The sequence below is a fragment of the Panthera leo genome, chromosome B1 (assembly GCF_018350215.1).
Source record: "Panthera leo isolate Ple1 chromosome B1, P.leo_Ple1_pat1.1, whole genome shotgun sequence".
NCBI lineage: Eukaryota > Metazoa > Chordata > Mammalia > Carnivora > Felidae > Panthera > Panthera leo.
The window spans coordinates 180270515-180342603 of NC_056682.1; the positions used below are offsets into that span (position 1 = coordinate 180270515).

A 72089-nucleotide genomic window follows, 5' to 3' on the forward strand; every position below is an offset into this window, starting at 1 on the left:
CTCTCTCTCTCTCTCTTAATTTTTACTGAGAAGGAAATAATGATCCATAAAAGTAGCTGATTTGGTCAAATACACACAGCTAATCTGTTGACAAAGCTGAAATAAGGACGTTTCTCACCTCCAGCACAGAGATCTTTCTGCTATCCCATTCTGCAAGATATTATTTAATGCGGATAAAATTGCATGATCGGCCTCCAAGTTAACGTGTGTGTGCTTGCCTTTGTGTACCCGCGTTTGCCTGTTTGTGTGGTGTGCGTCTCTTAAAAGAATAAAAATTCGATCTTTTTTCATATCATGTTTGACTAAATACTGCTCCAACAGTCTTAAGTTCCCTGCCTTAAGAAAATAAGAAGCTTTGGGAACATAAACAATAATAAGGTGAAAATATCCAACGAAGAAAAGAAGGGTAACATAGTATGAACAGTCCTCAGGGCACACAGCAGAATGTAAGAAAATGTCTATGTTACTGTAGAGTGCAGAATAAGATCAAGATAAGTCGTTGTTTACTGTAAATTGTTACTACATCAAGGCAAGAGGGAGATTTGGGCACCAGATAATCTTTAGCTGACCCTTGATTCACCTCCAATATATAGACATCACTTCTATGACAAAGATATCACAATGGTACCATCTTCCATGTAATTCTGCTTCTTGTTTACAGATCAGCAATTTGCAGGTCACAAGTTTCAAGAGCTACATACATTTCCCATTATTTTCTAATACATTGATGAAAATAAATGCCCTGTGGTTCCAACGTCAGTGGCTTTTTACCAAACAAGAATTTCCACTGAGAAAAGTTGCGGTTATTACCTTAAAAGAGATGTGTTATTTTATTTTTCCGACAACAGAAGGCCTCTATAAGTCCAAAGTCGCATACAATTATTTACTACAGAGCAGAATAATAGAACACTACACTAGGATAAATTTTGTGCCCACTTAATTGAAACACTTGCCAAGGAGCTGGGTGAAAGCAATGTATTTCAATCACTCTAAACAATGGATAAATGAGACACATTCCTTCTAAATGACACATTTTAGCTGTCTGGAAGCCTATTCACAGTTGTGCCTGGTAACATAAGTTTGCCACTCTGTTCCTTACAATTGGTCCATTTCAAGCTGTGCTTTGAAGCTGTTTATTCCAAGGAACCTTCATAATATTAAGAGGAAAAAAAATGTTTTTGGATGTAGCACTAAATGTTTTTAGATGTGGACCAATATTTTTCCACTCCCTCTGGAATATATGTATGTATATTTATTTGTATCTTTTTTTTTTTGTCTCTGTTTCTCTGCCTCTGTATGTTTCTCTCTCTGTCAATATATAATATACATATACATACATAATTTAAAATACGAATGCACTTTATTATTTTTAATATTAAACAAAGCCAGTCTACATTAAATATTTTTCTTATAATCTTCAGCTGGAATATATTTTATTTTATTAAACTGGAATATAACGACAGGGCTATGCTAGTAATTCAAGGAGAAACTAGTATAAACTTGTTTCAACAGCAATATTTAAATACATAAATAAGTCTCTTTTTATATTTCTGAAAAAAAAAACTGTCGATAGAAATAAAGAAAACGTAATTTGTTCCTGAAAAAAAGCTAAGGTAAAAATAAAGGAATATAGAAGCAGAAAGCACTTGTTTTCATGAGTTGTAGTCAGAGTGGCTATATAATTTATTATCCAAATCATGACGTTTTTCAGAATGAAAGAGGGTGTTATTAATAACTAAGCTAGAACCACAGGTATACATTGCAATTCTCCCAGGTAAATATGGTTACTCTGGCCACCCTATTTATAGGTAGGTGGCCAATCTCAATCCTGGAGATTTTTTTTTTTTTAATGATATGATACTGTTCAACCTTTCTTATATTTTTACCTGTGGTTTCACAATTGTTTTAAAACAAAGGCTTGAGATGAATATATAATCTAAAGCATGGCAAAGTTTACAATAATAAACTAATATACAAAAGATTTCCTCTACTTCTGTACCTTTCAAACTGAAAGCTCTCAAGGGAGCTCTGGATCTTAACATCCTTACAGATTGAAATAGACTAGGGTTCTCTCTCTAAAGTTTTGATAGAACACACTTAAAAAAATTACTATGTTAGTAATAGTAAGTCAACAAAGAATGAGAAATGTTTCACAAGTATTTTCTGTCTTGGATGTTTTCAGTTAAAACAAAACAAAACTCTACCTTCTCCTTAAACCTGGTAAAGTGCAAATACAGAGCTCACCTGAATATAGAGGGTAGGAAAACGTACCTCTTGGTGTCTTCAGAAACCTATTCGCTAAACCTATTTATGTCCCTAAACGTGCTGAAGAAGTATCTTTTTAGTTATTTGATGTAGCTTATAGTAGCAAAGTTTTTGGTTTGTTTTTAGAAATCACACAATTCATGTGGGAAATGTGATTACCCTTTTTGAAATCAGTGTCTATAACAACTGTACTTAACTTGCCTTCCAATCCTGTGATATGTTTGTATGGACCGATCCTAGGGAGACCGCTTAGTGTGGGGAGGCCACCGCCTCTAGGATAGATATAGAACAAAAGCAAACAAATACAAGCAAGCGAAGCAGTTACATGGCAATGCATTGGTCAGATGGCATTTTGCTACATGTGGATAGATTTACCATCAGTTTCAGAAGGTGGAGGTTGGTGGGAGTGTGGTTTAGAACATGATCTCAGTGACTCAGTTCAAAATAACAAGTGAAAAGAACAAAGGGAGGGGTTTCTGAATAATGACTGAAAAGTCTTGCTGGTGAAGCTCACTAGATCAGAGAATCTAAGTCCCAACATCCAATTTATGCACAAGTGTTTCTAGGAGAGGGAGTGCAGAAGGGGTTCAGAAGGTAAGTTAAGCTTTTGTGTTTTTTCATTTCCTTGGACCATCACAGCTCTCTTCAGTGTAGGAAGAGTGAGCAGTAGCAAATTCCTGGCCCCTCTCCCTGGTAGCCTGTTGTTAACCCCCTGAGTATCCCTCCCAAACAGTTGCATTGCAAAAGAAGGGGGTCAGGAGGATAAGGAAGCTACTTTCGAATAATATTTACTGCTATTTTCCCTCAAAATCTGGAATTTCCTAGCCTAACATATTTCTTGAAAAACTGAAAAGAGGCCCTCTTCCTGTTTTATGTATTGGGGTGGTGGTGCTGGGAGGTGGGAGGACAATCAAACGTGTGACACAAACCAAATCTTACATTGCAGCTCACTTGTGTATATGTCATTCTCTAACCGTGAGTACATTTTCCCTGCTGATGGTTACTGAAGTTCAAAATCTAATTGCAACTAGTCCAAGAAGGCTCTCTGTGGGCAACATTTAAAAAAAATGATCATACATTTGTCTCTTTTTGTTATTATATATATATATATATATATATATTATATATATGTTATATATTATATATAGCATTTTATTATATATAACATATAATATATAACATTACATTTATATAAATGTTATTACATATATTATATATATGTATAATTTTTTAAAGTTTATTTATTTATTTTGAGAGAGAGAGCACACAAGAAAGGGAGGGACGGAAAGAGAGAGGGAGAGAGAGAATCCTAAGCAGGCTCTGCACCATCAGCACAGAGCCCGATGTGAGACTCAAACCCACCAAATACAAGATCATGACCTGAGCCAAGATCAGACGCTTAACTGACTGAGCCACCAAGGTGCCATTCTCTCTCTCTATATATATACATATATGTATACATATATACATACATATACACTCTATGTGTGTGTGTATGCACACACACACACACATATATGTGTGTATATATATATATATATATATATATTATATTTTTTCTTTTAAGTAGGCTCCATGCCCAACATAGGGCTAGAACTCAAGACCCAAAAATCAGGAGTCACATGCTCTACTGAGTGAGCCAGCCAGGCACCCCTGCTGGTGGCACTTTAAAGAATATACTCAAGTAATTCCACATACTGTTTACAGATCAAAATTCTATTGGGGATCATGTACACTAAACTTTTACATTGCACAAATATGATTATAACTTTTAAGAACAGAAGCTAAAACAAATTAACTTGGGTTCTACATTGTTCTCAGTTTCGTGCATTTTAATTTAATTAACACATGTCATAATGCTCTATGTTAAAAGGCATTGTGAAAACCACAGAGGATATGAGATTGTCCAGGCTCTCAAATACATCACTGAATCTTCTCTATTCTCTTGATGTAGATGAACTTCCTCTTATATTAACTATTTGGAATTCTGTGAAAATTTGGACTATACATGGTGCTATTATCTTCAATTTGTTATTTTGATTAATGCAGAAAATTTCTAAGTAGAAAAACTGGGTAATTTATTATAAGCTCATGAAGAAGTAGGTCTACTAAATTAATATTTGTAGTTTCTGTCAGATGCTATAGTTGTTAGTTCACATGAAAGATAGTTCTAAGAAAACTAATTTAAATTTAAAAATTTTTCTGCCCCAACTAAAAAGGAAAATAAGCAATAGTATTTCCACAAGCATTACTTTAGACACTTATTTCAAAAGACAATTTGGGGCCTTTGTACCTCTCAAGTGATGTAATGGAAAGAGAAAAAATGTAGCATACATATTAATTTGGGTAGTTGTTTTTTTTTATAAATATTCTATGGACTATGGACAATTGGAAAGAACACTTTTTTAAAATAAGGAATCCAATAGAAAACCTGAAGTAAGAATGATCCTCAATAATAAACTGCTAACTATGGTAAAGCAATTTCAAAGTGTGTTATGATTTTCCCCCACATTTCCTAATAATTAAAACCTACATTTTGTACATCTCACTATAAATCACAAATTCTGTACTAAATAACACATAATTGATAATATGGAATTTTCCCCCAACCCTTTAGAGCTATTTACACTTCCTGTATTTGTCTGCTTTTATATGACAAATAATAATTATAATAAAAATCATAGTAGGGAATAATAGTAATAATAAATGAGTTTGCTTCATTCATAGTGGTAATTATAAGTTTTTTTCTTCTTCTGTTTGAAAATATCTATGAAGCTCATTGTAAAGTATCTTCCTAAAAGTAAGTTAATAAGAGCTAAAAAAATTTATCACTGTTCCAACCTGTGCTTTACTTGAAGAATCTAAGCTATAGAAGGATTGTCCATCTGTTAGTTTTGAAAAACACTGAAGTTCTCAATACTTAGTTTTCAAACATACCGTTCCCAAAGGCGGTCTTTTCATTTTTTTTTTATTTAAAAATTTGGAGAATATATTTTTCTGAAACTAACATCCAGTGCAGTGTCCTTGATCTCCCATCTCATCTGACTCTTCAGCAACACTGAATCTGAGATTCAGTTATTTAAAAAAATATTAATAGTTTATTTTCACTTAAATAAACCTAAATGCTTATACAAACGCACATGCATGCATATACCTAGAATTTCAGAGAAGTTTGAAGTGTGGGAAATGAAATGACAGTGAGGATACAATATCTGTTTCATTCAACAAAGACATAATTATTTACAAAAGGAATTTTGGTAGACTTTTTCTGTACAAAGAAAGTGGAAAGTGTAATCATCCAGAAATATGTGTCTGTGTAAGTTAAAAATAGAATTAGAGAAAATATAGCCAGACCATAATTAACCTAATACTGGTTAGTTGTATTTGGGTGTTGTCAAATGAAAAAAAAAAGTATTGACAAGTTTTGTGCTATATAGAAAGATTTAGACCACCGGCATCACTGTACCAGGAAATCCAACTATTACTGGTGAAATACTTGGGGGGGGGGGGGAATACAAATTGTGGGACTGAAAAACCTGATTTGCTCAAATTTACAGGAATGATCTAGAATCATTCTTATGTCTTTTAGAAAATAAAATAGTATCTGTAAATTTCAATTGCTTGTATAAAATTAGGTAATTTTTTTTAACTTTTTTTTTTCTTATTATTTATTTTTGAGACAGAGAGAGAGCATGAACTGGGGAAGAGCAGAGAGAGAGGGAGACACAGAATCTGAAACAGGCTCCAGGCTCTGAGCTGTCAGCACAGAGCCCGACGCGGGGCTCGATCTCCCCGACCCTGATATCATGACTGAAGTTGGATGCCCAACCGACCAAGCCACACAGGCGCCCCTAAAATTAGTGAATTTTTAAGATTAAAGGATAACATAAACAAAGCAATATACTAGTATTCAAAACATCTAGGTAATAAAATGATATTGATTACCACCTCTCCTGGCTCAATCCCAGAGATTTTTCCAAACACACTTTTTTTTTCCTGTAGTGTAGTATCTTTCTCTCTCTCTCTCTCTCCACTAATATGTCTACAAATTTATAAAATTAGTCTTTGAACAAGATTCTTTTTGAAGTAGGAAGTTTAATAAACCCAGGAGAAATTTGAGAAGCAGACATGTGTTATCATTTCTTTAGTAAAAAATATTAATGCGGGATTTACACTTTGCAAATCAATTGCACATATGAGATTTAACTTGTTTTGCATGACCAATAAAGTCAGTGTTTTATGATCATTTTTCAGGTGAGGAACTGGGCTAGCAGCATAAAGAGATTTTTTTTTTCCTAAAGCAATTGCAGAGTAGGTCAAATAGCAAACAAATGACAGAGCTTTAATCCAAAATTGAGTTATGTGAATTCAATTACTATGCCACTTATTCCTAAAGTCCTTTTTCTCTTTAAAGTTTGCATTTAGTAATAAGCTAGAATTTATCATTTTATATATAGTCCTACTGGAATACGATGGTGATGGCAATAAAATATGCCTGTAGGATTCTGTTTCATGAGCTAATGTTTGGGGAAATTAATGACATTAACACATTTTTTCTTTATGTTTTTCATACTCTTTCTAGAGATAAATTATAAGCTGTATATGTGATGCAATTTGTGAATGAGTAGAGTGAACTTTCCATTTTGTTATATTTTGGGCTTCCCTGTGACTCCAGATAAATTACTTATCTCATTTTAGTTACATTTATTCATAATGTACATATTTATCTTGTTGAAAGAGGAATCTATTTTTTTTGAAGTTTATTTATTTATTTTGAGAGAGAGAGAGAGAGAGGGCACCAACAGGAGAAGGGCAGAGAGAGAGGTGGGGGAGAGAGAGAATCTGAAGCAGGCTCTTCACTGCTAGTTCAGAGCCTGCTGTGGGGTTCAAACACATGAACCATGAGATCACGACCTGAGCCCAAACCAAGAGTTGGAAGCTTAACCGACGGAGCCACCCAGGAGCTCCTGAAAGAGAAATCTAAATGGCAATTCCAGGGGCTATAGACTTGAATGTATTCACTCCACAGAAGAGCTCTCTTTCAGGCACTGGAGACACAGTGGAAATACAAACTGTCTCTGCTTTCAAGGAGCTTAAAGTCTAGTGAGGAGATAAAGAGAGAAAATGTATGCTGGCGGATGAACATTCTATAAAGAGGAGAAAGCAGGTCAGGAAAATGAGGGGAATGGGAGAGATGATGATAAGGCATGGGAGGTCTTTGATGGGAAACTTTGTGGATGAGATTTAAGAAATGTAAGGTGTTATCTAGGAGCCCAGACCCAGGAGACCAGGAAAGCTGTAGGAGGAGGAGCTTTGGGAAAGTGTCCTTTTTCCAGTCTGCAGGAAGCTATGAGAAATGTTAGCTATTGTTACATTGTCACTATCATCCTAGCAATATTTATTTTCTAAGTATTGATATGTGTGGTTTTGCCTGTGATACCTTAAGAGTTAAAATTTTTTAAGACCATGCTCTTCCATTTACTACTGTACACAGGACTCTTTTTCAAAAAAATTTAAGTTTTATTTATTTAAGTAAACTTGACATCCAACGTGGGGCTCAAACCCATGACTCCAAGATGAAGAGTCACATGCTCTTTTGACTGAACCAGCCAGCCCGCCCTCATAGGACTCTTCTTAGTAGAAACAAAAAATGTATACAAATCATGGCTTAACCAAGCTGTCAATAACAAATGCCAAAGAACAAAATTCATTAAGAATTGAGAACTTGACCTTGAAGGATGATAAAGTTTCAGACATGTGGAAAAAGGAAAAGGTATTCTGGGCAGAAAGAACATAATGAACAATGGCTTTAAAGCAGAACATACTGTTTGCTGGGAGTAGAATGCTGTGGAATGTTATAATTTCTTTTCCGAATGTGGAATATCAGTTTTGACATTAAGATAGTCCGGCTTGATCTTGAGATCGCATGTGGAACTGATTTAAAGGACACCAGATGGGGTTCGGAAAATATTCCCCTACTGGCCATCTCCGTTATCCTGGAAAAGTACCTTCATGCTGTAATCTCGAGTTATTTGAGAAGCTGAGAGAAGAAAAAGAACAAAATCTTTAACCTATTCTGCTTTAGTTATCTCTATAAATAAAGGGAGTTTAAGTGGTCCACCTTCTGATCAAAATTTCTGTCATCCATGCCAAACAACATCTTTCTCTTTTTTTTTTAATTTTACTGACAATATTCTATTATCCTGAAAATATATCTAAGAGATATATATTTCAAATGAAGATGTTAACTATAGGTTTATGTCATAAAAATATGTACAAGGTATATATTTTATTTATGAAGAGATTTATATCTAATTTTTTGTACATGGTTATAGTTAAATATAGGTATGTATACATATATACATATACCTGTACACACACACACACACACACACACACACACACAATCCCATTTAAACTTTCAATAGTTGTTTTTGTAGAAATTGCCAACCTGATTGCAAAATTGTAGGGAAATGAGGCAATAATCTAGAATTTACCAAAATTACCTAAAAAATAAAGACAATAGTTGGAGTACTCACACTAACACTAGCTGCTTTCACAATTTACTATAAAATTACAGTATTCAAGATAATACATCATTGGCATAATCACAGACAAATAGTTCACTGAAAGAGAATAGAGTGTCCAGAAATAGACTCACACATGTATGTAAGCACTGAGGAAACGGAATGAGAGAAATAAAAGATTTTTTAGCAAGTTATATTAGAGCAAGTAGCTAATATGTCGAAAGAAAACCACATATGAATCATTTTGGAACAACATACATGAAAATGAATTTGAGATATTTCATACACCTGAAGACAAAATATTAATCTATGAAGCATCTAGAAAAAAATAAAGGAGAATATTTTTTCTGCCTTATGATAGGGAAAGATGAGTCACAGCGGATGCAAAAAGCTCTAATCTTAAAAATAATAAAATGTTATCAATGTGAAAAACTGCTCATTAACAACCACTGTAAGAAAATGAAAAGGAAGCTACACATGGAAGAAAGTATTTGTGATACATGTATGTGAAGGGATTTCTATGGAGAAAATACAAAGAAACCTTAGAGTTGAAAAATCAAAAGATAAGTTTAATTCTAAAAAAATGAACATGGGAATGCAAGCTGGCACAGCCACTCTGGAAAGCAGTGTGGAGGTTCCTCAAAAAACTAAAAATAGAACTACCCTACCACCCAGCAATTGCACTACTAGGCATTTATCCACGGGATACAGGGGTGCTGTTTCGAAGGGGCACATGCACCCCCATGTTTATAGCAGCACTATCGACAATAGCCAAAGTATGGAAAGAGCCCAAATGTCCAAAAATGGATGAATGTGGATGAATGGATAAAGAAGATGTGGTATATATATATATATATATATATATATATATATATATACATACATATATATACATATACATATACATATATATACATATATATACATATATATACATACATATGTATATATATATATATATATATACACACACAGTGGAGTATTACTCGACAATCAAAAAGAATGAAACCTTGCCATTTGCCACTATGTGGATGAAACTGGAGGGTATTATGCTAAGTGAAATTGGTCAGAGAAAGACAAATATCATATGACTTCACTCATATGAGGACTTTAAGAGACAAAACAGATGAACATAAGGGAAGGGAAACACAAATAATATAAAACAGGGAGGGGGACAAAACAGAAGAGACTCATAAATATGGAGAACAAACAGGGTTGCTGGAGAGGTTGTGGGAGGGCGGATGGGTAAGAGGCATTAAGGAATCTACTCCTGAAATCATTGTTTCACTATATGCTAACTAATTTGGATGTAAATTAAAAAAAATAAGAAATAAAATGAAACTTAAAGCAAAAAAATATAATAAAAAATAAAAAATAAATAAAACTCCTAAACTTGAGCACAAAGTTTATCAAGGGAGACATGAATGTCAAGTAAGAAAATAAATGGTAGTCAGTATCTTTATTCATCAGGGAAATAAAAATTAAAACTATAATTAAATACCACTCTACACCCTCTAGAATTTTAAAGATTAAATATGTAAGACAATTTAAAGAGAGAAAATATCAAGTATTAGGAAAGATGTGGAACAAATGGGATGTCCATATAATTCTGGAAAAAAAATGTGAATTCATATGAAACTCTGGAAGAATCTTTGGCGTTTTCTTACAAAGTTAAACATACATTTAATTTGCATCCCAGCCACTCAACTCCTAGGTATTTACTGAACAGAAATTATAATTTAATTCCAAAAAAGACTGCTTATGTATGTTCATAGCAACTCTACTGAAGCTGCCAAAACCCAGAAATAGCTCAAATGCCCATCTTTAGGACAAGATAAACAAACTGTAGTATATCCATCGAGTGGAATACTAATTAACAATAAAAAATAAATCCTTGATTCATCCCATAGCAATAAATATTCTCAAGAAATATTCTCAAAAACATTATGTTAATTGTAGAATCCAACCAGAGAATAGTCCATATGGTATCATTTCTTTCATATTAAATCAAAATAAGCGAGACTGATCTCTGGTGATAGAAATTTAAAATGATTAACCCTTGTGGGCCAAGCACAACTGAACTCTTTGGGTGGATGGAAATGTACTATGTCTTGATTGGGAGGTTGGTGTGATAGGTGTACACATTTGTCAAAAATCTTTTAATTTTTTTAACGTTTATTTTTGAGAGGGAGACAGAGCATGAGCGGGGGAGGGTAGAGGGATGGGTAGAAACAAAATCTAAAGCAGGCTTCAGGCCCCCAGCTGTCAGCACGGAGTCCGATGCGGGACTCGAACCCACAAACCGTGAGATCATGACTTGAGCCAAAGTCGGATGCTTAACCGACTGAGCCACCCAGGTGCCCCAAAAATCTTTTAATTTTATCTATATGATTCACTCTATGTAATTTTCCCTCAGTATAAAACATCTGTAAAAAAATAGCTTTCATTCTTTTTGATCACCAAGTAACATTCCATTGTGTATCTATATACCACATCTTCTTTATCATCTTGCCATTTGCAACATCATGGATGGAACTGGACTGTATTATGTTAAGCAAAATAAGTCAAAGAAAGACAAATACATGATTTCACTTATATGTGGAATTTAAAAAACATAACATGAACATGGGGGGAGGGAAGGAAAAATAATATGAAAACAGAGAGGAAGGCAAACCGTAAGAGAATTTTAAATGCAGACAACATACTGAGGTGGGGGCATGGGATAAATTGGTGATGGACATTAAGGGGGGCACTTGTTGGGAGGAGCACTGGGTGTTATATGGATCTGATGAATCACTGGGTTCTACTCGTGAAACAAATACTACACTGTATATTAACTAATTTGAATTTACGTTAAAAGAAAAAAAAAGGGAAGGAAAACATTACTTTCTATGTTGGAAAGCAAATAGCATCCAAAAATTCTTTACTCTTTTCATTGTTTAATGATCTGTTTCCTAAGTTTTGCTAACATTTTGCCTTTTATTTTTACTTTTTTTTTAGGTTTAATTATTTAGTTTGAAAGAGAGAGAGAGAGAGAGAGAGCAGGGGGGAGGCAGAAAGAGGGAGAGAGAGAATCCCAAACAGGCTCCGCATTGTCAGCATGGAGCCCATTGCTGGCCTCGAATGCATGAACTATGAGATCATGACCTGAGCCCCAATCAAGAGTTGTGTGCTTAACCAACTGGACCACCCAGGCACCCCGATATTGACTTTTCTTAACCAGAGATAGATAGTTATATTTTTACTCAATTCTTTACAGTCGCTCTGAGCCTGTTTTCAGTTTTTAGTGTAAATGCAAATAATTCTAAATTTATAGCAATAAAGAAATAATAAATCTTTAGCTAACTTGTTTCATCTAAGCACAGATATCAGAGATGCATCCTGAAGTCAAATAATTCTAAAGAAAATATGCTTTAAAACCGTAATTTTGTATTTAACAAACTGAAAACTCTCTCATCCGTCAATATGATTTTCTAAAATATATGGGAATATATAAGCAGAAGGCTTTTATTTATCACATGTAGTGCCTTCTGAACATCTGAATGTCCCAGACTGCATAGTCACATTTAGATTATTTTCTGTAATATGATCACCACTTCTCTCTTTTTTTTTTTACTGTGGCAACATCGTGATCATAAAATCACAGTGGCCAAATTTTAGAGAAATGAGGAAATAATCTAGAATTGCCAAAAACTACTTAGAAAATAAGACAATAGTTGGAGTCCTCACAATAGCTTGTTTCACCAGCATACCCAAATACATATGTGTCAGCTATTGAATATGAAGGTTTGTGTACATAAAATAATAAAATCTATGTGCATATACATATACATATATACTCATATGTAAATATACACATATATCACACCACACATGTCTGTATTTACATGTTAATATATATGTGCAAGGGTATGTAGCTTACCTTTACAAGATTGATATTGCTTACAGATGCCAGACATGGAAAGGCTGTCTGTCATTATACTGCCATTTATTATTCCCAGAGAAAGAATCTCCTTGGAGATCACCAGATCTCCTTGGAGCCAATTTTCTTTCTTTTTGACAGAAATCAGTTGAGTGACAGTTCTTAGTTATGGAAATATAAGTCTCCTAAGCACCTGCTTTCCATCATCACCTTTTGTGTTTGGAGAAAGGCTGATCTCCTGAAGAACCTATATTTGCAGAAGACAGCGCAGGGGATTTATATAATGTACTTAGATTTATAAGACCAGCATTCAACAGGGATGCTGTAGCAATGATGAAAGTGATAGCACTAATAGAAAGCTCCATATCTTCTTTATCTTTTTTTAGGGAGCTGCAGTGCCCTCTGATGAACTCTGGCCCGGGCCTTCTCCTGGACTCTCAAGTCATATATCAAACTATCTAAAGAATGTCTAATAAATATCTCCCTCAATATATCCTAAATGGAATTGTTGACCTTCCTTCGGCACAAACTTTACCCCCTACCTTCCTGATCTCCCTTGTTGCCAATCTCATCCTTCCAATTACTTAGGTTTTACTTATGTTACATTTCCAAGGGTCAGTTTTGAATCTTTTATTTTCATACTCAACATACAATCTATCAGGAAATCCCATTGTCCATCCTCAGAGTATATCTAGTATCAGACCACTTGAACCACCATCTCTGTTCCAACTCTGGTCCAAGGCATCAACATCTCTTGTCTGAAGTATCTCTGAATAGAAGTACAGTCTAACCACAAAGAACAGTCATTGATCCTTCAAGAGTTAGTGTAGACTAAGTAACATGTCTGTTCAAAAACTTTCTATGGTTCTTTATTTAACTTGGAACAATAGCCAAACTCCATCTAAAAGCACATGCATCTTTCCCAGACATGACCCCGCTGACTTCACTGACTTCAATGATCAGCTGTCTCTCTTGCACATTATGCTCAGAGACACTGACACCAAAGGTCAGGTACATTCTTATCTTAGGACACTTGTTCAAACTCTTTCTAATCTCTGGACTACTCTACACCAGACAGCTTCCTGCTAAGTGTCTCATCTTCCTCCGATTTGGGAGGAGATGCCGTCTTCTCTTCAGCTTCTACCCTGATCACTTTATTTAATTGCGCAGTGTGCTACTTTCTGCAGCACCTTCTCACACGCACTCATTTCCAATCCCGTTTACCCTGTTGTACCTGTTTTTTTTTTTTTTTTATTTTCATGTACCACTTAATACGTTCTAACATACTATATTTAATTTACGTCTTCATTATGTCAGCTTTGTTTTAGGTTAAATAAGTTTGACATAGAACGTGGTATAAATTTAACTCGTCTGTGTTACTTTGATACATTCATATATTATAATATGATTGCCATTGTGGTGATATTTATCACGTTACTTAATTGTAATACGATATCGTCTATATTCTTTGTATCGTGCATTAGATCTCCATGGCTTATTTACCACTCATTGCAAGTCTGCACCATTAAACAGCAGCAGTCTTATCCCCCTCACTCCATCTCCTGACACAATTTGTTTTGCAATTTGACTTTTTTAGATTGTACATATAAGTGATATCATACAGTATTTGCCTTTGTCTGACTTATCTCACTTAGCGTAATGTGCTCAAGGCCCATCCATATTGTTACAAAAAGCAGGATATCATCCTTTCTCATGGCTGACTAATATTCCATGAATCTGCTAATGGGCATAAAGGTTGTTTCTAATCTTGACTATTGTGAATAATGAAAAAAAAATGGGAATGCCTATATCTTTTCAAAATCCAGTTTCCATTTCCTTTGTGTATAAACCCAGAAGTGGAGTAATTGGATCATATGGTATATCTTTTTTTTAATTATTTTTTTGACAAAACTCCATATTGTTTTCCATAGTGGTTGAACCAATTCACATTTTCACCAAGAATAAATTAGAGCTTCTTTTTCAAAACATCCTCCCCAGCAGCGATCGTCTCTTATCGTCTTGAGGATAGCCATTCTAGCAGGTGTGAAGTGCTATCTCACCCTGGTTTTGATTTGTATTTCCCTGATGATGAATGACGCTGAACATCTTTCCATGTGCCTGTGGTGCTAAGTGTCAGTTGGGCAGGGGCTTTATGTTACTCACTAACGCATCCCAAATACTCTGCCCATACCTAACAGAGCAGGCACTAAATACATATTTGTTGAATCCATGAATGATTTGGGAAGCTGCTGAAATTCTTTGGCAATTTGAAAGAAAATATGGAGAAATATACCAAAATTCCTGACAAGGCTATGAAAATACCACATTTAAAAAATGAATTAAAATGAAGGGGCTAAGATAGTATCTCAAGCTAGTGAATACAGCCATTTATATCACCTGTGCTCAAACTACAATAATTGTGCCACATGTGAACATTTGTAGCCAAGAGACTATCACTTCGTGGATTTTCACTCATTACTATAGGCACTCTTCGACCAGGTAGCCCAACCTATGACTTTCCTGCAACATACCCTTTACTCCATTTCTAAATCTTGCATTAGGTTGACAGAATCCAAGCAATTAAAATGCACCTTAAAAGAATAGTTAATGCATCAAGAGCTTGCAGATAGACAAATACCAGGGCTTCTAAACGACTAAGAAAACACTACAAATTTTACACACCAGTGGGTTGGTAATAGAAATATTTTTCTACGAAAATAGAAATATTTTTCTTTGCAATTTTCCTGTGCCATTTCTTGGGACCATAAAGAGAAAATATATAAATATTTATTTATTTATTTTTATTTTTTAAATATATGAAATTTATTGTCAAATTGGTTTCCATACAACACCCAGTGCTCATCCCAAAAGGTGCCCTCCTCAATACCCATCACCCACCATTCCCTCCCTCCCACCCCCCATCGGCCCTCAGTTTGTTCTCAGTTTTTAAGCGTCTCTTATGCTTTGGCTCTCTCCCACTCTAACCTCTTTTTTTTTTTTCCTTCCCCTCCCCCATGGGTTTCTGTTAAGTTTCTCAGGATCCACATAAGAGTGAACACCTATGGTATCTGTCTTTCTCTGTATGGCTTATTTCACTTAGCATCACACTCATAAAGTTAAGGCTGTAACATATGACATCTGTACGTGCGATGGATGTTAAAGCTTCAAATAATTTTTGAGCTTTGACTACTTAGAAAACTTTGTGATGCGTGTTGCCTCTAAAATGGGAAAAAAATAAATGTTGTCCTCCAGGTGTTTATCGTCTAATATAGAAAGCTCATGCATAAGTATATAATTGTATTAGAATATTATAAGTGCTTAAAGCAATATACAGAGTTTTTGTATGCATGGGGGAGTGCTGTACAAGCATGGAGGAAAATACCTTTGTTAAGAAAGGCTTCCTTCAAAATAAAAACATCATCGTGGATCTCTTGATGATGACTACATGCTAGATGAGAGGATGGGATGGGTCCAGGTTGAAACAAGGGTGGGAATGAGGGTCATTACACACAGAAAGAACAATCTGACAATAACATGATGGCAAGAAAAAGATGAATCCGACTAAAAACATTAAGCACCGTGGAAAGGAGGACAGACAATGTTTAAATCAGAGAAATGTGAGAAACATCTAGTTCAAATTGAAGATTAAAGAATCAACCAAGATCTTTGGATAGGCTAACTAGTGAATACTTTATGCTATGCCTCAATATGTAAATAAAATGTTTACAAGATAGTAACAATTAAGTAAATTTCAAAAGTCCAGGAAAGAGTAGATTATTCCCACGATGACACGTTTGAAGGTATTTTTGAAGTATCAAACTTCCTACTCTTGAAAAGGATATTTTCTTTTGAAATTCTTATATTCTGGTATTTTTCACATATGAGCAGCCGTGTGTAAGTCAAAACTGAGACTAGAGTATCAAGGAAACTGTATGCCACGTTGACAGGTTGACATAGCCCTCTGGTTGATGGGAAACCATTGGCAGCTTTTAAAGTACTGTAGAGCATAATCACACTTATATTTCAGAAGCATGACTCTGAAGAAGTCTGTGAAGACGGAAATAGTACCTGGAGACAGACAGGCTGGTAATATTTCTGTTGTGGTTGCCAAAATAGAGATGATAAAGACCTGAAAAAAGGGGGAGTCATCGGAAAAATATTTTAAGAGTTAATATATTTAGAGCAGAGAGATTAAATTGGATATTAGGGTGAAGAAGAGGAAGGAGTCTATTAAGAGTCTCCGTTTTCTAGTTTGAATAATGATTGTGGGAGTCACTGACTTTATGTTGGGATGGGAGCGGTGAAAAGGGAAACTTCTATATTACAAATGTACTTGAAGTGCTTGTATGTGTCTGCTATTGCTATTGATTTGGAGGTTATAAGCATATAGATTATTTTTGAAAACTTGGCAGTAAATGAAAGCACCCATAGATACTAGAAACACTAAGGAGCTAAAAAGAACAGTGGAAAAATAAAAGAAGCTTTTGTAATAACAACTTTGGGTAGATGGGTTGAGGACTAAATGTTCATGATGCTTGGAATGGTCACTTCTAGGGGCGCCTGGGTGGCTCAGCTAAGAGTCCTACTCTTGGTTTTGGCTCAGGTCAAGGTCTCAAGGTTTCATGGTTTCAAACCTCACATTAGGCAGCATGGAGCCTGCTTGGGATTCTCTCTCTCTCCCTCTTTCTCTGTCCCTCCCCCTTCTCACTCTCTCAAAATAAATAAATAAGTTTTAAATTTTTTTTAAATAAAAAAGGCAAAGGTCACTTGTATTTAGTATTCATAATAGGCATGTGAATTATGTAAAATAGTTTTATCATCACCATCATCATCATTTAGTAAATGTTAGTCAAGCAACTAGAATTTGAAGATGTGACATGACAGATATTTAGTACTGACTTCTAGTTAATTTTAAAATATCATCGCTTCCTTCCTCCTTAAGAAAAAAACAACATGGCCCTTATCTTCTCTGCTAGTTCCTATATCTGTAAAAGTTTTCAATTAAAACAAAGCACTCTTATTAAAATTGCAGCACACGAAGTTGAAAGTAATTGGAATTGGAGAATCAAGATTTTTATAAACTTATATTTACATTTGAAATTACAGGCCAAGCTGAGTGAGAGAAAGAATGGAAATTTCTGAACTCAGATAAAGGAAATCATTTTTGAAATGAAGGATAGGCAAGTTATGGAATAAAAATAAATGGGTTCGGGGGTGCCTGGGTGGCTCAGTCGGTTTAAGTGTCAGACTTCAGCTCAGGTCATGATCTTGCGGTTTGTGAGTTCAGTCCCTGTGTTGGGCTCTGTGCTGACAGCTCAGAGCCTGGAGCCTGCTTCAGATTCTGTCTCCTTCTCTCTCATCCCCTGCCCTGCTCGTGCTCTCTCTCTCACTCAAAAATAAAAATTAAAAATAATTAAAAAATGAAAAAAGTGAAAACACAATTGTGTTTATAAGACCAAACGGTTTCACAGCATCCCTAAAGTAAGGCTGTGTCAATAGAAAAATAGTTTACAGGACAAAGAAAATTATAGAGCATCCGTTTTGACCCATAAATTTGTACTGACTGATGATCTAACAATGTTTAGAAACCCACATGCTGTACCTGTTAAGATTGAGCTTAGAATCAATCAGATAGATGTATTTTGGATTTGGGCTCCACACTTTCTTTCTTTCTTTTTTTTTTTTTTTTTTTTTTTTTGCTATTTGACAGTTTCTTATCTTTTCTGTGTATAAGTTTCTTCATAAGAAAATTTCTTTAAAAAAAGACAACTCCTGAAATGAAAAGAAAATGAAAGGAAATAGCGTGATCACACAGTCCACCTCACAACTAAAAATATGTACTTACTTTTTGCCTTACAAAGTATTATGTTTATACACAGTGTTGCATTTTAAGATGTGAGCTAAAAATAATTTTAGTCCAAAGGAAGCCCATAAGAATGGTGAATAGTTGGAAAATCACATGATAATAGGTTACTTTTATATGACAAGTATACTGAAGCGGATATTTAGATGAAAACTGAGTAGCTCTTTTTAAATACCTGAAGAATTTTCATGTGAGAAATACATAGCACTAATCTAGGTAACTTCTAAGAAGATACTAGAACCACAAAATTTCAGGGAGGGTCATAGGGTTTCATCTATGAAAAAAAATATATATATACACATATGGCAATCAAATCTGTTCAAAAGTATAGTGAAATATCATAAGTGACAGTGAAGCCTGTGCTCAGAGGATTTAAGAACAAAGTTCAAAATATGAAACATCAACAGACTTAAAAATTGTTACAGACTGTAGCATTATATATATATAATATTATATATATATAACATATTATGTATATTATATATGCTATATATGATATACATAATATACATACATATAATATATATACTATACATAATATACATAATACATATTATATATATTATATTATATATACTATATATAGTATAGTATATTATAGATGAAGCACTAAATTTTCACTCAGGAATATTTGGAAAATATACCAAAGTATAAAAGAAAACAACTTCTTTTAGCATTTTGATATGGACTTCTCCAGATACATAACTGTGTTCTCACTGAGTATCCAAAAACAAAAGATGGCCTGAATAAACTAAAATACCAAAAACGGTTTATTGAAATAAATTATAAAGAAAATAAAAAGACAAGTGAGAAACCAAAATAAGGTTTTGGGAACATAACTGTAAAATGAATGAAATTCAAGAATATTTTTACTCAAATATGTAAGAAAAAAATATATAAGAATCAAGTATAAAAATAGGCAAAAAGAAAAAAATAACATATATAGGTGTTTTAAAGAAATAGGAACATAATGTCTGTACAAAAAAATGAAAACAGAAACTATTTTGTTAATATCATAGAAAAGCAGATTCACACCAAAGTATGATAACATTTGATATTCCCTAGCAGATAGGCAAACATTAACAAATCTGACAATACCAAATTTTAGCAAGGATGTGCATGAGCAGAGACTTGTATACACTCTACTGAGATGAGAATTTGCTAAAAATCACTATGGGAAAGAATATATATAACCTTATCTTTATAAACATGTGTAACTAAAATTTAGGAATTTCATTTCTAAGCATATGCATATGTGCCAAAAATTATGCTAAAATATTCATAGCAAGAATGATTTGTAATTAGCTAACTAGAAATAACAAAAGTGTCTATAGACAGGAGAGTCGATAACTAAATTTGGCTATACTCTTGTACTGCAGGAATTGGCAAACTATGAACCATGAGCCAAAGCTGGCAAGCTTCCTATTTTAGTAAATAATGTTGTATTGAAACACAGCCACATGTACTGGGTTGTGTATTGTGTAGGCTGCTTTTTCTGTATGACAGCAGAGTTGGGTAGTTGTGAGAGAGACCATATGCCCTCTCCAGCCAAACATATTCATTATTCAGAGAACGACCTTGGAAATCCCATTTCTAATGGAATATTACACAGAAGTGAAAATGAAAGAACCATGAAAGAGCATGAATGAATGTAAGAGAATGATACTATATTTTAATACAGTTCTAACTTATTGTGCAGCAAATATTGTAGGAATATATATGTATATCCTATATTTATTATAAAATGCAAAAATATGCAATTTCACTAATGAATAATAATTCTGTTAATTGGTTATCGGTATTATAGTGGGAGCAAGCTAGCAGATTAGAGACTCTGCAATATTATAATTCCTGTTGGGGGGCAAGTTCAACAACATTTTATTACTTAAATTTGTATCTTACATATTTATTAGACGGATTGTCTTTATGTATCAGTTACCATATTGTTTCAGTATGAATATTAAAGTAGCTCTTGGGAAAGAAAAGAAAAATACATACTTGAAGAAGAGTAAGCTTTGTGTATGTTTCTATGTGTGTGTTCACATGTGCTATTATTATTACCTTTATCATCAATAACTAACATATATTGTATTTGAATAACAATATATAGTAGTGGTTTGAAGGAGTGTTTTAGGACCAGAATATGTGGATTTGAATTATAATCCACCACCCTGCAGCTTTTTAAACCTGGACAATTTAATCAATTCACACAATGCAGTTAAAAATGTATCTACTTATTCAATTTATCGGGCGAATCAATAGGATCCGTCTTTCTCAAAACGTAGCAAAACCCTCAGAGAAATTTCAGTGATATCTATTTCTATTGTCTCATTTCTCTTTAAACACGTTACCTGGAAATGTTACGATTGAAACTAAAACAAACTAAAATAATTATAATTTAGAGAGAATTGTAGTAAATAAAGAAGCATACTCCCAAGGGCATAAAACAATAATGTGACCTCCTGATTTAAACATTTTTGGGAAAAAAAGGGTAAAAATCATCATGGTAAAAGGGTCATATGTGTAACTATGGTGAATGTTTCTTCATTATACTTTTTTTTTAAGGCTGAACATTTTAGAATTAGGAATGTTATATGAAGATATTCCGAATCCATTTGCAGTTCAGGCATTTCAAAGTGTCTTCCACACTGTGGTAAGAGCAATCTTGCTGAATACAAAACCTGAGTTATCCCCTTTCTATTTAATCTTTCTAGCTTTTCTACAATCCACGTAGATCTTCTGGAATACTATTCCGTTATATATTTTCAAGACTGGTTCTATTCGGTCAGACACATCTCAGCTCCAAGGTCATGAACTCAAAGAAGTATAGGCAGACTACCCAATGTAAATAGTTAATACAAGTAATATTGAATACATGGAGAGTGATCAAGTTTCTGGATTTTAAAATAGTATACTCTAGGATGTTAGTTTCTCTCAAATTAACAGAAAAATTGCTTTATGCTTAAAGTCCTAAATATGTTTCACATTATATAAAAAAAAGCATTCTGCAGTTCTTTATTTTTCGTCAATTAAAAAATATAATCATGTTATATATTGTATTATTTAATAATATTTAAAAAGTATACAATTAAAACTTACATTTTCTTTAAATTTTCTATTTTATATAAAAATGTACTTATTGTTGGTTGAAATTTTTTCAAATAATTTGATTGCTAGTGAGCTTCTTATTTATATTTTATTGGCCATTTAAATGTATACATACGTGAATGTTTCTCATGTTTCAATTGGGAGTGTTTGCCTTTTCTAGATATCTGTTGAATGAAAATACAAATGGATGAAGTAAAGTTTTTATGGTGCAGAATCTGCTCATGTGTTGGCAATAAATATTATAATCACATTTTCATAATTTACCATTAGCTTCTGGTGTTTTAAAATTCTATGTAGCCAAATCTATCAGTTTTCAAATTTATAGTTACTTTCTATTTTGTTCAGAATGCCCTTCTCAGCTTAAAATTAAAGAAATATCATCCTGTATTTTGTTCCCATTCTCTTGTGATTGATTTTTTTTACCTTAGTATTTAATTGAAATTCTGTTATAACATTAAGAACTCATTCTAGGTTATAAAATGTTTTATTTTGTTTCTTTTTTGTACTGGTAACTTCTGGTATAAAAACTATATATATATGGGGCGCCTGGGTGGCTCAGTCGGTCGGGCGTCCGACTTCGGCTCAGGTCATGATCTCATGGTCTGTGTCGGGCTCTGTGCTGACAGCTCAGAGTCTGGAGCCTGTTTCAGATTCTGTGTCTCCCTCTCTCTCTGACCCTCCCCCGTTCATGCTCTGTCTCTCTCTGTTTCAAAAATAAATAAACATTAAAATTTTTGTTAAAACTTCTGTTATAACATTAAGAACTCATTCTAGGTTATAAAATGTTTTATTGTTTGTTTGTTTGTTTGTTTGTTTGTTTTTGTACAGAATAACCCTAATATGTGTTTCACCATTAATTATGATATTGGCCAATGGTTAAAAACTGTGTGTGTGTGTGTGTGTGTGTGTGTGTGTGTGTGTACTCAGTAAATTAAACAATTACAGTAGTAACTCATGGTAATGTATGCATAACTAAGAAAAATATGCTTTTGCCATTGGTTTCTACTGGAATTGTGGAATTTCATTAACTATAAATTCCTATTTCACTAATTGTAATTGTATAAGCTTTTACATCGAGATGATATGATTTCAGACAAAAGGAAATCTATTTGACCTTTAAAGTCAGGCTCATTGTAAAATTTTAAGGACCTTGGCGTCTAAGGACCTGTTTGGAAAACTTGACTCCCGTGCACACTTCTCATTTTGTAGATAAATAAACTGAATCCTAGAAAGGTTAAGCAATGTGTCTCCAGTGAGACAGGATGATTGGAATAGAGATGGTTCTGATTTAATTCTCCCATCAATCTCATGTATGATGTGGATAAGACCCTAATTATTTTATTCTCATCTTAATGCTTTGCTAAAATGAGACCTAGAGCAGTTAACAGATGTGCCCGTATTAGGGTTATGCAGTGAAACAGATCGATAGGATATATCTAAGAGGAGATTCATTATAGGAATTGGCTCAGGTAATTATACAGGCTGAGAAGTTCCAAGAACTCTGAATGCAACTTGGAGAACCAGGAAGCCAGTGGTGTAATTCGGTCCAAATCCAGAGGCCTGAGAGCCAATGGTGTAAGTCCAAGTCTGAAAGGTTGAGAATTGCAGGGAGCTGATAGCATAAGTCCTGGTCTGCATCTGGAGGCCCTAAAACCTGGAAAAGATTTTTCAGGATAGAGGAAGATGTTTGTCTTAGCTCAGGAAGAGAGAGGGAAAACCTGGAAAAGATGTTTCAGGGTAGAGGAATATGGTTGTCTTAGCTCAAGAAGAAAGAGGGGAGCCTGGGTGGCTTAGTCAGTTAAGCCTCCAACTTCAGCTCAGGGTCATGATCTCACGGTTTGTGAGTTCACGCCCCGCATTGGGCTCTGTGCTGACAGCTCAGAGCCTGGAGCCTGCTTCAGATTCAGTGTCTCCCTCTGTCTCTGCCCCTCCCCTGCTCTCTTTCTCTATCTTAAAAATAAACATTAAAAAAAAAATTAAAAAAAGAAGAGAGAAAAAAATATGCCCTTTCTCTGCCTCTTTGTTCTATATAAGCCCTCAGCAGAGTGGGTAATGCTCACCTTCCTTGGTGACAGTGATCTTATTCTACTGGCTCAAATACTAATCTCTTCCAGAAGCACTCCTGTAGGCACATCCAGAAATAATGTTTTGCCAGCTATCTGGGCATCCCTTAGACCAGTCAAGTTGACACATGGAATTAACCATTGCTGTGCCTCAGGGCATTCACTGTATTTGAATTGAGACATGGCTGAAATATGTTTCTAGAATGGCACTTTGATGATCTTTCCACTTTAGCGCTACACCATAGTATAGAGGCAGAATGATGGAGGGAGTGTTCTTTCTTATTCCAACATTCAAACTTACTGTGTCACACTTGCTACTTTTTCCTAATCAAGTCTCTGAAATGAATAGAACACCTGTAAGCATCATTTCTTTGAATTGACTATCACCTTCACAGCGTGTGATATGAGATCCCTTTGCCCTGTAGGAAAATGTCAAGAATTCGTAACCATTTTCAGGTTCTTGTCACCTTTGTTATCCAGCAACTGAGGCACTGTCATCTTGTCAGCGATGTCGATCCCTCTTTCTCTAACAACACTGCAATCGTCACTTTCCTGACAGACATCTTAGATAATTCACATACTTGCCAAATTTTAGACAGGGTAACTTTAAAACCCAAGCATCGGGAAGAAATACCATTCTAAAATACAGGAGTGGACGAAATGCACCTCTTCCCTTAATAACAACGGTTCAGAGTAGCTCTGTGTCTTAAGAAAACTGTGGAGGCTGGCAAAAGCCAGAGCCTAAAATGCTGAAAGCAAATCAGCTGTTTTGGATCAGGAAGGCTCTGCTGATATTACTTCAGTGGAAAAGCCAGGCATGCATTTCAAAGCCAGACTCGGTGGTGTTATGACCTAGATTATTTCAGCTAATGTTTATTTGGCATCTGGTATATTACCCATTTTTACACGTATAACAATAAGTGTTTTACACTTAAAATAAGTCCACACAACAACGATCATTGCTGTGTCTTAATGTTTATCCTCCGTATGAAGATGGGTCCAGCAGATAATTACATGTCCAAAGGGGGAAATTGAACATTTACTGAAGAAATCACTTGAATAGGTAGGGCTAGGTTTAAGAAAAACCTATAGGGAGGTGGGTGGGGGGATGGTCTAAATGGGTGATGGGGGTTAAGGAGGGCATTTGTTGACATGAGCACTGGGTGTTGTATGTACGTGATGAATCACTAAATTCCACACCAGAAACTAATATTAATATTACAGTGTATGTTAACTAACTGGAATTTAAATAAAAACTTGAGGGAAAGGGGCGCCTGGGTGGCTCATTCGGTTGAGCATCTGACTTGGCTCAGGTCATGATTTCGCGGTCTGTGAGTTCAAGCCCTGCGTCAGGCTCTGTGCTGACAGCTCGGAGCCTGGAGCCTGCTTCGGATTCTGTGTCTCCTCTCTCTGCCCCTCTCCCGCTAGCACTCTGTCCCTGTCTCTCTCTGTCTCTCTGTCTCAAACATAAATAGACATAAAAAAAAAAGAAAAACGGAAGAAAGAAAGAAAGAAAGAAAGAAAGAAAGAAAGAAAGAAAAAAAACAACTCGAGGGAGAAAACTAAAACAAAAACCTAAGAGAGGGTGAAGAAACCCAGGTCACTGTCACTGCTAGGCCTGAAAATGTTAGTGAGGGGAATGGCTGCAAGCACCCACCAAGACCTGTAGCTTTCGGAGGGGGCATCCTGAAAAAAAGAATTCAGCATTGTCAAGTCTTGAGCCTGGCATAGAGGGGAAATAACTTGCCCTAGGTGAAAAAGCACGGAAGTTGCTGAGATAGGATTTAATTCACTATCTTCCAGCATGAAGCTCCGTGCTTTTGCTCCTATGCTACTATTATGCCATTTCTCACTAAAAAGGAATTTATTTATTCCATTTTTCCTTTTCTGCAACACAGACTCTTATTTTAGTTGAAGTCAAAGAAGCACAAAAAGAGTAATGAATGCTTATTTTAGAAGCATGACTAAAGTTACTCTCTGTCTCAACCAATCAACTCTTCTGTAGAGAACCTCAAATATACATGCACATTCATACACTCATACTGAGCTTACATATAAGATATGTTGAACTTGGGGCGCCTGGGTGGCTCAGTCAAACGACGGACTTGATTTCAGCTTAGGTCATGATCTCACGGTTTGTCACATAGAGACCTTCATCACTCTCTGAGCTGACAGTGTGGAGTCCCCTTGGGATTCTCTCTCTCTTTCTGCTTCTTCCTGGCGTGCACATGTGCTAGCTCTCTCTCTCTTTCTACCCCCCCCATTCAAAGAAATAAATATTTAAAATATGCCAATCCTGATAAATACTCAATATTTTTTTAAGATCTATTATTACACTATTTCAAAATATTAGATAGAATGTATCAGTAGCAATCAGCTACATGGAAAGAATGAATAAAAATTTCTTTATAAAGTATATTATAATAAAATATTTTCCACTTAAATTTTCTCCCAAAGTACTATTGTAGATTACATAATCTAACATTCAATCATTCATTTCTATTTGCAACAAATAATTGTGGAGATTCATATCACGAATCATGTTGTTTAATATTGTTCAACAAAAGCTAAGACATTTTCCTTATTGGAATGTAGATCTTTGTGTTTTGATACAGCTCTTAAGCAGTGAATTGTACCTAGCTTTTTTATAGTATAGTTTTGTAGCAATATATTTGATCAAAGGAGCCAATAGTAACTTTTCTGAGAGACATAGAGTTTTAACATATGGAATGCCTTTCCAACATCAGAAAATAAAAATACTGCCTTGTAAAGTGCTATTTCCATTGTCTGTACAGCAAGACTTTAAAAATAAGCAGATACTTGAAGCTGATCCTGACTCCTTAGATCCTTAAGAAGCAGAAGAAATGTACAACAGCAACCTTTTGACATGTATGTTGCCAAGAGTTCAGTGGCTTACAATCCCAAAGTAAAATTGAGGTTAATAGACACTGGCAAATGAGACACTTTAACAGCAGCAGAGAACCTATTTAAATACTTTTCATCATTTTAGATTAGACTTAAGTTGGCAAATGAGATATTTAAGTATTAAAGCTATGCTAATATGGCCCTGTTATTCTTCTGACCTCTGCATCTAGGGGCACATGAACTTTTTGATTCATGACAAGTGGAATGTCACAATGCCAATGAAATTTGGGCATAATTATTGTGTATCCAATCAATAAATGCATTTTGAAATGATTGAATACCTTTGATGCTTCTTTTTCAACATAGCCCTTCAACAACATTGTGTCTCTCAGAGACCTATAGACGAGTTCAATATGTATAATAAAACATATAATGGTAATATATAAAACAATGTTGGCTGTGTTCCTTCCTTGTAGGCATTACCTAGTTCTGTGACACCTTTCTATCCAAGCATGATCACAAAATGGACAAGGGTAATTTGAAGTTGTTTGACTCACAAATTTCTCTCATTAATATTAACCAGGCATTCTTGAAATTAGAGTTTCTTATTGACTCAGGTTTAGTGGTGAGAAAAGCTCCATTCCAAAGAAATGAACAAGTAATAGTTAGATGAGAATCAGCATCTTTGTTCTGAAGTAGACGGATGACTAGTTTTGTCTGACTGGAGAACAGAGTCTCAGAGCGCAGCTGCTTTTTCCCCATGCACAAATGGAGAAAACACATATATCCCCAGCTACTCCCATTCTATTTACCCACTTAGTACCACCTGTTGGAAGCATCTGAGAAAATAAAAAAAAAAGCATATGAGAAAATAAAAAAAAAAATCATGACTTGATGGAAATATTTTGGTCATCAAGATGCAGGAAACAGCAAGCTATTATAACATTTGTTCATGGAGTTCCTGGTTGTACTGAGCCTAAATTATTTTCCAGTACTAAGTATAACTCATTAACTCATGAGACCATTGCTGTACTGTTATATGGTGACACTAAGTTCCAGAAATGATTAGCGGCCTGTTGTAGATAAGGTAAAAAATCTAGGCACTCTTTTGCCTGGAAGAGTCCTCGTTTACCCCTCTTCTTCCAGAATGATTAATAATGTCCCCTTTCTCTCTCTCTTTTTTTTAATTTTTTAAAAAATGTTTATTTATTTTTGACAGAGAGACAGAGCATGAGCGGGGGAGGGGCAGAGAGAGAGGAAGACACAGAATCCAAAGCAGGCTCCAGGCTCTGAGCTGTCAGCACAGAGCCCGATGTGGGGCTTGAATTCATGAACCATGAGATCATGACTTGAGCCGAAGTCGGATGCTTAACCTGACCTGAGATGAAGTTGGATGCTTACCTGACTAGCCACCCTGCTCCCCTCTCCTTTCTCTCTCAATAGGGTTTCTATTTGGATAAACTACAAGGACATCTTAATTATTGGGTGATTTAGAAAACAGATGCCAATTTACTACTTCTATCATAATTTAAAGGAGGGAATAAACTTTAGAAAGGTGAATTTGTTTTCATTGTGGATTTCATTATGTTCAGTAGAATTACATTTATATGGCCAATATATGTAAATACCATGCATCACAATAAAAGTTGCCATGAGAATCTTAGATATGATCATTATTGACATAATGATATGATCCATTTTCTATTTCTATAATTCTTTGAAATGAATAATGGCCAGCACCAAAATTATGGCAATAAAATGAAAACACAAAAGAACATGCAAGACATTGTATGGTACTGAGCAATTTGCATTTTTTCACTAGTTAGAGGACACATTCTTGATGTTGGTGGATTTTTAAAATATATTATCTGAACCAAGAGCATAATTTAGTTTCTCAAATATCTCATCTTTTTTGGCATTAATTTTAGAATTGCCAACCTGCTCATTTATGCTGTCTAAAATCTAATTACCTGAAAGGTTTAACTTCAAGTATGGGCTAGTTTTTTGTTTGCATTTTTGTTTTTTTCTCTCTGGCCTTAGTGTGTACATATTTTTTAAATATCCAGAGCTGGCCAGTATATGTGTACAATTTTTTTTTGAAACATAACATTGAAAAAGTAACTTTTGATTGTTGCAAATGCCAATAAACATATTTCAAATATAGGTATTTTATCATAAATTCTAGCTGATTCTCTTTTTGATAGAATTTAGAGCAACTTTTTTTCTTTATTCAAGTTTTTGTTTAAATTTTAGTTAGTTAACATTACAACAAAACTATTTTAACAAACATGACTTTCCTTAATTCGAACAATAGTAGCCAGATTTTTATGGCTATGTTTTGAAAGTGGAACTGATTTTGTTCAAAAATTAATTTAAATAATTTGAATTTTCCACTTTTAATCATGACTTGAAAGCTGTTTTTTACAGCTATCTCAAAATGACTTTGGAAGTTACTCTTCCAGAATAAAACAACAAATTGGCAAATTTAAATATTATTAAAGGAATTAATAAGTAGCCAGTAGAAGAATATTTATGGAAGTACAAAGGGGAAAAATAGATAGAACATATGAAATAAAATCAGAACCGGAGTTTTGAAAAAGCAATAGCAAGACTGGATTATTCATAACTCAATGTGGGCAGAACATAGAATTTAAAAACAAGATAACATGTGTTCACTGTTGCAGAGTCTTGCTAAAATTATGTAATAGAATGATAGCTGACATTTTGTTGCTTTTTACTTAATTAATAAGAATTATACACACACAATTATATATATATATATATATATATATATATATATATATATATATACATGCTCACACGCTCTTTCCCCGTTATGAGTTCTATGCACAAAGACTTCAGAAAATTACAGTTCACAATTTGAGTTAATTCCCTATTAATTCCATTAAATATGCTTTGTATTATGTACTAGCCCAAGACTAAAATGGGGTTGCCTAGTTTCTCATTCTAGAAAATCAATATAGTTCTATGGATGCAATTTTGCTATTCAGATCTTTAACTTGAAAGAGACTGTACTCAGCATTATGTCATGTTAATTCTTGCACTCCAGTAGACTCTTCATGCTGACTCAGATTTTACCAGAAATATATTGAATATACTTGCAGTTCATCAGTTTCAGTACACTTTAAGTCATTGGTCAAATGGAATGTTTGGCAAAACACAAGAAAACTGAAAGAATGCATACAGTGAGTAGTACATGATGAGCATAAAAAGCATTGCTCAATATATAAAATAAGTTTGCAAACATGCCAAGTCATATCAATATTTATAAAGTTTAGTAGAGCTTGGTTGATATAGCAAAAAGCTCTTAAACAATTTGGATATTTTGTTTTTCTTTTTGAATGGAGACCATATGAATTTGGAATGTAGCTGGCCAGATTATGGTAGAAATTTTCATGGGAAGTTGAATTTACCAGCAACAAGAATATTAATAAATATGTTTTATGAAGCATCTGCATTATTTTTTCTGGAGCCTCCATGTCATGTAGGGGTAGCTTTGTGAATTATTTTCAAAAGAGCCTTGGTAAAGAGTCCACATAAATACAATACTTGCTGGATATTGGATAATGCTAAAGAAATATTGCTTTTTTGATTTAATAATTAATGATTATACTTTTAAAGAGACTTTTTTTATTTTTTTTAACATTCTTATTTATTTTTGAGAGAGAGAGAGAGAGAGAGAGAGAGAGAGAGCAACAGAGCATGAGTGCGGGAGGGGCAGAGACAGAGAGGGAGACATAGAGTCTGAACCAGGCTCCAGGCTCTGAGCTGTCAGCACAGAGCCAAACGCTGGGCTCGAACTCACCAGCTGTGAGATCATATCAGCCTGATATCATCAGCTCTTCAGCCTGAGCTGAAGTTAGACGTTTCACCAATTGGGCCACCCAGGTGCCCCCAAAGTGACATATTTTAAAGCCAAATATTAAATAACTATGGATGAAATGCAAGTTTCCTTGGATCTACCTCAAATTAATCCAGGAAGAAGGGGAAGTAGATGGGAATATAGACAAAACAGGATTGACCCTGAGTAAAAATGGTTAGAGTTGTCTAATGGATTCATGGAATTTTGTTGTACTGTATCTTTATTTTTGCATGTATTTACAATTTTCTGTAATAAAAAATGTTTCTCAATAAAGATAAGTATAGCCTCATACATAAAAATGGAAATCTACCCCACCCAGTATCAAAACAAAAAGGAAAGTATTTGTGTATTATACAACACATCATATTCTTTGCTTTTCAGGATATAACAGGTCTTTCCATATGGAGTAAGTGTTTGAGCAACATTCAGGATATGACCCCCCCCCCCCAACAGTGTTTGATAACCTGCAGTGTATGTTCTTCGTATCTTTTAAATCTTAAACGTTCATTTTTATGTTATTTCTGCCCTCCTTGTTTCGTGCCTTCGTAAGGCCTCTGGCTGCCATAGCATTAAGTGATATGTCTACCTTTTCTTACCATGCCTGAGACCACTTTCATTTTTCTCTCCTCTCATTTATTTCTTCTTCTACTTTTCCTTCTATTTTTCCAGTCTAAACCTCATTTTCATACATATTGAACTCTGTTGACGTGCAAGCAAATAGATTCAATTTACCCCAGATGATAGAGTTTAATATATACGCATTAAGAAGAATATTTCAAACAATGTTAGCATCTACAAATTCAAACACACAGGAAAAACAAACTGCCATTTACTGGTATTCCGGATGTAATCGTCACCTCATTTGGTTCTCTCAGAGAAAACCCTGCTAGATATCTCTCCAAAAGCATTTATCAAACTAGGAATGCCACCATTCTGGTTATTCAACACTGTTCTTTCTGAGTCTGCTGTTTACTATGTAACATCCTATTATCTAGCTTCTACTTTTATCCTTTCTGAATGCTTTCTTTAGGCATTTCATTCAAAACTAAGCAAAAGGAAATCAGCCATCCAATGGAAAGTGCTGCACTTAAGTCATTGTCTCAGGTCAGACTATGACTAAAATTTTAGAAGTTTTGGGGACTGAGAATAGTTTGGAGGTACCCCATACATAATTCAAAATAATAATAAAATGGGATAATCAGCTGAGTCATCATAAGAAGGAAACTCAACAAATTAGCTGCTCAGTTGGTGGACAAATTTAAACAGTTTGCCTATTGATATTAACATTAATATTAGGCACTGATTCTGCTTCTTGGCTTCTGTGCTTCTTACATCTAGGCAGTTGAACACTATTACTTTCTTTCAATGGGCAGGTTAGCTAGGATTTAGAGTCAGGTCTGGAGCTTGCAAATGTATGTATGGCAACTAATCTTCAAATAAATATCTTGACCAAGTTGTAGAAGTTGTAGGGAGAGCACCCGATAATTGTTTGCTGGATTATTCTGTATAACTTCTGTATCACTGGTTTTAGCTAGCTACTAGAGGAGTAAATTCAGATATGAAGGACTGATGACCGATATTCCCATTTTACATTTTAGAGGAATGTTTTATTTTACAACACGTATAAATTTCCAAGTGGAAAAATTAACCCGATACATGGAAATGATTTTATATGCAGTTTTCTTTGAGATGCTTAATATTAAACTTTTCCCACTCTCAGTCTATAAAGTACTGATTCTTAGAAAAGAACATGACAATCTCTTTTCTTTCCCTTAAGCTTAATATATTTCTTTTCCTAAGTGAAAAGTTAGTTGTTATTTTTCATCATTTGTGTGAGCTTCATTTGTGTTATTTTTCATCATTCATTTATATTTGTGTGAGCCTCTGTGGCTCCTTCATTGTTGTAGGTCTGTGAGGTAGCCTAATAAATTATTTGCCTCTTATTAGATGTTACCAATTTCATGCGAAATATAAATTAGTAGATGCATTTGAATATGAGCACATGTTCAGTCCAGGCCAACAGCTCATGACTCAGGGACATTAAACATTTATAACATTAAAAATTGGTTTTCAGAAACTACAATTATGATTTTTTTCTGACACAGAAGACTGGAGGGCGTCAGTTTCCCTAAATCTCTATTTTGCTTTTTTTTTCCATTAAAAAGCTTGAGGAGATTTTTTTTTCAATTCACCTGTCCCCAGATGGAATCACTGTGTTTCTCCTAGGTCCACTTTTCCTACTATGATCCAGTCATAGCTTATTTATCCTTTTCTAGCAGTAGTTGGATAGTATCTCAAAATGAATTTTTGTTACTAATCTCTACTTTCCTTGGATTCTGTGTAGGGTAAGGCATAGACGAGGGGATCAAATCCTAAGGAAAATAGTTTTGGTCTCAACAACACTTTCACTGATTTAGAAATAGTGTACCATTTTAGAACATTTTTATTAACCTCTGAGATCTCCTTGAATGTAGTTATATCTACTGCAGAAGAGGTTCTCCAAACTCTTTTCATAATTTGTAGTTTTCATCGATCATTTCCATAATTCTCTAAACAAAACCTTGAGCATATAAGGAATAGTATGGTATGACATCTTGCTTCCAAAAGAGTCACATTTGTGACAGTTTGATGTCACATTTTGAAGAGTTAACGTTTGGGATTGAAGTGCTCTATCAAATACTAAAGGGGAAAAATATATGAAATAGATAAGGACAGAGCCTGGAAAGATAGTCTAAGAGATATTTTTGTAGAAAGGGACATTTAATACAAATGCCTTCATGGCTGAGTTTTGTTTCTTTGTTTTTTTACAGTAAGTTCTTCTAAGTACATGAAAAACAATCAGGTAGCAAGCCAAGAAAGGTGGCAAATGGCCTGTGTTCAATCAAAGATATTTCTTGCAAAATGCACAGGGCCTGAAATTTATATGTGGTAATAGAGGCAGAGAAGATTCAAATAGTCTTATAAACACCTTTAAATAAAGAAAAAGCACAAAACCATTTTCCATTGCTTTATAAATTTTAAGCAAATTTCTTTACTATTGTATCGCAGAGAAAAATTTATGAAATAAGGACAATGTTCAGACATCTGGGTCTGATAAAATTTTGGAAGGTAACTTCTCAAACAACAACTGATACCGAGAAGACTTTTCAGATCCTATAAATACCACCTAAAGAAGAAAAAAGAATATTATTATAAGTATATATGTATATAACACACACATATATATATAATTATAATTATATATGTATATAATACATATAGTATATATAATTAAAATTATATATAATAATTATATATTATATAATTATACTTGTTATTAGACTTCTATATTATTATTATTATTATTATTAGACTTCTTGAAATGGTTTTATGAGTAAAAATTTCCTTCAGAATTAAACAAAAAACTGGATGAAATTCCAGAAAAAGCAATCAATTCAGGAAATTTTAATTGAAAAATTGATCAACACTGAATAAATCCAGAAGCATTTACTTTCAAACACCTGCCATAACACTGGATAAAAATGTTAAAAGTCTGCCTTGCTTGCATGCACCCCCTTGGCATGGTCAGCAAAAACCATAGCTCTACTGGATTGATCACTGACAAAACTAATAGCTATTCCAGAACAGTTGGTGGACTCAATTTGGCAACAGTAGTGGGAGCATTGCGAGCTAAAAGTGGCAATCTCAATCAGAATATACAGAGAAACCAATCGTGTTATTAACCCAAAGTTGTAGTATACTTTATGAAGGACAGCAGACCAACCAGAAACTTAACAGATAAATCTCAAGGTTACAAAGTCATAAAAGAACTAAAGTAGTAAACCCTCCACATAGACTGACAGGACTATTAAGCTACGCATGTACAGCAAAAATATAAAATTGCACCATGCAATGTGATAATCATAAAAAAAAAAATGAATACTGGCCGCAATTTCAGATGTGCTCCTCAGTATACCCACAGCTTGGTCAACAGTGGTTGAAGATGTTATGGCCTCAGTGTTTCTGAGCACGACCCCTGCCCAAATCATTGGCTGACTGCTAGCTTACACTAAAACAGGTCTGACTCCTCATGACCCACGGTAAAAAAATAAAAGTCAGGAAAAAATTGAGTGGAGAAATCTGTGGCTACCATTCTCAGAGGAGATAGATTTTGAAGTTTAAAGCCAAACAAGTTACTAAAGCAGTATGAGAAAGATCAAAACAACAAATTTCATAAAATATATTGGAATCCAAAATTGCTGTAATAGGTTTTTGAAACATCCAAGTTCAATAAAAATTTACAAGTAAAACAAAATGAAACAAAACAAAACAAAAAAACCCACAGAAGTCTGATCTATATTAAAGACAACAAAAACAAAACAAAAACTGACTCTAAGTGGAAATTGATGTTAAATATTCCAGAAAACTATTTAAATCAGATACTGTAAATATGTTCAAAGAATTAAATAAAAATATGTTTAAAAATTAAAGGAAAATATGTTAATATCAGTCTCACAGAGAAATCAGAATGATAAAAAGGACCCACTGAAATTAGTTGAAAGATACAATAATTGAAATGAAATTTTAATTAAATTGGCTCAAAAATAGATTTGAAGTGGAGAATTAAGTAACAGTTAACTTGAAGTATCAATAGAAATTATTCAATTAAACAAAAACAGGGGAACAGATATTGAAGAATCTTATAAAGTTCCAAAAAGAAAGGAATGAAATTTGTGGCTGAAAGTGTTTGAGGAAATAATGGTCCAAAATTTCCCAAATATGATAAAACATTAATTTATGTATCCAAGAAGTTCAATGAACGCCACCTGGAGTATACATAAAGATCATATATACTTCAAAATCATCATAATTATTCTTCTGAGATGCAAAGACAGAAAAAAAAACCTTGAATGCAATGAGAGAAAAATGTTTTTTTTTTATTGTATAAAAACAAAGATACAAACAATAACTAGCATCTATTTAGGAACAGTGGAGGTCATAAAGTGTTAGGGTGGCATATTCAAAAGTGATAAAAGAAAAAAAAAAATCAGCCAAAGGTTTAAATCCAGGAGAATTCCCTTCACATAATAAATTACCTTCACATATAAAAGTAAAACTACAATATTCCTGGATTTTTTCAATAATAATTTGTTGTTCATACAGCAGTACTAGTGAAAGTACTAAAGAAAAAGTCTTCAAGATAAAAGAAAATTATACCAGAGACTTGTTTCTTTTTTTTTTTTTTTTTTTTTTAAGGTTTTATTTATTTTTGAGACAGAGAGAGACAGAGCATGAACGGGGGACGGGCAGAGAGAGAGGGAGACACAGAATCCGAAGCAGGCTCCAGGCTCTGAGCCATCAGCCCAGAGACCGACGCAGGGCTCGAACTCACAGACCTCGAGATCGTGACCTGAGCTGAAGTCGGACGCTTAACCGACTGAGCCACCCAGGTGCCCCGAGACTTCTGTTTCTGAGAACAAAATATTGACATACATGATTCCATTCTGACAACTCATGCAATTGATCTTTCTCACTTTCTATTTAATTGGTTTTGTTTTTAAAATTCCATGTGTGCTAAGGGCACCTGGGTGGGTCAGTCGGTGCACTAGCAAACAGTGTGGAGCCTGCCTGGGATTCTCTCTCTCCCTCCCCCTCTCCTTCTGCTCCTCCCCTGATCTTTTGCGTGTGTGCACATGCATAGGCACTCTCTCTCTCTCTCCTCTCTCTCTTTCCCAATATAAATAAATACACTAAAATAATACTGTGTTCTATAAGCATAAGGAGTCTTAACTTTTTTATTTACATAATTTAAAGACTGCTAACAAATTATTCAATTAATTATTCATTGATCTTCGGGGATTTCTTTGTCTTTTTATTTATTTTTAACCTTAAATCGAAAGCCATATGTTCAATAAAAGCTTAACCATTCTCCAATTCAAAAACTTAAAACAATTAACTGAAGATGGATTATAGACATAATTATTAGTGCTAGAACTATAAAACTTAACAAAAATGATGCATTAGTTTGTCTTCCTCCTGGTTAGGCACAGATTTCTTAGATATGGCAGAGAAATCACAAGGAAGAAAAGTCGCTGAATTGAACTTCATCGAAATTAAACCGAATTTCGCTTTCAAAAGAGCTATTAAGAAAATAACAATACGAGTTATGGACTCAACTAAAATATTTGCAATACTTATATCTGATAAGAAATGTATCCAGAAAAAATTAAGAACGCTTACAACTCATACAGAAAAATAATTTGAAAAAAGGGCGAACTATTTGAATAGGCACTTTATTAAAAATACATAAAAGAAGGAAAAGAAGCACATAAATTTTAGCATCATTAGTTTTCATATAAATACAAATTTAAAAGCTCAACAAACTGTTGTTAGTACTACAACATACTCCCTAGAATAACTGAAGTCAAAAAGACTAAAATGCTAGATATTGGCAAGGATACGAAGAAAAATTTAAATTTTTATACATTTCTGATGAAAAAAAATAAAATGGAACCACTATCTTCTAAAGCAGTTGGGCAGTTTTCAAAATATTAGACAAAACTTACTCTATTTCATTCCTAGGTAGGTACCTGCCTCAAGAAAAAAAAAAAAAAAAAAAAAAAAAAAAAAAAAAAAAAAAAAAAAACGTATGCCCACACAAAGATTTGTACATGAAAGCTCAGAGCAGTATTACTTATAATCACCAAAAACTAGAGGGCCACTTGGGTGGCTCAGTTGGTTAAGCATTTGATTCTTGATTTCGGCTCAGTCATGATCTCACAGTTGTGGGACTGAGCCCTGTGTCAGTTTCCGCACTGAGCGTAAAGCTAGTTTAAGATTCTCTCTCTCTCTCTCTCTCTCTGCCCCTCCACCTTGCTCATAACGCATGCACATGTGCTCTCTCTCTTTCTCTCAATAAAGGAAACAAACAAACAAATACTTAATCACCAAAAACTCGAAAAATTCAATGCTTCTGAAGTGATGAAAGGATAAACAAAACGTGTTATATCCATACATTGAAATACTGCTTAGACTAGAAAGAAACAAACTTCTGATACACACAACATCGTAGCTAATCTCAAAAAGAAAAAGAAAAAAGGTCACATTAAGTGAGAGAAGTCAGAAACAAGACTAAAATGTTTTAATGATTCCATTTATACGAAGTGTTCACCAAATGAAAAGCTATAAAAACCAGGTCAGGTTTTTATTTTGTTTTGTTCTGTTTTGTTTGGGTTTGGTTTGGGTTTTTTGCTGTGATTGCTGTTGTTTGTTTGTTTGTGTTTTCCTTCAGGGCCCAGGAATGGGAGGGGAATTGATTGCAAAAGGTCATAAGGGCACTTTCTGGAATGATGGAGATATTATAACACTGGATTTCCGTGGTTCCTTGAGTGTGAAATTTGTAATTATCAGATGATATGCACTTAAAATGGGTGAATATTATAGTGCGTAAAATATACCTTAGTACAGTTTTTTCAAGAATAACAAAGTCAAAAACAAGGAAATGTTACTAAATTGGACAGTTTATATATGCGCAATACCAATTTAGAGGTGACAAACTAGCAATAAATACATGTGGTTAGCCACAATAGTTTTTAGCACTTCATGTGTACATGAAGATGAAGACACGATTTAGTGATATATATATATATATATATATATATATATATATATAAAATATTAACATCAAAATTTTCCAGCAGAGAAATGTATGTTTCACACAACAATTCTTATAAAGATAGAAGAGATGTTTACCCTCTCATTTTTCAGCCACCTAAGGCTAACATTACTGAGTTACTTTGGCCACCATATTAGACAATTTACGTGTATTATTTAATCCACTATGAGGCCATAACGATCATATCCTTCATTTTTATAGATAAAGATATGGGACTGAGATTGAATAATCTGTTCCAGGTTAACAACTGGCAAATGGGAGACGTGGGATTCATGCTCTAATCCGTCTAGTCCAGATGCTTTACTCTTAACCATTATGCCATACCGATCTTTGATGCCCTGAAAGCTGTGGGGCTTAATAAAGATACACCAAATAGTGGAATCCCAAATGCTACATCTAGTTACATCTCTAAAGGAATTTACAAAGTACATGGAAAGAAAGAACCTGTGTGTTCTTTTCAGCTGCTAGTAAATGTTGAACAGAATGGAATTCCCCTCCCTCTTTGGAAGATTGCTGATTACCTTGGCTTTCACTTTTCTTAAAGTGTGGAATGACAGAATCTCAGTTAAAATAAAATCTCAGTTAAACAGACTTTTTCTAAAACTAGTTGTAGGTAATTACACAGTCGGCTTAAGGATAATAGTCCTTTCTGTTCTCTCTACCAAGTTGTTGTTTTAATACCAAATTATTTTCTGAGTAATTATAAATCTTGGACGTAATCTTTGATATAATAGAGCAGAAGCCAAATTAATAACTTCAGACACAATTTTCTGTTTGCATAGGCATGGAGAGGAGGGTTACAGGAGGTTTGTAAAGCAGCCTGCAGAGGTCCTAGTTGTGTTCAACATCCTGTAGTCAGTACCGGGCGTCCCACAGACAGGTTCGGTAGAATGGCATGAGAGAAGAGATTCTTGGTCCAGAAATTTTTGTGTGTTTTGTTTGTTTGTTTGTTTGTTTTTTAGGGACAAAAATAATACAAGAGAAACAGAATTTAATTACTGGCATTTGGTTGAGAGAAAAGAGCAATGTTAGTAAGGTTCCCAATCCCTCCCGGGTATTTCATGCTATGTGAAATAAGTCAGAGTTGTCTGTACCTAAAATACATTTTGTTTTAGGATGGCATAAAGATACTTTTCACCTGCACCTTCAGATCTACTCTCTAACGATTTTTCCATCTTGCTCTAATCCCAGGAGAATGTCCAGTGTTTAGTGTGTTGGGGACTCCATTTCGCATTAGCTTCTGGCTGGCCTCAGTAAAAGAGAGGTAGCTGCAAGAGATCGTAGCACGGAAGACAGGTTGTTCAGGGTTGATTCTGTCCTTGGAGGCCATAGTTTATTTCTCATAAAGCTGCCCTGTTTAAATTTCAGTACCTGCAATTCCTACCGCCCCCTGTCCCTCCATGACTCGCTGTGGTACTCACCACTGCTCTCATATGGTTGGCTGCTAGGGGGTGCGCTGTTATGTATTGGTGTTTTGGATCATTTCCGGACATTTGTAAACAGTCTCTTAATATTCTCCTCATATTATTTGGGTTAAACAGGCCATTTCTTTCCTGTAGAAATCTGGTATGATACTGATAGTTATATATAAACAGATACCATAGTAGCTTCCAATCTCTCCCCTCTTCCAATAATGGTGAACATCGTTGCCAGATTAATGACTATCCGACTTCTTTATTAAAGAAGATCTACTAGTATTTTTGTTCATTTATTGCTTGTTTGTTTCTTTTTAAACTTATATATTCCAGTTACAAAAATCTTGGGTAGGCTTCATTGCCTCTATGATCAAATAAAGTAATTAAGCATTCAACTTTCTTTAATTCCAGTTCCCTTTTATATTCCTAACCAATGTGAGTCCTCAGTCCTAAGCATGGTAGTGTATTGACTGTCCCAAATATTTTCAATTTAACTCAATATAATTTGATTCAATTCAGGGTAATTAAATTCGTCCCATATTTCTTACACACTACTAAGTTCCAAAAGTATGATATGACTCCTGAGCTCTGGATGAAAAAGGGCTAGATGAGAATTGAAGAATTTGGAACATAAACAATATGGTATAAAACTAAGCTCCACAAAAATTGTCACAGGCTAGCTTATAAACCTTTGTAGAGTATATGAATACATTTAAAAAAAAGATTGATTTTTATTTGATAAACTGAATCCCAGGGCAAGGAGAATACTTGTGGAAAGCATTTGGGGGACTAAAGAAAGTACATAAAGATGTATAGTTTGAATGTAAATGTATAGTTTGAATGTATTTCTTATCAGTATAGTATTCCATATACTTTGTAGTGAGTTTTTCATCTTCAAATTGTCCTTTAGCTAAAAGAAAATAATAGGCACACCATTTTGTTAGTATCAGCCTTTTATCCAACCATCCATCCATCCATTTATCCATCCATCCATCCATCTATCCATCCAAGGCTCTTTCCCCAACATTAAGTTTATAAATGCTTTCAAGCTGTGAAATCTAGAACTATATGAGGATGAATTTAAGCCTGGAATGCTCATCCTGGGGTTTTTAAACTGCTACTCCTCCATTACCATCAAGAATCCCTAAACTTATGCTTGTAGGGTTTGGGGGTCTCTATACTCTAATAATTTTTTTTAATTTAGGCTTTTTATTTTGATGAAAACAATAATTTAAGTATATTCTCTGTTGTCTCGCATACTACCATATTAATAAGCCATTGGTGTGTAACTAAGAATAATGCCACAATAATTTAGTGGCATTCAAAATTAAACATGCATTTCTCACATGTATGTGGGTCAGCTAGAGCAGCTTTGTTCCATTTCTGTTCATTCTAGGTCCTGAGTTGAAAGGGCATCTGTTTATGAATACAATGCAGAAGCAAACAGGGCATGTCCAATATTAAAAGCCTGTTTTAAAATTCTTCTTATATCATCTTTGCTAATATCCCTTTGTCCAAAGTTAGACGACAAAGCTCAAATCCCAGGGTCATGGATGTGCACTCAGCCTCTTTGGAAGTGACTGAAAATTTATATAAAGTGTAGGACATGATGGAGGTATCATTACTAATGACAATTAGTAGCTGATGGTGGTGATTGCAAACATTTTTATTTGTTTGGTAAATGATTGTGTTCCAGCAAATTGACAATCCAATGATAACAAGGTTGCAGTATAAAAGGTTTTGGAGACTGAATGGATGGACAGGAGTGTTATGATTCATGAGTCATTTTCAGACACAGAAGGATCTGTTCCAAAGAGGTGAGTTCAATATTACCAGTCTGAAATGATCCCATCATTGTAATTACCTACTCATAACAATCAATACTGCACAAATGATTCATAATAAATGGGTAATGAAAAAAAAGTTCATTTTTTCAAAATTCCACAATAACTCGAATGAGTAGCCATTTAATAAAGATATGAACATTAGAATAGTAAAATGTCAAAGAAAACCCAACAGCATTAATGAGTTTCCTAATAAAACCTCGCTAACATTGTCGTTTTGGCACTCTACACTGGTAATTTTTTTGTAAAATTTTTGTAAAATTAACAATTTTGTAAAGACTGAGGTCCAATTATCCTACAAAACAAATCGTTAAAATTATTAGTGTGTTTGTTAAATGTTTATTTATTTATTTTGAGTGACACAAAGAGAGAGAGAGAGAGAGAGAGAGAGGGAGGGAGAGAGCAGGGGAGGGATAGAGAGATAATCCAAAGCAGGTTCTGTGCTGTCAGTGCAGAGCCTGACACAGGGATCGATCCCATGGACCGTGAGATCATGATCTGAGCCCAAATTAAGAGTTGGACTCTAAACCAACTGAGCCACTAGGGCACCCCTTGTGCATATTCACTTAAACTATGGTTCTCTGAATCAAAACTCACAAACAGATAAATATGAAGGCAGACCTAAGTCTAAGTCTTTCTTTTAAACACCGCCCTGATGGTTTCGTTTAAATATCACATCATCACATTATATTAATTAGGTAAACTTTTGATCTTCCAAGCTATCACCAGCGTAAAGTATCCGCAGTTTCACCGGTACATACGTAGTTCTCCATGGTAGCTTTCTCAAATTCTTCATCATTTTCCCAACCTCGTCTCTCTCACTGCCCAGTCGATGAAACCACACATTTTAGGTGTTAGTTATATGGCAGCACTCCAAGACTATATATTGATTTCTGTATAAGGTACACATTGTCATGATAATGCTACAAAATTAACCATCCGAAAATAAGGTCAAATAAAACAATATACATTATTAAGGCCATGATTCTACAAATCCATGCTTTAACTGAGCTTTATTTCTGACCTGATCTAGGCTTACTCTCATTTGAGAGCTGGCTACTGGCCACTAGGAAAACAAACAATTGTAGGTCAGATGTCTTCTGACCGGAACAACTTCATTTGGCTTCAGGTTTCTCTAGAGCCATCTAGCAGGGTAAACTAGGTTCTTTTCAAAAGGCAGAGATGCAGGAGTAACTAAACGGACACGCATGAGTCACGTTAAGACCCCTATTCAGCACTGTCACCCTGTCACTTTTGTCATATTGTACTGCCAAAATAAGTGACAAAGCCAGGTTTCTCCTTTTGGAGAGCAACTAAAAAGTCACATGGCAGAGTGTAGATAGGGATGGGATTAAAAACATGGCACAATTCATGCAATTGGTCTTTCTCAGTTTCGATTTAATTGATTTTATTTTCCAAAATTCTATGTGTTCTATAAGCATAAGGAGCCTTACCTTTTTTTTAAAAAATAATTTTAAAACTGTTCACATGAATTGTTCAGTTAATTATTCAGTGATCTTGAAGGATTTCTTTGTGTTTTATTTATTTTTAAACTTAAATGGAGTTCCCATATTATTCATATTTGAGAATCTCTGCCTTTTGATTGGAGGTTGTTTTAAGAATACATAGGAGACTCTTAAAATCTGAGAATAAACTGAGGGTGGATGGGGAGTGGGAGGGGGGGGGGTGGGTGATGGGCATTGAGGAGGGCACCTGTTGGGATGAGCACTGGGTGTTGTATGGAAACCAATTTGACAATAAATTTCATATTAAAAAAAAAGAAAAAAGGAAAAAAAAAGAATACATAGGAAAGTAAGGGGACAAGTATGGGCTCAAACTATTCATTTCTAACACTGTTCGGGATACCACAGAAATCTAATGGATGAATAGAAAATCTAATTAAGAGGGAGGGACACAGGGTGGTTGACTGCATGGCTATGGGATTCAGTCAGCCTGGCTATAATCTCTTAGTGCTGTGACTTTGAGTAAGTTACATGACTTCAGTTTTCCCAAGAACAAGATTCATAGGGATAAAAAGGATGCCTACTTCATGTGGTTCTTGAGAAAATTAAATGAACACACACCCCACACACTGCTCACAGCAACGCCTAGCATATCTTAGACACTATGTAAGTTGAAGCTACACCCATTGCCATGACCAATACTCATGACGACTTGGTTTTTGTCTCCACTTCTGCTATTGTAAATGATTGGTAGCACATCCTTCTGGGTTTTTTACTGCTTAAATTATTGTGGGACAATCTGACAGAATCTGGGTTTGTCCGAGCGATTGAACCAGCCCACCTGAGTCCGCAGATTACCCAGAGCAGAGGATCTGGGACTCATTAGTTGATAAGAGAAGAGTAGCATGTTACAAAGCGTGGAGACATGTGAAGCACCCAAGTCTCCTTCTCTCATAATGCCAACTAATTATTCTTCCTTTGGTCAATAATATAGCTCCTTCCAAATGTGTGTATTTATTGTTTTGTATGTATTTATTTTTATTTGAGAGAGAGAGAGAGCACACATGCAAACTGGGGAGAGAATCCCCAGGAGAAGGAGAGAGAATCCTAAGCAGGCTCCACAGTCACAACGGAGCCGTTGCGGGGGCTCAACCCTACGACCCTGGGATCATGACCTGAGCTGAAATCAAGAGACTGACGGTAAACAGACTGAGGAATCTAGGTAACCCTAAATTTGTGATTTTATTAATAAAAAGATGGGTGCAGTTGCTTATACATGTTTTTTTTTTTTTCCACACATGTGTGCATGTTTTCCTGGCCTACACGTGTGAAAGTGGAATTGTTTGGGGTTAATAGGCTCTACAGATATACAATATTACCTTTTTATAGAAACGATCCAGAAGAAAAACTCAGTAAGTATATAAATAATAAATGCCACTAATCCAATGGATAAAAAGTAACACAGTATAGTGTAATCCCTCCCTGATGACTACTGACATGCATCATCTATTTTTAATATTTATTGGATATTTGTATTTTCCTTTCAGTATATTTTACCTTGAAGTACTTTGCCATTTATCTGTTTGTTGCCATGTCCCTCCCCACACCCCTTGCCTTTTGAAAACGGGGTGTGGTCAGTTGCTAAGCTACATTTTCAGAAAGAGAAAACTTGCTTACTGCAGGAGGACTTTTAATTTCTCTTTATCTTGGTATCTCCAAAGCCTATAGCAGTAAAATAAGATAAGCAATAATACATATTGTGCAAGTTACAACTACAGCATTTAGCACTATGCCAGTTTGCATAATATTTTAATAAGGTTTTGCTCTAGTCACTTATGCATAATGACATCTTAATTTCAGTGTGCATGATTAAAGCAGTATCCTAAAGGCTCTTTAGTGTATTACGAAACTTTTGTGATGCTGTCGTGGGCTATTTTGTAAACTTTATTACTTCAGTGTATTTTTTTAGGTTATTACTCATCATTTTTTTTCTTTTATATTTTGCTTCCTTAAAAGGTTCATATGAACCTGAAGTTTTGCTTTTCTCATCACTTTCACTATAGTATGATCTTAAAAAAGGAAAAAAAAAAACAGCTATGGCAACAATTTCAATTCCTTGGCATGCAGAGTTTGTGCTTCTGATTTATAAATGTCAACTAAGTTGTTTCTACATATGTACATTGAGTTACCTATATAATTCCATATTTTTACTCTAACTGCAAATTATGATGGCAGTAATATATCCATGCATATCCACTAGAATGGGTAAAATCAAAAGGACTACCGAAAATAGGTGTAGGCAGGTTTGAGAAAAAATATAAATATTTTATTGTTCATGGGAATATCAACTGGTCCACTTACTTTGGAAAAATTTGGCCATAACTCTTAGCAGTAAATATTTGTAAATCCTGAAGACCCATCCATTCCATTCCTTGGTATTTGCCCAACAAAAGTGGCTCATATGTCTATTGAACACCAAGAATGCGAATTTCAGCTTTATTCACAATTGCCCCAAGCTTGAAACAAACTGTATTCATTTCGTATTGCTGTGTGACAAATTAACCCCCAATTTAGCAGCTTATAAGAAAATATTCATTATCTTACAAATTCTTTAGGCCACAAGAGGGGCACAACCTAACTGGGTAAATAATCTAAAATTAAGAGTCTGGCTATATATATAGGATATATCCTACACTTGACAGGCCTGATGTCCTTACAAACCTGATGCTCCTTAGATAATAGGAACATTTCATTCAGAGATAGTTCCTAAACACCAAAGAAACAAACATATATACATATTTATTAGGACATTAAGCAGTTATATTTAAGTTATGATGCATGTAGCAAAAATCATTGTATTCCCAACCTTAATTAGCATCTCTCTCAAAAGTGCTTCTTAATATTTTCTCTAGCGCAAATTATATTTTTATTTTTAAATAATAAATCAAGGTAACAGAATACAGAGTACCCAGTGAGAAATATCGGTTTAACTTCGCTTCACCTAGTGGGAGATTTCACACACACCGATGGATACTTTTCCCTATACTTAAGCTACATTAAGAATGTTAATATATTATACTCAGTATATTTACGTCAAAGTTATTCAAGCTATTCTAATTCTCCAGATATAAATCTAAACTAAAAAGCATTAGCTAACAAAATTTTTTTCAACAAATAATTTCTTCTCAGCAATTTCAAGTTGCCATGTTGCTTAAGTGGTTCAAGTTCATTTAAATTCATTTATTTTTCTAAATGTCAGCAATAATTTAAACTGTTCCACAGACCACTGACAGTTGGTATGTAAGATAATAAACAGAATTACAGTCACATGGGGCAGTGAAATTCATACATTTTCCTTTCTATGGGCTCGGTTAACATGTAATTTCGATATTAGTTTGTCACCGTGATTTTCAAATCATTCTTCATAGAGTTATTGTAACTGAACTGATGATCCTAGTCATAGGTGTCAAGAGTTATGTTAACTATCCTTATAGAAACTGATACACAGGCCACTGCATTTTACTATTTCCAAACAGAATGTATGGAGAAATAAAAATATAGATGTTGCCCACCTAAAAAGAAATCTCTCAGATATCAGTTTTTCTTGATGTGATTTGTTTTTATACGCATGCGTAAGAAACAAAAGTTTTATTTCCCAAGGGAATTTGGCATTATAAGCCATATTGAGGTCTCAGACTCTTGCCCTGCTGGCTGTATGAATTCAAATACTCTCAAAAGAAAAAAAAAAATCTTAAATGTTTTACTATTCTTGGCAGAAAATACTAGGATGCAAATAAAGAGAGAAGTAGCATAAGGGTCAAGACTGAATTTTAGTTATTAATGTTGAATCCTCTCCTGTCGTCCTTTGTTCAGGGGCAGAATGACAGAAACGTCCAATGTTTCTGAGTTCTCTGACAATCTCTCCTTGGTATCTTTTCTTTCCCCATTAATATCATGGTGGGGCCGGTTGTTTTCAGAGAATTTCAATTGGATAAACTAAGTTGTGCTGGAGGGTTAATAATTTCTTGAATTTCCTTCAGTAATGATGTTTATATATTAGCATGAATAGCAGTGAAAACCCGAAGTGATGAATCTTAATTTTGTTCTCTGATTCCCTTCTTATTCGTTCATTGTCCAGATCCGCTGTTAACCCAACCCTTAGCGAATTCTTTGCTATTTTCCTCACCCCAACAGCACAAATCTCATCTGCTGACACCCTGACACCACTCCCATAATTCCATTATTATACCGATGGCACCATGTTGCGTTCTTTCAGGATTCATCTCAGAGACTGAACTCTTTGGACCTCGGCCTCAATTTCTGGAGAAAAAAAAATAATTCAGCATTTTATGCAGTAATTGCCAAATTAAACTCTTTGCTGTGATTGTTCTTATGTTTTGTTGGCTGTTTGCCTGATGGTTGATACATTTCTTAGGCTTTAATCCAGAGCTTTAAGGGAATAAACTTCATTTCTTTCACAATTCATACCCGATAGTTTTACTCTATAATTTTTGTTTAATGTAGCGTGCTAACAGCTGAAAAACCCTTTCCTATCAATGACTAATTTTACAGATGACACAACTAGGCCTCTCAAAAGTGACACATCTCTGAGCCTCGATTTCCTCATTTTCAAAAATGGGAATACTCTTAACTGAAGAGATTCCTCTAAGAATTAAATGTGTGCTTAGTTTACGACACGCAGTAAGTACTCAAAATTACAGATGCTTGGATTATTTTTGTGACTATTTGTCAATAGCTTTAGACAATCTCAAGTTTACTATTTCTTTGTTGAATAAAGTCAGCATGTTTCCCAAACAAATAAAACCTTACCTTTTCCATTACCATTTATATTTATCTGTCAATTCAATAATATTCCACCAACCTGCTTTTTATGGAAATAACCCTCTCCGGGCTTCAGATCCTGCTGTGCTCTGCAGAGCCCTCCTGGTGATTTGTGCCACATCCATATCTCCCTCATCTCGCATGTAATGGCTCTGCGGTCTGGAGTTTGAGCCACTATAAAACTCAGGAAGAACTCACAGTAACTTAGGCTTCTTTGATACATCTCATACCTTGTTTTCATACTTCCACTTTCTTGAAGTTTCTTTTTCTGCAGGCTTTCCCTTTTGTCAACTGAAATATCATTTCTTTAAAATAGAGAATTGAGATCTGAGAACATATATTAATACATACATTGTCTCGTATATGCTTTGATTTTACCCTTTTACTATAGTGTGCACAATTTAATAAAATAAATATTCACATGACTCTTTTCTGGAAATCTGTTCCACATTGGGTTGTAATCCATGGGAGGGTAATTGCTAAACTTATTCAGTTTATTCTAGCCCGTGGCATGTGCCTAAGCCTAGAAAATACCTGCCTATTTGGCAAATAGGTGAGATTTTTTCTCATATTATTTGCACTCCTTACTTCAGCTTCAAGTATGCAAATTATTAATGAATCAGGTGTTTTCTTTTTAATTTCCAACTAGCTATTGGATTATTTAGTCATTTATACTTACCTCTCCTTTATTTACCAATTGATCCCATTGACTATTTTACATCAATTATTTTGGCTTCTATGCATGGGTGAAAGCAACATCTGAATGCACTAACGATAGGTTTGCAACTTATACAAAGGAAACGTGTTCATATCAGGTCTATCAAGTTAGAGAAAAATGTTTTAATATACATATTAATAGTTCAATATATATGCATAGGTACATGTAATTGCCTCTTTTTAACAATGCTCTGTTCAGTATTCTTGTCTCTTAAATATTCATCTAAATATACACCTGGGGGTGCCTGGGTGGCTTGGTCCGTTAAGTGTCTGACTCTTGATCCCATCTTATCTCAGGGATGTGAGTTGAAGCCCCACATCGGGCTCCATGCTATAGGCGTGAAGCCGACTTAATAAAAATGAAAATTAAAAAAAAAAAAAAAAACAGACACCTGTATTGTTGCAAACTACTCATGCCAATGTTTTCCCATGTCTGACAGCTAACGTTTTTCCTTAGCCAATGAGAGCTGAGAGCCAGTAGCTGCCATCAGCAGGACACTTTTGAGCGATGTGGGTTGATGCATCTTGCTGTCAATTCTCCCATCCAATGAGTGGTGACTTCCTCTTCTTGAAGCAAGTGTTGCTTTTCCTTGTCACTTTCTTCTGACCTGGAGAGAGTTTTATCTGATACTGGCTGATGAAAGGAGGACACGTGGTGGTGCTAAACATGCACCAAAGAAATCATGGAGGGGTATCAAGTTCAAAGTTAAAATATAAAGTTTGGAGCGTGTTAGTCACCTTAAAAAAAAAAAAAAAAGAAATCATGGAGGGGTATCAAGTTCAAAGTTAAAATATAAAGTTTGGAGCGTGTTAGTCACATTAAAAAAAAAAAGTCTGTGTCAAAAACAGAGTGAAGAAGAGCAATCCAATATTGAAACTTCCAGAAACATCAGTGTAGCCCGGGGAGACCAGTAATTACATGAAAGGTTTATGGGAACATCTCTAACTTGCAGCCGTTCATAACTCACAGGAATTTGGAGAAGATAAATCATGTGTTACAAGCAGGCCTGCAAACCACTGTCTCCCTTTTATGCCCGAGAGAGAGAGAGAGTGAGAGAGAGAGAGAGAGAGAGAGAGAGAGAGAATCCATTCAAATTCCCTTGTAAACTTAACAAGACCTCATGGCAAACACATTATTTACACTTAGCAGAAGTAGTTCTTACCTATGACATTCCTTTAATGGGATACACCTGGTCAGGGTGCACTGCTTATTAAAAAAATAAATCTTTAATTTGTGGACTTATGTGGGCATTTCTAGCTAGAGACTATCATAACGGTTCTAGAACTAACAGAGTGAAACAGTGGAGACTTTATAAACAAAATTGTTCCTTTGCACTAGCAATTTCACTCAGGGATGTGAAAACTAAGCCAGATTTTGACCTGTTGCTCGAAGACCAGAAGTGCATTGACAATCTCAGCTGTCTGTTTTCTACATGCTTTGATATTGCCTCAGCCTTTTGAATTACCAGTAAAATAAGAAGAACTGTGTGATTCCTCTGTGATTTGTTAATTCCACCCCTTGTTTTCTAATGTAAGATACCTGGAGATTATCTCCATAGAGCCTGCGCTCCAAGAAACCCAGGCTGAACTTGTTAAGGGCTCTATTGTGTCCCTGCCCCACCCCCACCCCCGCCAATTCATATATTGAACTCCTAACCCCTAGTACCTCAGAATGTAACCATATTTGGAGATGAGTTAAAGAGATGATGAAGCAAAAATGAAACCATTAGGGTAGAGCGCTAATCCAATATGGCTGGTATCCCTATAAGAAGAAGAAAAGACACCACCAATGGGCATACACAGAGAAAAGGCCAAGTGAGGACACAGTGAGATGACTGTCTACATGCCAAGGAGAGAAGCCTCAGGAGAAACCAAACCTGCTGACGCCTTGATATTGGATTTCAGCCTCCAGAGCTTTGAAAAAATGCCTTTGTTATTTAAGCCACCTGGACTGCGTCATTCTGTTTTAGCAGATCCAGCAGACTAACACAAACTAGTTTGGTTTGCACTATAATTCCAGGAATAGTTTTACTTAAAAAGGTATATGTTGAACGTGATATATTTTTATCAATGGCTTAGCTCAAGGTGAAAGCTTCCTGGCACCTTGGCACCTCAGTGATGGCCAATGATTTTACAGATGAGCACAGAAGCAAAAGAAACAAGGTGACAAATCATATGTTCCCTAAATATGGTTACCTATTTCTGCTTCGTTTTTCCCCAGGACAGAGAGCATTAAGGAAATGGATTGTATTTTATGCCCCAAATTTAAAGTAGTACAGAATCCGGATCTACCAGTGGCTCAATCAGTGTCTTCTCATAATCAGTCAGTCGGCTTTCACTCCCCCCACCCACTTTTCTTTGGAAAGAACTCTTTATTTCCATAGCAGTACGAGCTCAAATATGCACTGCTTATCTATCTAAACCCTGCCTTAAATGTCATTTTCTAACACCAGAACACTAAGCCTCTGTTTATAATAGCATGCACATATTTAACAAACATAAAAAAAAAAAAAATCGATGCTGCTTACTAGGAGACACTGATATGCTCTTCTAGAAGAAGGGTTCCACCTAGGTTTGGAATCATCTCTCTGAATCATAGAGACTTGCACATGAAAACCCATTGCAGTTGGCTGTAGTCTCCCCACAGGCCTCGTTTAATTGTGTTACCTCCTTTTTCCTTCTTTCCATTTCTATTCCATTCTCCCTTGTAATGCTATGTTTTCAGCGTATAATGTTGAGCAGAACTAAATACCAGTTCTGGTTCTCCATTTATAGTCCAGTACCAATTATATGATGTGTGTGGAGGGGTTCCCCACATCTACAAGCAATTCTCGAGATACCAGCTGAGTGTCCTACAATTCGACTCGGTTCTAACACTATCTACGAAGAGATAGCGTCAGGTTCTCCAGATGAAAGGTTCAGTCCTATAAGACGGCCTTTTTCAAATTTAGACTCCAGTTTCAAATCCAAGATGTCACCTGTGCTTCTGACCCACCAGCTGTCGATCAGAGATTCCAATGACCCTCACCTTGGGTTTCAGATGCTAGTTTCTAGTCCTAGTTGTTACCTGAACTTCTGACTGACTGTCCATAAATCAGAGGTTCCCAGAATATTCTTCTTGGGCTTGCGCCTGCAGTTTAGAGAAACATTTTACTCAATAGATTAGCAGTTTATTATAAAAACATATAACTCAGGAAGAGCCAGAGGCAAGGCCTAAGGAAAACCGTGGAGCCCCCAAACACACACTCTCCCTGTACCTCGAACCCAGAAGCTTTTTGAACTCCACCCTTTGGGGCTTTATGGAGGCTTCGTTAAAGAGGCACGGGTGATTTAATCATTGACCATTGAGTAACAGTTCAACTTCCAGCTCCTCTGCCCTTCCAGGAGGTCAGGGTCTGAGACTGAAATCTTGAACCATTTAATCATGTGGTTGGCTTCTCTGGTGACCCATCCCCATCCTTGGGGGGGGGGGGGGGTACTTAGGAGACCTGGGAGTGGTTCAAAAGTCACCTCATTAACGTAACAACAGGCACCTTTATCATTCTTCTTCAAGCTGGCTTGTAACCCTCTATGGGACTTTCCAAGGTATGATCTGACACCATCCCCCATAAGCAGTGGGGAGGGAGAGACAGGAAAGAAGCAGGCCTACCCAGGTTGGTAGGTGGCAGTTATAATAAACAAAGGGAATTTACATACAAGGCTTGTCTTGGGCAGCAGCAAGACAAATGGATCCCTGGACCTGCCCACCAAATGTTAAAAAGTTTATGAAAAGGCCTTGACTGTCACATACATTATGCACGTGTTCTCAACACCACATCACTGTCTCAAGGCTATGTCCTTGGAGAAGCCTCTGGGAGCAGGAAAGTCAAGAGGAACCCTGATGTCTCAGGGTCAGCTCACAGGTCAACTGGCAGTCACCCTTTTTCAGTGACCTTCTCCAACACTTCATGTAAGACAGTCTAAGGGTTTGGGGGGCACCTGTGTGGCTCAGTTGGTTAAGCGTCTGACTCTGTTTTGGCTCAGGTCATGATCTCGCAGTTCGTGATTTTGAGCCCCACATAGGGCTCTGTGCTGGCAATGCAGAGTCTGCTTGGAATTCTCTCTCTCTCTCTCTCTCTCTCTCTTTCCTACAAGAAATAAGTAAACTAAAAAAAGAAATTAAAAAAAAAAAAAAAAGGAATTCCAAGGGTTTTAGGAGCTCCGTGCCAGAAAAGAAGGAAGACAAAATATGTATTTCTTACTGTAAATTAAAATGTCACAATAACTTAAAAACCACTGTTTTTAACATACTTGCCACGCACCAGACGCTGACAGGTATACTCTGACTCTTACATTTTCTTACTTCATTTGATACTGACAATAATCTATTAAAAGCAGATGATTAAACTGAGATTTTGCAAGGTATGGCCATGGCCATAGTGAGAACTTGTATGTGATGAAACCAGGCCTGGCCCCTTCCCTAATTTTATGCAGCTAATCTGTCCATATTCACTGATTTTATTAGAGAATTCCCACTGCTTCAGAGGTAAATTAAATTCATTATCTTTGGCACTAGAATATTTACATAAGGTAGTTCTGAATCTTTGTTGTGTCACAAACTCTATAGAGCATATGAAAAAATAAAAACAAAACAAAACTAGGGACACTTTTGACATATATGTGTTTATATATATATAAACACATATATGTTGACATATATATACACACATATATATGTATATACATGTATATATACATGTATATACATATATATGTGTGTATATATATGTATATACATATGTATATACATATATATACACACATATATATGTATATATATACATACATATATACACATCACATGGGTTTGAACTACACAGGTCCACATACACACGGGACTCTTTTTAAAATAAATATCATACAGTACGGTAAATGTATTTTCTGTTCCTTATTGATGAAGGATAGGAGCAGAAAAATGTTCCCCTTTAGCCCGGAAGGCTGACCTATAAACCTACGTGGTTTTGATTACGGTCAAATATGTGCTGATTCCTACATCCTTAAGCAGTCACATGGCCACCTGTATATCTCATCAATATTTTATATCAAGCTGAATGATAAGCACTGGAGAATTCTTGCGAAAGTAGTTTTATGAGTAGAAATTCAAAGAAGCTATTTAGGGTCTACCACTCTCCTTATGTCCTCTCCCCTTTGAGCAATAAGGCATATAACCACCAGCTTCACACAATAAAAGTTCAGCTCTTTCTGTCCACAGTTCCTGTCCCCCTGCTACTTAAATAAACTTACTATGTTACACAATACAACATCTCAAGAATTTTTTTTAATGTGTATTTATTTTTGAGAGACGGAGACAGAACACAAGTGGGAGAGGAACAGAGAGAGAGGGAGACACAGATTCCGAAGTAGACTACAGGTTCTGAGCTGTCAGCACAGAGTCCGATGTGGGGCTCGAACTCGCAAGCTGTGAGATCATGACCTGAGCCGAAGTCAGACCCTCAACTGACGGAGCCACCCAGGCACCCCCTCAAAAATTCCTTTTTGACTGTGGCACTCAATGATCCACAACATTATGATTTGCTTGATGATACTTTATTTTCTTGATAATCTTTTATTTTCCTGCTTACCTTATTTTAAGAATACAGAACATAATATGTATAACACAAAATATGTATTTATCATCTGTTTATGTACCAGTAAGGTTTCAGTCCACGTAAGGCTATTAGTAGTTACGTTTTTGGGGAATCAATGGTTATACAAAGATTTTAAACTGTGCGGGAGCCTTGCACCCCTACACCCCCTGCATTTTCTAAGACTGAACTGTATATGTAGGATTTGACTTCATACAGTTCATAGACATTTTGAGGTCTGTTCATAATACCCTTTTGAGTATTATTTTTCAAAGGCTGGAGCCACTATCCATACATAGATTGCCTGAGAGTTTATGCCACCATCCCCTTCTTGCTTGCAAGCTCAGATCAGTTTTGCCTTAAATTGAACATTTGCTTGGTTATCTTCACCTTTATCTGACCCACCTGCTTCCATCTACCAATTCTCCTTATCAGTTAACTGGAAGTACTTTCTTCCTTAATAAATTACATGTGCACAAATAATTGGCCTAGATCCCACTCCTGGTAGCCTCATCTAAAAGGGATATTACAAGAATTAACTGAGAAAACGAATTCAAAAATAATTAGCCTGATGTTTGCACAAACTAAATATCCCATACCTGTTAATGGTTCCATCATGATACTTATTTGCGTTTGTGTGGTTGCTATTGTTTTGTTAGTTTTATTATAATTTAAGGTTTGTGTCATGTATCTTGAAACCTGTTGCTTAAACTTCTGCATTTCAGTATTCTCAATTGAAAAAATATGGATAATAGGGCCCATTTAGTGCCTTTTCTAAAGATTAAACAAGATAGAGCATAAACTCTTATCACAGTGATTTTCTTATAGGAATTATTAAATAAATATTAGTTTTATCCTTTGGTGGGCATCTGAAGAATATCAAGAGTTTGTTTAAAAAATATTTATCCGGGGTGCCTGGGTGGCTCAGTCGGTTAAGCATCCAACTTCAACTCATATCATGATCTCACGGGTGGTGGGTCCGAGCTCCGTATCGGGCTCTGTGCTGACAGCTCAGAGCCTGGAGCCTGCTTCAGATTCTGTGTCTCCTTCTCTCTCTGTTCCTCCCCTGCTCGTTCTCTGTCTCTCTCTGTCTCTGAAAAATAAATAAACATTAAAAATTAAAAAAAAATAAAAATAAAAATAATCTATCCTCAAAACATAATAAATGTACATATCAACTAATATATGTGTTTCAATAGAAGGGTTCCTCATTCACTTTACATAATATCAGGATGATACCTCACAAATTATTATATAATAATAAACAGTGTACCTTCAGTATTAAGTAATTGTTATTGAGACTTTCTTCACTGCAAATTTATTTTATTTGCAACATCTACGAACTTTTTTAAGGGTCAAAAATCTCACTCTATTCCAATGTTCCATCAAAATAATCAGTGAAACATATACTTTAGGTTAGTATAGGTTTTCATTTTGAAAGTGAAAATGCTTCACTTTATGTTTTTCATTTCGAGATAAAATCATATATTAATGATTTTAACAAAAGCAATGCTTACATTCAGATTATTACTTTCATTAAAACAACCGTAAAATATACAAGTCTCTTCTCAGTTTGGCTAATAATGCAACTTACACTATAAAATGTAACATGATTCTTAAGATTGATAGTAAAGCTTTCAAAGTGGATTGGACAAGAGGAGATTGGGAAGGAAGGAAAGAAGCAATTTACCGAAGCTAACAAAGTAGACTTACTTCATTATACTTATTTGCTATGCCAGCAGGGAATAAAAATAGAGATTCTGTACTTTCAAGGTGAATCAAAGGAAATGCACTGTCCTTTAGAAATGAAAGCTCACCAAATAGGGCCAATCTTGATGAATTCTAAGAACTGTGCCAATAACTTGCCATCAGGAATGCTATAAAAATGGTCCACATAGGGTTTGGGAGAAAATATACTTTGTAGTAGGCATGAAAATAAGAATTTTCTATTTCATAGGGCTTAAAATAACTCTTTGCAAAAAATAATAAAATGAGATTAAATGCAAAGTAGAGTGTCTCTATGTTTTGCTATTTTTCTCTCTATACATCAAGAAAGCTATTAAATTTCCATGACTTCAGCAAAATTGTTTCAAATTCAAAACTATTCAATGCTTCCCTATATTCTTAGCCCAGAAAGAAGTGCCTAAATTATCCTACAGCTTTTCCATCTTAGTTAAATCTTTGTATATTTAGGATCCAAATGTCTTTATTGTATACATCGCAGTCCATCTGTGTGAATAAAGTTTGTAGTCTTCACTAATATCAATATCAAAGTGTGCTGAGTGGCTACAAACAGTAAATAGCTATAACTATGATAGGGTGTATCCATGAACATGCATGGACATCAGAGAAAGTTGTTTTGTTTTGATCTGTTGTATTTGGTGTGTGTCAGACAACTATGATCTTCATCCTTTTAAACACAATGGCAAACGATACAGCATGTTAAAAGGCCCCCAGTTCAATAAGAGATCTTAAATACATACCATTTAATTAATATGGAAGGATTTTTGGAAGGTTTGTATTTGCACGAGAGAGAAAATAAGACACAAGATTCAAATGACTTCATTTTAGCCAATTTCAACTGTGTCAAACTTTAGTAAAAGACAAATCAGACATGTGTTCAGTGTTTTCCAGAGTAGAGCTATGACTGTGGAGAATATTAAGGAGAATGAGATAATTAATCTATCATTGATTTATTCACCAAATATTTATTGAGCACCTGCTAGGTGTCAAACACTGCTCTGGATACTAGAGGTACAGTGAACATGTAAAAAGCAAAGAAACAAATCACATAAGAATCACTGCACATGGGGAGTTTGCATTCTGTTGAGGGAGAAATGACAATATGGGTAACTAATTATTGAAACTATTTAAGCAGAGCTGTGGATGGTCAAATTTAAATCTATCAAAGAAAGTGTTAATAGTTGAATGGAAATTGACTTGCAATGGTCTAACTACTAGAAGCTTGGTATTTATACAACCAAATGACTTATTTCTGGTACGCTGAATTATTTCGTCATGTTTTTCTACGTTTTAAAACACATTTACATTCATTAATTTTATCTGCTTTAGATCAACATTTCTCAGGGGACTAGGATGACGTTTATCTAAATTATGCCCCATATCATGACAAAGAGCTAATATACAATTTTTGTTGGTGATAATAATATTATCGATAATAATAATGATGTACTCATATACTATCCCAGAAGTGACTCTGTGGAAATAATTAAAAGCCGGTAGTCACAGAATGTAAGATATTGTAAGAAGAAACATCTGTAAAAATGGAAACTTTAATATCTTCAAATATATCTCTTTGGAAGATACTCATTACCCTTCAGTTATGTGTGTTCCAGGAGCAATGGACCAAAAATATGAAGGGAATTAAAGGTACAATATGGGTCAGACACAACCAGTAGATTGACTCAAGTCTTCTATTACAACCACTAGAAAAAAAAAATCTGATGTGTTGTTATAAAGTTGTGAAAGCTGGAAATTGTACAAATTACATCACAGTAATTCTTATAAGCTTATACATTTAGGTAAGCTCTGTCACATGGATGCTGGAAAAAAATTGACATAAATATTCATAACAGCAAATTTGAAGTAACAAACACGTGGATGTAGTTCAGGTTTTGTTGACAAAAGAGGCAAAAAAATTATTGTGTAGTTGTATAAAGGAACGAAATTGGGTAAAAAATGAGTAATTATAACCACATAGGTCCGTGTGATTAAATATCGAAAAATGTGTTTGAAAAAGCAAGACAGAGAAGATAGGATATATATGCAATTATAGAAAATATATTAAAAATTGAAAAAAAGAGAGGTAGATGTGAATGCTGAGGAGCAAAAATCATGTCTCTTATAAATTTAAGGGAACTACCAAAATATTAAAATATTAATTATTCATTGTTATTTATGTAGCAGTCATTTTGAAAAAAATCTACTTATGTACTATGTATACAAATTATGCATTAATATATACACAGATACATATTTAGAACAATACGTAACGTACGAAATGCTTATTGTATTTATCATTTTAATTGAAATTTATTGTTTTATTTGCATGCAGCATTTAATAACAGATTCAATCAATATCTGAGTCTTTGAAGGTAGTGCCTAGCATCTGTAATTTAAATAACTTTCGTAGTGTTCCTTGCATACCTAGTTTGACACCTTCTGAGGAATGTACTCATCAGACTTACAAATTAGAAGGATCATTTGGGGAGGTACGTGATCGGTAAATTGGACACAGATGAAACAGAATGGAAACCAATCTGGAAGAAGGCTATTTCAGCTTTTACTAAGAAGATGAATTCCTACTAAGTCAGTGAGAAGGAAATAGAGAAGAGGTGTGTAAATCTTTAATTAGCAAAGTTGACTGAATAATTGACTAGCTGTGGGGATTATAATTGTGGCTGAATGAGAAATCTAGGAAATTTAACACCTTTCTAGATTATATTGGTTATCAGAGAAGACTAAATGAGAGAAGTCCTAGAACGAGAGCATCAGTATGCTCAGATTTGTTTTGTGTGGAGTGCTTGGGGTACATCCAGACATAGATGATCAGTGGAATATTGAATACATGAGTCTGGTATTTTGGCAACAGGTATAATCTAGCGGTTTCACAGTTAACGAGTGGATTCTTCTAGAAAGACAATATAAAATGAGAATAGAAAAACACACTAAACACTTTATGCACTACACCATTTCAAAATGAGCCAGAATAAAAGGAAACAGAAGAGATGGAGAGAGAATTGCTTCACAGAGAGCCAAAAAGGAGAGGGGAGTAGGAGGAAGTATTACCGAAAGAAACATATGGGCAGTTGATGCAGAGTTTAGGAAAACAGACTCTGAGATTGAGTTATGAAAATAGGAGAAGAGCAGTAAAACCTGCAAAAAGGATGGAATTAAAACTCTGGAAATATTTTCAAGAAAGAAAGCATATTTAATAAATGTCAAAAACAATATAAGTAATCCAAGAACGTGGGATTAAATATATATATATATATATATATATATATATATATATATTTATTTATAATTACAAATAAATACCCCCCTGCATCATCATTGTTTAATTTTCTACCAGATCCTTCTCATTATAAATCATACTCTGCAATTCCGTATATATAATATATACACACACACATACACATACATACATACACACATGTTATGGACTGAATGCTTGTCTGCCTCCCAAATTCACATGGTGAAGCTCTAATCTCCAATGTGATGGTATTTGGAGATGTGGCATTTAGGGTGTAATGAGGTTTAGGTGAAGTCATGTGGGTGGAATCCCCACTATGGGACCACTGTTTTTATAAGAAGAGGAGAGGCAAGAGAGTGCTCTGTCTGAGCCATAGGAGGACACAGCAAGGGGCTGACTGGGTGGCTCAGTCAGCTCAGGTCATGATCTCTCAGTTCCTGAATTTGAGCCCCATATTGGGCTTGGGCTCTATGCTGACAGCTCAGAGCCTGGAGCCTGCTTCGGATTCTGCGTCTCCCCCTCTCTCTGCCCCTCCCATGCTCATGTGCATGCTCTGGCTCTCTCACGCTCTCTCTTAATAACAAATAAACATTAAAAAAAAAAAAAAAAAGACACAGCAAGAAGGTAGCAGTCTGCAAATCAGGAGAAGAGAGGGCCCTTGCCAGACACAAAATATTTTGGCACCTTGATTTGGATAATCCAGCCTCCAGAACTGTGAGAAATATGTTTGTTGTTGAAGTTGCTCATTCTATGGTACTTTGTTGTAGCAGCCTGAATTAAAACTCTAATCGGTATATAATCTGCCCACATACACCTTCACCTGCCATATCTCGGCCCCTCCTTTTTGTAAGGTTGCTAGAGCAATTTTTTTTTTTTAAATTTTGACCCTTTCTAGTTACACTCTTATTATCTTTCAAATTCAATTCATGAAGTTTGTAATCACAACCACTTCAGTAAAACAGCTTATGTCAAGAACCCCAATGACCTCTCCATTGCTAAATTTGATAATCAGTGCTCAATTTTCCCATTATTTTGCCCCTCAGTAAGAAATTGAGCAGTTGACTCTTCCTTTCTTCTTACATTTCCTGTAAGGTAAAAGCAAAGTTTCTCTGGTACTAAAGTACAAGTGACATTTCTCCCATGGGTCCTTAATACAGAGCAAATAGTTTGATGAACTTGACAGTTTTCTCAATGACATTCTGACAATAAATGCACCAAGAATTTTCACGTAGGTCTTACTAATGGCTGTCCTTCAATGTGAGCCAAAGACATAACATCAAAATATAATTCAATATAAATTAAGTTCATGAGATGTAAGACAGTGTAGTTCAAGTACAGTACTCAAGTCTCTGATGATGATATATGTAGTCATTGTATTGGAATATTGCTTATTACTTCTTTAAAATTCATTTATATAAATTATGTGAAATTTGTGTTTAAACATATAGTTTCATTCACAGATATAAATAGTTTTTAGGAAAATTTTTCGAAATGATAAAATGACATATATCTGCAACTTTGGATACTCATATGTTACTTATTGCTTACCTATTTTGCACAAGCACTCTGTGTGCACTGAGGACACAACAGTAAATAAGAGTGAGAAAGTTGCTACACTATTGGGAGCGTAAGAAACTACGGAAGCAATAAATATACATGCAAATAAAACAAAACAATTAAGACTGTGATGAGAGCTAAAAAAGGAATAAAGAGGCAGTGCTTTCATCAGGATGGGATTCTGAGAGGGAGTGCTTTCATCAGTATAGGATTCTCTGACGATGAAATATAAAAGACAAAGTAGGTCATCATACTAAATTATCAGAAGAGTGTAGGTCCTGCGTTGGGAAAGGATTTGGCCTATTTAAGAAACTGGAAAGATGGTGTAGGAAACAGGTAGGAGAGCAAGATAACTGGTATAAAATAAAGTTAGAGGGATTGTCAGGAGTCAGTAGGTAAGATAAGAAATCACAGGCAATTATAAGGAGTTTCGATTTTACTAAATCCAAAAATGTTTGTATTTTAAACAAGGGAGTTAAGTGTTCTAAATTGTGGTTTGTAGAAGCCCCTCTGGCTGATTTGGTATAGTACCATGTATATATGAATCTGCATATATATATATATATATATATATATATATATATATATGTTTATATTTATAAATAACATAATATATTATGTTATTTATATTATTATTATTTATACATTTATTTACATTATTTATTATATTTTTATATTATATATTATATTATTTATTATATATTATATTATTTCTATATATCATATATATTTATATATATTTATATATAACATAAAAATATAACATGACTTGATTCATAAAAAAGAAAAAAAATAAAAGATAATCTTCTCATTGATTTGAATTAAAATGGGCCAAATATCAGAAAAGAAAAATTTCCATCCGGATTCTCAACTTTGGCTGAGAAAGAGGTTGCTTACATGATGGCTCTGTGGTCTTATTGTATCACTTGTGTCCTTACTGTTAGAAGGACTATTTCACAGTCATAACCTTAAAATATGATTCATCTTTTCTCAAACTCGAATTTGAGGAGTTTAAAATGGTGTGGATTATAATATGTACTTCTCAAAACAATCTTGTGAGTTACAGATTATTATCTTTCCATGAGGCAAATAGGGGAACTGGCATTTTGCAGGTGGCAAAGACATGCCCGTGTTTCTACGGTATAGGAGTTTGAATGAAACCATATCTGATTGACTTTTGATCCTATGTTCTAAACCATTGTGTGACAGTTTTTAACTTTTCAATTAATAATCACCTTTTAAGATATATTTCCAAATCTATATCTGTATCTTCATCTATGTAGGTCAAATTTTAAGTCAAAATTTGTTATCCCCTAGGTTGGATATAGTAGGCAAAATACGTTTTCTCTTTTCTTCATTGACTCTGTGAACGGGAAAACCAGCTTTTCATTAGTTTGCATAATTATAACCTAGCATGTTCGTATTACAGTTTATTTTCGCCTTGATGGGGTGGCTGTTAAACTACTTAAACAGTGCAATTTGAAGAATATTTTTCCTATTTTATGTATAAAGAATCTGACATAGGTTTAACAGTATTCCAGAAATGTGTCTTGCATATGTTATGTGCATATTTTAACTAAAGTGGTGAAATTGTTTTTATTTCATTCATTATATCAACACCACTTCCCTGTTAAATTAGTGAAAATAATTACCCAATTTTCTTTACAATACTTAAATGATCAGTAATATCCTACATGTCAGGGTAGTCGTCCAGATTTTCTCCAGTTCACCATTGGTACTTATTTTCACACCCAAGTTGCAGGAATATTTTTAATTACTTATTTTCCTGAAAATCTGGGATAGTGTCTTGCTTCTGTCAGCTCCCCCTCAAGGGATTAGTGTTCTTATTAAAAAAAAAAAACAGAGTACTCCACATTTCACTCATAACCTTCTCAAATTAATATTAGCCATTTGAATTTCCATGCTCTTCTCACTATGAGGAATACAGTATTACCTCGTCTTTCATCTGTTTGACTATTTGCCTGATTTATGCTTGGATATCTGTAACCCCTGGAGACATTCTATCTTGCACTCCTAACAGAATCACTTCCAACAGCCAGTCCAGCCACCTGGCATAGATCTTATTTTCATTGCTTAGATGTAGGATAAAACTTATTTCTATATTTCTATGCAAAGTTTCCATTTGGTTTGTAACCTGATGGAGTCCTCAGGTACAGAACGCATCCTTCACTCCTTTTATGAGCAAATACAATTTTATCTATTCTTTAATAATTGGGACTTTTTAAGAAAGTAATCTGATTTTTCATATGTGAAACAAGTCATTCAATATGTCCGGAAAGAAAATTGTCATAGATACAAATGTTTAAAGCAAAACACAAAAACAGCAATAAGAAGTCAAAGTGGCTTAAAAAACGAACAAACCCAACAAGACCAATTGTTGGTGTGTATGAGGCGCAACAGGGACTCTTCTTCTTCAGTCACTTTGGAAAATAATAGAACCTATTTACCAAGCTAAGTAAGTTCTTGCCATAGGATCTAGAAATTGTACTCCTAGGTATTTACCTAACTAATCTGAGTAGCCTAGGTCCGCAAAAACTTGCATGTAAATATTTAGAGCAGTTGTATTCATACTCACCCAAAACTCAAAGCAACCAAGATATCTTCAATAGGTGAATGAAGACCAAAATAGGGCTTATCATCTTTGGGACTTTATACACTCAAAAAAGGTATGAAGTGACCTCCTAGTTGGCTAACATTCTAAACTTCACTTAGAATGTGTTCATCTGAGTGCATAGATGTGTGTAAGAATTCATTAAGCTGTACACACAAGATTTGTGCAATTTGATGTCTGTATCTTATGGTTCAATTATAAATAAATGGAACCATATTTTGAAAATATTTTAAGAATTATATAACCATTATTATATAGTTATAAGTTGTTTTCATAATAGCACTAAGCTTTATACAGAGCATTTTTCCACCAAGAAAATATCTTTTCTGATACTGAGTTATGACAACCATTAAAGTAACAATTTATTAAGTGGTTGAAAATTACTTCATGCTGCTGTGGACATTATTGGCACATTGTGTCTAAGCCATTAGCCCTCAGTAGTAGAGTGGTATGGGGGTGAGCAATACATTGGACTATAAGATTCCATAAATGGATTTGTAGTTCAAGGTCATTATAAGGAGTTTATGACTTTATATTGGAGTAGTCTATAAATCATCTTGGACATCTTTCAACTCAACTGGTTGTTGAAATCATTAGAAGTATTCAAGACAGTAATATATTATAACTTTCATAACATTCTAGACCATCCTTTTAACTATATGAGTTCATATAAAACAAAAAGTCAAGAAATTATTGCATTTGCATATTACATACAATCAGTGTGTGATAATTGTGAACAGATCTAGGTTCTGCAAGGTGATTGTTTACAAATTTTAGCTAAATTGGTATTTTAAGAATTTTCTCTTTTCTCACTCCTCTTCATTCCTTAAAACAAACAAACAAAACAAAATCTTATTAAATTATTTGGCAAAATTGGTTGGTAAGACTTAACTGAAAGATAACACAATTAAAAAGTGATAAGAGTCCATGTGCTTGTGTGTGTATGTTTGTGTGTGTGTGTCTGTGTGTGTATGGTCCAGTGTAGGCTGATATGACCACATAACACTTTTACTGAGCTAACTTTAGTTTGACTCAGTGAAACAATCAATGTATTTTGGTGTCATAAAGATATAGTTTCTGATTTATTATATCCCTTTCTTTACACATGGGTTGAAAACTGTGTCAGAGGCGCTCCTCACCCTCTCTTCTATATTCCCTACAAATAATAGGTGCTTAAAGTAATTTTGTATTTTTCCTCCAGCAGAGTTTCTTTTTCCACCTGCTATGGATGCTGCCGGATTTTATATGATTCACTAGGTTCACAAGCCTTAAGATAAATGTTCAGACATGTTCTACTTCACCATGATTGATGATATCACTAGAAAAAGATGTAAATATTACTAGAAAGTCAGATTTTCTCTTTTCTTGACCACAGTCTAAGCTCATGCTTAAAAATAAATGGAACAAAAAATAAACTTCATAAAAAGACATCTCGAAAGTGGATGCTGTGCAGCAAAGATGCTGAAGAGAGTCTATATTTTTGCTAATTCATGCTGGGAGAGGCTATAAATAAATTGAAATGCAACGGCTTGATACTAAACCTGATCAAGACAGAGACCATGCCTCAATCGACTCACCATGAAATATGTAACGGAGCAAAGTCCTCAAACGTTCTCATTCCAGTCAATGGATGAAGCTCTGAAGCTAAATTTTTCAACTCAACATCACCATATTTAAGGACAATTATTTAATAGAAGAAGAAAACTACTAAAAATTTAAAATAAAATCAATAAGCCTTTGTCAGTAAAGCAGATGAGGCAACAAACATACACGAAACTTCCTTCCCAAATAGGAAACCTAAAATATTTGCATCCTATCACTTTCAAATACAATGTAATAAATCCCGAAGTATGTATCCCCTTCCTAGTCTAAGCTCTGGTTCACATTTTCAAATCGACACACTTCATAATTTTCCAGTAGCTTCTGCCAAATCATTGCAATTCTTTATTTGACTATAGTACCATTAACATTTTTTGGATAATTTCTGTACTTAATTTTAGCATATGTCTTCCATTAATTGAAATCAGAAGGGGAGACAAATTCGATTAAAAAATAGGTAAAAGTAAAAGTACACAAATTAAAATTACAGGTCAGGAGATGAAACAATGACATGCACTTTAGTGGGGAAAAGTACTTTTTGTGGTAGAAATAACTTTTTAAAAATTTAACTATGAATATCATTCCTTTGAGTATCAGAGTTGTTCAATAATCATTTGCTAAATACTTCCAATATTGATACTGGATTACTTGTTGAACATCATCTCCATGGCAAATATAATAAAAGATTTCCATGTAGACGAAACCACACCTAAAATAAAGCTTTTATGTACTTCTTTTTTTCACATTTGGACCGTCTTTTTCTCTCCTTCTAGACATAATCACTCCTTTATGTTTTTATACCATTTTACTCTCTTTATTTCAACTAAATTTTATGGTCCTGCAAAGTTTTTTTTAACTGAATATCAATGTATTATGAAAAAGATATGTCATTAAGAGTTTACCTTGGAATGAAGAGATTGCTCTTTTACCATAACTTGTTTTCTTACCTTTCTATTTATGTCATAATCTCCATTTGGAGAATGTTCTCTGTATTGAGTTGGACATATCAATGGAATTTGATTTTGAATTGTATATAATAAATTACTCAAAAATCCTTGGAATCTCCAAGCAAACAAAAAAAACACCCTATTTTTCAAATATTAATGAATATTTTTTCCTAAAACAAAATATTAAAATGGGAGATTAAGTGTTTTTTTTCCCCCTGGTATGGGGTTGGAGGGGTGGTAGTTAGGTGAGAGACAAACACAAATTATTTTTAAGTAAACTTTGGTTGAATAAACCAAAATTATTGACATAAAAGTCATCAATAAGACATAAAAGGACCACTGTGTAAAAATAATGTGTTGATAAATGTCTTTTTAAGGAGATTAGTAGGCAACTCTGAACAGAATGCTATACATTTAGTTTGAGTGTTTTTTTTTTTTTTTTCACCTGCTGGCTTGGGCATGTGAAGATAGGATTTGAGGTTCCTCTATCAGGCTTAGGGTTTCTGTAATTTTGGGTAAAGAAGAATGATCCTGTAAAGGCTGAATACCATGGCGATATTCAGGTCTTAATTTTTACTTTGTATCTTAGACCTTTGAGTTATTGAAAAATGTGACTTTTGGAAGAAATAAGACATTCTGCCATGAGTGATGGAAACCTCATCATTCTCAGGTCACGTCACTTACCCGGGCAGTCAATTATAGAGGCATATGTTCCAGGGTGGGTTAAAAACCATGTACACATTTGATTAAAGCTAGGCTTTAAAAAAAATCTCATTTAGTAATTAAGAAAATGAACTTAATTTCTCTCTCTGTTTCTGTCTTTCTTTTGCTTTCTTTTTTCCCAATTTTTTACCAGTAACAGTTCCTTTCCACTCCATTACTTTCTAGATGGGGAAAGGTACCAATTATGATTCTCTGCCTAAGCAGTGGATAAGAACTCTGGATGGAATAAGCTCACAGGAGACCCTCTATGTGATAGCCCTTGCAAAACTCATGCTTCACTCTTCCCAAACGTTTCAAAAGCCAATTAAATCAAGTACTGATTATTGTACACAGTCGAAAATACACTTGATGAGCAAGGTGATTTCAGGTGTATCTTTCAGGTCTAAAAACTCTCATTAATTGCTACTTCTTGTATTTGAATATAGGACTTTCAACACGACATGCAGATGCAGTGTCAGATTTGAATATTCTCACACCATTAGAATAACTGAAAATCAACCTCAGAGTGGTACAGAAAATGACAGGTCAGGAAAAACAGAAAAATCTCCAGAGACAGCTGTACCCATTTCTTTGTAATTTGTCAAATAATGTCGGAGATAAACAAGCAGAACATGCAGTCAGTGGAAGGAAAATCACGGTTTGTTTCTGTTCTGTGAAAACCAAATGTAACTAATGCTACTGGGGAAACATCATTGTATGAATAGGTCCTTGCCTCATTCTATGAGGAAGGATTGTCCAGTTAAAGAAGAAGAAATTCAAAACCAGTAATAAGCAGAGACGGGTCCCCCAGGCAATTGACACTGACATCTGGTTGTTTCACAGGGGCAATCAATATGGAAACGATTACGGCCTACAGGGTTGAACTGGGGCTCCTGCACCTGTTCTCAAAGGAGGTCACATCAATAAAAGGAGGCGATTTTGTTGTTGGAAGAAAGCTAAATATCTGGAAGCTCCACTATTGGCAGGTTGGTAACTAGAGAACTGTGAGACATCCAAAATACCGTGACGTTTTGGTTTTTTGCTTTAAGTTAAATGGGTGAGAACTGAGGTAATATTTTCATTTTTTAAATTAATTTATTTATTTTTGAGAGAGAGAGAGAGAGAGCAGGGAAGGGGGAGGGGAGAGACAGAGAGAACCCCAAGCAGTTTCCACCCTGTTGGTGCAGAGCCCGATGTTGGGCTCAAAGTCACAAACCATGAGATCATGATCTGAGCCGAAGTAGGATGCTTAACCAACTGAGCCACCCAGGGGCCTGAGATAGTATTTTCTGTCTAACCTGTGCACACTGCCAGTGAAAAGTGAACCCGCCCTGAACCTATTTTTTCTGATATTAACCCAGCACTCATAAAACCCATCGTTCACTATGAACAAAAAACAAATGTATTTCGTCTTATGTTAGAACTCCATTAAAACCTGTACTCAACTTCTAAAAAACTCCACTATATCTCTTTAAGGACCCCATATTATGTTCTAACTGGCCTATTTGTTAATTTCCAAGCATACCTTGTGTTTTCCAATTCTGTGTCTTTGCCTCAGTTTGTCGTTCCTTTTCCTGGAAATATACTTCATTCTGCTGCCCACATAGGACCAATTTTTACCCTTATATCAAGACACATTTTATGACACCTCCTTGAGTTTCTTCGTATAAAGTAATGATTCCCCTTTCTGAAAAATGAGTTTATTTTTAGTACTTCTGTGGTACTTCCATCATACTGCTACGTGAAACACAGGGTGTTGGGTTTGTATTATCACCAATAATAACAGTATTAAATGTTATATTAAGTCAACCCTGCCACAGGATTTTTATCCACAACGTTATTTCATCAGGAAAAACTGTTTTATCTCTGTTTTTGAAATCAGAACACTGAAACTTAAGTGATGTTAAGAAAATAGAAACTTAACAGAAGACCAGGGGGGAGGGGAAAGGGGAAAAAAAGTTACAGAGAGAGAAGGAGGCAAACCATAAGAGACTCTTAAATACTGAGAACAAACTGAGGGTTGATGGGGGGTGGGGAAAAGGGGAAAGTGGGTGATGGGCATTGAGGAGGGCACTTGTTGGAATGAAGCACTGGGTGTTGTATGGAAACCAATTTGACAATAAATTTAAAAAAAAAGAAAGAAAAAAGAAAATATCTAAGGCTGAAGCCAACAGTAAATCTAGGGATCAAATCCATGTTGGTCTTACTCCAAAGCTTAAAAATTGTGGTCCTGCAACCAGTGGTACAGATCTTGAGGATGAACCTCTTCTCTTTTCCATATGTGTGTATTCTCGACCAATTAGGATAGCCAAGCCAGAGATTGTTAGCTTTGCTTGCATGTTAGAAAGAATGGGGAGTTTTGAAAATCTCTATGTCTGAATATACCTCACCCCAATTTTAGCAGAATCTGTGGGGCAGTGGTTATGGAAGGGCATATTATGGTTTTCTGGATAAGTCTTGTAAGTTGTCTGAATGGAGATCTACTGTTCTGGGCTTTCATTTGATATCTATTGAACTCAATGAATCAAAAAGGCTACAAGATAAAATATGTTCCTAATTGGACACAGGAATACAGTACAAATAAGCACACACCTGCACACATAATTGTACAGATGATGTTTGGATATAACATGCATGTTGTATGAGTGTAAAGAAAGGATCCTTTATCACATTTATCTGAAGAAGTTGATTTGTTTTCTTTTCCTCCCATTCTGTTAAAGAGAGGTAGGACAAGAATAAATAGCAAAGATTTTACAGAAAAGAGGAGTAATGTGATCAAAGGTCTGCTTTGAGGAGAGTAATGCATTAGGACAACAATGTAGTAAACATTTAAGTGAGAGGTATTCCAGAATCTATAGTCCATTATGATCATGGAGAAGCTATTGCATTTTTCCTGGTCACAAAAAACAGAGGCACAGAATAATAGTTAAGAAGTAGGAAGGGAAATAAAAGGGAAACGTAAAAGGTACTAAAAACAAAATATTGATTTAAACTGAAGATATTATATATAAGGGAGTGTTTAAATGTGTGGCACCATAATCATTGAAGAATCATGGACGGAGATGAAGAAAATAAAATAAATAACTAATTATGAAATCCAGAGAGGAGAATATATTTTTTTTATCTGCTGAACATCCTAAGTTCCTACATTGACCTTAATATTTTTTGAACTTAATGGTTATTCCCTTCTCTAAAATTAGACTAATTTTAGTCCTAATAAGATAAACAATGTGGATAAGGTGAAAATTCTGCTACACTAAGAGAATATGTTGGTGCTCCTAAATTCATGGTGAGTTTTTTTGTTTGTTTGTTTTTGTTTTTTCATATGCCTGAGCAATTCCAAGATGGACATATATGTTTTTGTCTGCAAATGCCAGTGTGCGTCAAAGGGAGAGTTTCAGAATTTGTATACACCTTCCTGAGGCAAACTTAATTGGCTATAAGAACATTCAATCATAACTGCATTGCCTCATTCAAGCAAACAGTTAGTGGAATCTCTCTGTTCTTTGGTGGCAACATTAACAAGCATCCTGATATATTTTTAAACTGCATTTCTTATTGGAAAATCTCTAGAAGCATCACTTATTCCACTCGTTCCAATAATGTGAAATCATTTTTATGAGAAAGATATATCCAGTTCTTCAAAATATTATAAAGGAAAAATAAATGACAGATGCATCTTATGTTTATTTTCCCTATAGAGAAAAAAAACCACAACATATGATAAATATATTTTTAAAGTTTTTAGGTTTTTTTAAGTTTATTTATTTTAAGAGAGAGAGAGAGTTCAAGCAGGGGACAGACAGAGAGAGAAAAAATTCCAAACAGGCTCTGTATTGTCAGTGCATAGCCCAACGCAGGGCTCAATCTCATGAACTGTGCGATTATGAGCTGAGCTAAAACCAAGAGTTGGATGCTTAATCAACTAAGCCACCCAGTCCTCCCAAAAAAGGTTTTTAGGTTTATAAAAGGGAAACTGGACCATCGTCTCCCAGATTATACCTAAATTGTCTGAATATCAATTTAATTTATGGTAGTAGCTCATGAGAGGTTAAGACAAGGAATATATGAAATAAGTCAGGCAGAGAAAAACAAATACCCTATGATTTCACCAATATGTGGAATTTAAGAAATAAAACAAACAAGCAAAGAGGAAAATGAGAGAGAGAGAGAGAGAGAGAGAGAGAGAGAGAGAGAGAGTAATCAAGAAGCAGATCCTTAATTACAGAGAACAAATTGATAATTACCAGAAAGGAGGGGGGTAGGGGGATGGGTGATATAGGTGTTGGGGATTAAAGAGTGGGCTTGTGATGAGCACAGGGTGATGTATGGGAGTACTAAATCACTACATTGTATACCTTAAACAAATATAACACTGTATGTTAACTAACTGGAATTAAAATGAAAAAAACTTAAAAAAAAAGACCAGGGATATATGAGTTGTAAATCATTTATAGAGACAAGAAGTACAAGCTACAGAAATCAATTAAAAGAGAAAGGTTATAGAGGGGTGAGAGAAGAGAGATAAGGGCGACTCATAATAAAACTGTTTATGTGATTCAAAGAGTAGAAAAGTCAGGTAAAGAGGAAATTGTGCAAATCAGTATAATGGAGTATCATTGAATCAAATGAAGCTTCTTTAAAAATGTTCTTGCATTGCTGATCAATAGTATAATATAAAGTATTTAAATTAAAGAAAGAAAACATTTTTAAAAAAGAGCCATTAGAGTTTTTTAATCCGTAAATTTTGAGAAACCAAGAGCAAACCAACAGTTACAGTAGATAATTCCTATTGCTAAGTCTTGGTAATAGATAGAAACCAATACTAGACAAGCATGGTAGAAATGTATTATGTTAAATAAGAAAAATATTATTGATATCCATAATATTTCAAAAGATACAAAAGAATCTCGTTTTCTAGCTCAATAGCAGAAATAACATATTTGCATACTTCAGGACCAGATATTTTGTCTGAACATATTATCTTCCAAAATAAAATAGCTTTTAGGGAGGTAGCTAGTTCTATATCTTAGAGCAAGAAAATTTAGAAGGGTGTAATTGTCAAAGCGTGGGTGCTTTACGTGTGTCAGGGGTGTTCTCAAAGAGAGTCAATGTAGTCATATCATCTCAGGTAAGCTTTAAAGCAAGAAATAGTAGAAGAAATAGTGTATTCTAAAACCTTAAAATGTCCATTGATATTCATCCATTAACTAGATGATAACAATGACACATTTGTATGTACTTAATGATAAATTTGTATGTTGCCAAAATATGGCAAGCAAAAAATTACAGCACTAAAAAGAGGTAATTGAAAATCTACCATCATAATGGGAAGCATTAACAGATATCTTTTAGAATCTTAAAAAAAAAATTAGTTAAGGCATATAAGATGAAACAACAATGAACAAAATTAGCTGAATGGACATTTAGAGAAAACTTCACCCAATAATGAGAGAATATAAAATATTTATTACCAAATTGCCACTTTAAAGGTGCGTATATTCAACAGATTTCAAGGCATAAAAACAAACTATGTTCTTTCATCACAGTGCAATTAATAAAAACAAATTAAAAAAGATTAAAAACTTAAGCAGCATAATT

The 72089-nt window shown here is 34.8% G+C and overlaps 1 long non-coding RNA gene across 1 annotated transcript; it reads left to right on the forward strand.

Annotated features, from left to right (window-relative positions):
• Positions 1–2792: 2792 nt before the first annotated feature.
• On the forward strand, positions 2793–43942 carry LOC122217191. The gene is made up of 3 exons (XR_006201336.1): positions 2793–2859; positions 41262–41382; positions 43920–43942. It is a non-coding gene; the product is annotated as an uncharacterized LOC122217191 (long non-coding RNA).
• The last annotated feature ends 28147 nt before the right edge of the window (positions 43943–72089 follow it).